The sequence below is a fragment of the Canis lupus genome, chromosome 14 (assembly GCF_011100685.1).
Source record: "Canis lupus familiaris isolate Mischka breed German Shepherd chromosome 14, alternate assembly UU_Cfam_GSD_1.0, whole genome shotgun sequence".
Lineage (NCBI taxonomy): Eukaryota > Metazoa > Chordata > Mammalia > Carnivora > Canidae > Canis > Canis lupus.
Genome location: NC_049235.1, coordinates 1,046,997 through 1,119,085, shown reverse-complemented (window position 1 = coordinate 1,119,085; position 72,089 = coordinate 1,046,997). Strand labels below are relative to the sequence as shown.

General features: G+C 39.4%; 3 protein-coding genes and 1 pseudogene across 3 annotated transcripts; 3 read left to right on the top strand and 1 right to left on the bottom strand.

The window, feature by feature from the left end:
- The first annotated feature begins 18,416 nt into the window (after positions 1-18,416).
- Positions 18,417-19,355, top strand: OR2L5C (olfactory receptor family 2 subfamily L member 5C). The gene has a single exon (NM_001389023.1). It carries the CDS (start codon positions 18,417-18,419, stop codon positions 19,353-19,355), a length of 939 nt encoding a protein of 312 aa, NP_001375952.1.
- Positions 19,356-21,040: 1,685 nt separating this feature from the next.
- On the top strand, positions 21,041-22,702 carry LOC100684658 (suppressor of cytokine signaling 6-like). The gene is given in 3 exon segments (XM_038557526.1): positions 21,041-21,815; positions 21,818-22,257; positions 22,259-22,702. Coding segments are annotated over 3 exon segments (1,392 nt in total). The 5' UTR covers positions 21,041-21,307.
- A 27,731-nt stretch (positions 22,703-50,433) lies between these two features.
- OR2L17 (olfactory receptor family 2 subfamily L member 17) lies at positions 50,434-51,369 on the top strand. The gene has a single exon (NM_001388534.1). It carries the CDS (start codon positions 50,434-50,436, stop codon positions 51,367-51,369), a length of 936 nt encoding a protein of 311 aa, NP_001375463.1.
- Positions 51,370-53,837: 2,468 nt separating this feature from the next.
- LOC100683954 lies at positions 53,838-54,273 on the bottom strand (annotated as a pseudogene).
- Positions 54,274-72,089: the final 17,816 nt, after the last annotated feature.

Sequence of the window (72,089 nt, the reverse complement as noted above, 5' to 3'; positions counted from 1 at the left end):
CTATGAACTTTCAGATCTCTTTATATTCTAAAAAAATAAAGTTCTTTTTAAAAATGAAAGTCCTGGAGGGTATTATGCTGAGTGAAATAAGTGAATCGGAGAAGGACAAACTTTATATGGTCTCATTCATTTGGGGAATATATAAAATAGTGAAAGGGAATAAAGGAGAAAGGAGAAAAAATGAGTGGCAAATATCAGAAAGGGAGACAGAATATGAAAGACTCCTAACTCTGGGAAACTAACTAAGAGTGGTGGAAGGGGAGGTGTGTGGGGGTTGGGGGAGACTAGGTGACGGGCACTGAGGGGGGCACTTGACTGGATGAGCACTGGGTGTTATTCTATATGTTGAAAAATTGAACACCAATAAAAATAAATGTATTAAAAAATAAAATAAAAATGAAGTCCATATTATTTGAACACTAAATATTATCATTAAAATTCCTAATTCACTAAAGTAGTGCAAACTATATACTCTTTGTCCCTATAGTAGAATATGTTGTAGAAGGACCTGAATGGATGTGAAATCTCATGTAGAATTCCAAAAAAAAGGATATTACAGATATTTATCCTTGTTTAGAACCCATAGACCCTCTTCTGTATCATCTGAATCTGACTCTATAAAAAATCATTTTACAATAATGTAAACTTTACATAAGTGCTGACTTATGTAAATTCCTCTGTCTGCCTGGGTGGCTCAGCGGTTGAGCCTCTGCTTTTGGCTCAGGGTGTGATCCCAGTCTGGGATCCAGTCCCACATTGGGCTCCAAGTGAGAAGCCTACTTTTCACTCTGACTATGTTTATGACTCTCTCTCTGTATTCCTTATGAATGAATAAATAAGATCTTTTTAAAAGATTCGTCTTTTTAAAAAAACATTTTGTTTACTTATTTATTCATGATAGCAAGGCAGAAACATAGGCGGAGGGACAAGCAGTCTCCCTGTGGGGATACTGATGTGTGACTCAATCCCAGTATCTCGGCATCACGACCAGAGCTGAAGGTAGACACTCAACCACTGAGCCACACAGATGCACCAAAATAATTCCTCTTAGGACAAGCACACTGATATATGATCATCCAATTTTTAGGAACTAAGATTCACTTTATGTAGCTAATGCAGTCAAAGTGGTCCTGAGAAAATTGGCCTGGTAATCTTGTTTATTGGTTTCCCAGGCTTCAGTTGAGTAAACAAAGTTACTGAGGAAAGATCCAGCATTTTGGACTATTACCAGGATCTTGAGAAAAGAGAAAGAAATTCAGATTTCTATAAACCTGGTACAGACTGTCTTGTGTTTTATAGGTTCTTAGAAGTCTAGTATGTGATTTCATAGAACTCTTCCAACAAATAAAATTAAAGACTCTCTTAGGTAAACCTGTATCATTTTGCACTTCTATTTTTTTAATAAATTAAATTTTTATTGGTGTTCAATTTACCAACATACAGAATAACACCCAGTGCTCAACCCGTCAAGTGCCCCCATCGGTGCCCGTCACCCATTCACCCCCACCCCCCACCCTCCTCCCCTTCCACCATCCCTAGTTCGTTTTCCAGAGTTAGAAGTCTTTATGTTCTGTCTCCCTTTCTGATATTTCCCACACATTTCTTCTCCCTTCCCTTATATTCCCTTTCACTATTATTTATATTCCCCAAATGAATGAGAACATACACTGTTTGTCCTTCTCCGATTGACTTCTTCACTCAGCATAATACCCTCCAGTTCCATCCACGTTGACGCAAATGGTGGGTATTTGTCGTTTCTAATGGCTGAGTAATATTCCATTGTATACATAAACCACATCTTCTTTATCCACTCATCTTTCGATGGACACCGAGGCTCCTTCCACAGTTTGGCTATTGTGGACATTCCTGCTAGAAACATCGGGGTGCAGGTGTCCCGGCGTTTCATTGCATCTGTATCTTTGGGATAAATCCCCAAGAGTACAATTGCTGGGTCATAGGGCAGATCTATTTTTAACTCTTTGAGGAACCTCCACACAGTTTTCCAGAGTGGCTGCACCATTTTACATTCCCACCAACAGTGCAAGAGGGTTCCCTTTTCTCCACATCCTCTCCATCATTTGTGGTTTCCTGCCTTGTTAATTTTCCCCATTCTCACTGGTGTAAGGTGGTATCTCATTGTGGTTTTGATTTGTGTTTCCCTGATGGCCATTGATGCAGAGCATTTTCTCATGTGCATTTTGGGCATGTCTAGGTCTTCCTCTGTGAGATTTCCGTTCATGTCTTTTGCCCATTTCATGATTGGATTGTTTGTTTCTTTGGTGTTGAGTTTAATAAGTTCTTTATAGATCTTGGAAACTAGCCCTTTATCTGATACGTCATTTGCAAATATCTTCTCCCATGCTGTAGGTTGTCTTTGAGTTTTGTTGACTGTTTCTTTTGCTGTGCAGAAGCTTCTTATCTTGATGAAGTCCCAATAGTTCATTTTTGCTTTTGTTTCTCTTGCCTTCATGGATGTATCTTGCAAGAAGTTGCTGTGGCCAAGTTCAAAAAGGGTGTTGCCTGTGTTCTCCTCTAGGATTTTGATGGCATCTTGTCTCACATTTAGATCTTTCATCCATTTTGAGTTTATCTTTGTGGATGGTGCAAGAGAGTGGTCTAGTTTCATTCTTCTGCATGTGGATGTCCAATTTTCCCAGCACCATTTATTGAAGAGACTGTCTTTCTTCCAATCGATAGTCTTTCCTCCTTTATCGAATATTAGTTGGCCATAAAGTTCAGGGTCCACTTCTGGGTTCTCTATTCTGTTCCATTGATCTATGTGTCTGTTTTTGTGCCAGTACCACACTGTCTTGATGACCACAGCTTTGTAGTACAACCTGAAATCTGGCATTGTGATGCCCCCAGTTATGGTTTTCTTTTTTAAATTCCCCTGGCTATTTGGGGTCTTTCTGATTCCACACAAATCTTAAAATAATTTGTTCTAACTCTCTGAAGAAAGTCCATGGTATTTTGATAGGGATTGCATTAAACGTGTAAATTGCCCTGGGTAACTGACATTTTCACAATATTAATAGTGCCAATCCATGAGCATGGACTATTTTTCCATCTCTTTGTGTCTTCCTCAATTTCTTTCAGAAGTGTTCTATAGTTTTTAGGGTATAGATCATTTACCTCTTTGGTTAGGTTTATACCTAGGTATCTTATCCTTTTGGGTGCAATTGTAAATGGGATTGACTCCTTAATTTCTCTTTCTTCAGTCTGATTGTTAGTGTATAGAAATGCCATTGATTTCTGGGCATTGATTTTGTATCCTGCCACACTACCAAATTGCTGTATGAGTTCTAGCAATCTTGGGGTCGAGGCTTTTGGGTTTTCTACGTAGAGTATCATGTCATCGGTGGAGACAGAGAGTTTGACTTCTTCTTTGCCAATTTGAATGCCTTTAATGTCTTTTGTTGTCTGATTGCTGAGGCTAGGACTTCCAGTACTATGCTGAATAGCAGTGGTGAGAGTGGACATCCCTGTCTTGTTCCTGATCTTAGGGGAAAGGCTCCCAATGCCTCCCCATTGAGAATGATATTTGCTGTGGGCTTTTCATAGATGGCTTTTAAGATGTCGAGGAAAGTTCCCTCTATCCCTACACTCTGAAGAGTTTTGATCAGGAATGGATGCTGTATTTTGTCAAATGCTTTCTCTGCATCTAATGAGAGGATCCTATGGTTCTTGCTTTTTCTCTTGCTGATATGATGAATCACATTGATTGTTTTACGGGCGTTGAACCAGCCTTGTGTCCCGGGGATAAATCCTACTTGGTCATGGTGAATAATTTTCTTAACGTATTGTTGGATCCTATTGGCTAGTATCTTGTTGAGAAATTTTGCATCCATGTTCATCAGGAATATTAGTCTATAATTCTCCTTTTTGGTGGGGTCTTTGTCTGGTTTTGGAATTAAGGTGATGCTGGCCTCATAGAATGAATTTGGAAATACTCCATCTCTTTGTATCTTTCCAAACAGCTTTAGTAGAATAGGTATGGTTTCTTCTTTAAACGTTTGATAGAATTCCCTAGGGAAGCCATCTGGCCCTGGACTCTTGTGTCTTGGGAGGTTTAATGACTGCTTCAATTTCCTTCCTGGTTATTGGCCTGTTCAGGTTTTCTATTTCTTCCTGTTCCAGGTTTGATAGTTTGTGGCTTTCCAGGAATGTGTCCATTTCTTCTAGATTGCCTAATTTATTGGCATATAGCTATTCATAATATGTTTTTAAAATCGTTTGTATTTCCTTGGTGTTGGTAGTGATCTCTCTTTTCTCAGTCATGATTTTATTAATTTGAGTCTTCTCTCTCTTCTTTTTAATAAGGTTGGCTAATGGTTTATCTATCTTATTAATTCTTTCAAAGAACCAACTCCTGGTTCTGTTTTCTGTTCCACAGTTCTTCTGGTCTTGATTTCGTTGAGTTCTGCTCGAATTTTAATTAACTCTCTTCTGCTGGGCGTAGGGTCCATCTACTATTTTTTCTCTAGCTCCTTTATGTGTAAGGTTAGCTTTTGTATTTGAGTACTTTCCAGTTTTTGAATGGATGCTTGTATTGCGATGTATTTCCCCTTAGGACTGCTATTGTTGCATCGCAAAGATTTTTAATGGTTGTATCTTCATTCTCATTAGTTTCCAATTAATTCTTCCTTAATTTCCTGGTTGACCCTTTCATCTTTTAGCAGGATTGTCCTTCACCTCGATGTGTTTGAGGTCCTTCCAAACTTCTTGTTGTGATTTAGTTCTAATTTCAAGGCATTATGGTCTGAGAATATGCAGGGGACAATCCCAATCTTTTGGTATCGGTTCAGACGCGATCTATTGTGGTCTATTATGGTCTATTCTGGAGAAAGTTCCTTGTGCACTTGAGAAGAATGTGTATTCAGTTGAGTTTGGATGTAAAGTTCTGTAGATATCTGTGAAATCCATCTGGTCCAGTGTATCATTTAAAGCTCTCATTTCTTTGGAGATGTTGTTTTTAGAAGATCAATCGAGTATAGAAAGAGCTACATTGAAGTCACCAAGTATAAGTGTATTATTATGTAAGTATTTATTCATTTTGGTTATTAATTGATTTAAATATTTGGGAGCTCCCAAATTTGGGCATATACATTGAGGATTGTTAAGTCCTCTTGTTGGATAGATCCTTTAAGTATGATAGTGTCCCTCTTCATCTCTCACTACAGTCTTCGGGGTAAATTTTAGTTTATCTGATATAAGGATGGCTACCCTTGCTTTCTTTTGAGGACCATTCGAATGGTAAATGGTTCTCCAACCTTTTATTTTCAGGCTGTAGGTGTCCTTCTGTCTAAAATGAGTCTCTTGTAGACAGCAAATAGATGGGTCCTGCTTTTTTATCCAGTCTGAAACCCTGCGCCTTTTGATGGGGTCATTAAGCCCGTTCACATTCAGAGTTACTATTGAGAGATATGAGTTTAGTGTCATCATGATATCTATTCAGTCCTTGTTTTTGTGGACTGTTCCACTGAACTTCTTCTTAAAGGGGAATTTTAAGAGTCCCCCTTAAAATTTCTTGCAGAGCTGGTTTGGAGGTCACATATTCTTTCAGTTCCTGCCTGTCTTGAAATCTCTTTATCTCTCCTTCCATTTTGAATGAGAGCCTTGCTGGATAAAGTATTCTTGGTTGCATGTTCTTCTCATTTAGGACCATGAGTATATCCTGCCAGCCCTTTCTGGCCTGCCAGGTCTCTGTGGAGAGGTCTGCTGTTACCCTAATACTCCTCCCCATAAAAGTCAGGGATTTCTTGTCTCTTGCTGCTTTAAGAATCCTCTCTTTATCTTTGGAATTTCCAAGCTTCACTATTAGATATCGAGGTGTTGAATGGTTTTTATTGATTTTAGGGGGGGGGGGATCTCTCTATTTCCTGGGTCTGAATGCCTTTTTCCCTTCACAGATTAGGAAAGTTTTCAGCTAGGATTTGTTCAAATACATATTCTGGCCCTCTGTCTCTTTCGGCGCCCTCGGGAACCCCAATTAAACGTAGGTTTTTGTTCCTCAGGCTGTCGATTATTTCCCTTAATCTAACCTCATGGTCTTTTAATTGTCTGTCTCTTTTTTCCTCAGTTTCCCTCTTTGCCATCAACTTGTCTTCTATGTCACTCACTCATTCTTCCACCTCGTTAACCCTTGTCGTTAGGACTTCTAGTTTGGATTGCATCTCATTCAATTGATTTTTAATTTCTGCCTGATTGGATCTAAATTCTGCAGTCATGAAGTCTCTTGAGTCCTTTATGCTTTTTTCTAGAGCCACCAGTAGCTGTATAATAGTGCTTCTGAGTTGGCTTTCTGACATTGAAGTGTAATCCAGATTTTGTAACTCTGTGGGAGAGAGGACTGTTTCTGATTCCGTCTTTTGAGGTGAGGTTTTCCTTCTAGTCATTTTGCTCAGTGCAGAATGGCCAAAAACAAGTTGTATTGGGAAAAGGAGAAATAGAGAGAGAAAGAAGGAAAGAAAAGAGAAAAAGAAAAAAGAAAAAGTAAGGAAAAAAGGAAAAAGAGAAGAAAAAGCGAAAGAAAAAGAAAGAAAGGGAAAAAAGGGTGGGGGAAGCAAACAGAAATCAAAAAGCAAAAAACAAAAACAAAAAGAAACAAACAAAAAAACCCATGGGGGAGTATCTTCTGATTCTGTATACTTTAAGACCCTTGATTTCCCCTGGAACTTGTCCGTCTAGGTGGTCTTCTGGGGGAGGGGCCTATTGTGCTGATTTTTCAGGTGTTAGCACTTGGGGGAGCTGCTCTGCCCCCTGCCTGGTGCAGGGCTCAGTGGGGGCTGTTTACTCCGTGAGGCCCCAGGAGGAACAACCACAGTGGTGGCTGCCAGCTCTGGAGCCCTGGAGTCAGCTCCCGCAGTAACTCCAGACCTCTCCGTCTGCAGGGCCTGGAGGCTCCAGGGCGGGGCCACTGATCTGCTCAGCTCGGGGCAGGAGCGTCCTTGCTGCACTGGGCCCTCCCGGCCTCTGCCTGTCCCAGGGGAGGCCGGATCCTGGGGTGTGTCCCGGCGCCCTGTGCTCCGGGGCCTGCGCTGTTGGATTCGCGCTCCCGCCCCCGCAGCCCCCTCCGCGGGGCCGCCCCCGAGCCCCCCCCAAGCTGCTCCCGCCCTGCAGCCCCCTCTACGGAGCCGCCCCCGAGCCCCCCGAGCTGCTCCCGCCCCGCTGCCCCCTCTGCGGAGCCGCCCTGGAGCCTCCCGGAGCTGCTCCCGCCCTGCAGCCCCATCCGCGGAGCCGCCCCCGAGCCCCCCGAGCTGCTCGCTCCCCGCAGCCCCCTCCGCGGAGCCGCCCCCGAGCCCTCCGAGCTCCTCCCGCCCCGCAGCCCCCTCCGCGGAGCCGCCCCCGAGCCTCCCCGAGCTGCTCCCGCCCCGCAGCCCCCTCCGCGGAGCCGCCCCCGAGCCCCCAGAGCTGCTCCGGGTCCCGCCGTGCGCGCTGCAGCCCTTAGGGAGCTCGGCGCACTCTCCCGGGGCGCAGGTGTCTGTTAGTGTCCCCGGGAGCCCGAGGGCATCCCCGCCCTCCTGGGTCCTGCTCCAACTCCCTGCGAGCCCCTTTCCGCCCGGGAAGGTCGGTGCAGCTCCTGCTCCTCCGGGACGGGGCTCTCCTGTCCTGGGGACACTCGCCCCGGCCTCAGCCCGGTTCCTCGCGGGGCCCCTCCTCCTTTGGATGCCTTTTGTGTCTTTATTTCTTTTTCCCCGTCTTCCTACCTTGATAGACGCGCGAACTCTTCTCACTGTAGCATTCCAGCTGGTCTCTCTTTAAATCTCAGGCGGAATTCATAGATTTTCAGGATGATTTGAAGGTTATCTAGGTAATTTGGTGGAGACAGGTAATTTTGGGACCCTACTCTTCAGCCATCTTGCCCCTCCTCCTCATTTTGCCCTTCTATAAGTTTGTGATCATTAATGATTCTTTGAGAACTTTTAATAAAAAAATGAAGATAATGGAGGCACCTGGATGGCTCAGTGGTTGAACGTCTGCCTTTGGTTCAGGTGATGATCCCATGTTTCTGGGATTGAGTCTGGGGCTCCCTGAGGGGAGCTTGTTTCTCCCTTTGCCTATGTCTCTGACTCTCTCTGTGTGTCTCTAATGGATCGGTAAATAAATAAAATCTTTTTAAAAAAGTGAAGATAATGTAGGGTATAAAAGTTTGTTCAACAGTAGAAAAGTCTTTATTATCTAGGTTCTAGAGTACATTTCCTGACTCTATCAATAAGTCACTGCATCAGCTTGAATGACTCACTACATAACTGTGATTTTGTTTCTTTATCTTTTTAATAACAGGAAATATATTTAAAAGTCATATGTCCTAGGATATCTGGGTAGCTCGGCGACTGAGCACTGCCTTTGGCTCAGAGCATGATCCCAGGGTCCTGGGATGGAGTCCCACATTGGGCTCCTGCAGGGAGTCTGCTTCTTCCTTTGTCTATGTCTCTGCCTCTCTCTCTCTCTCTGTGTCTTTCATGAATAAATAAATAAAATCTTAAAAATAAGAGGTATATGTCCTATAAATATATGAACAAAAAATAGACTTTTTTCAGTATTTAATTTTTAACTCTAAATATAAACATAGGAGAAAAGGTGTGCAAAAACGTTGATACATAGACTTCAAGAGATAGTAATATGTTTTTCACATTTTCAAAGATTTTATTTATGTATTTATGAGAGAGAGAGATAGTGAGCAAGAGAGAGGGAGAGAGAGAGAGCACAAGCAAGGGGAGATGGAGAAGCAGGCTCCCTACTGACCAGGGAGCCCAACATGGGGCCCAATTTTGGGACCCTAGGATCATGACCTGAGCCAAAGGCACATTGCCCAACTGACTGAGCCACCCAGGGGCCCCTATGTAGATCTTTTTGAATTTGGGCAGCATTCGGAAAGATTTACTCATTATGTAGAATATGGACATCTACAATATAAATTACACAGGAGATAATAAGGGTGTGTCTTTGCAAGCAAAATACCCTGGGTAAGGACATTTTGAGGGCAGCCCAGGTGGCTCAGAGGTTTAGTGCTGCCTTTAGCCCAGGATCTGATCCTGGAGACCTGGGATTGAGTCCCATGTCCGGCTCCCTGCAAAGAGCCTGCTTCTCCCTCTGCTTCTCTCTCTCCCTCTCTTTCTCTCTCTCTTGAATAAATAAATAAAATATTTTAAAAAAGATTAAAAAGGGACACTCTGCATTGGGAACAGAATGCTACTTGATTTTACTTAGAGATTTTGAGAGACTATTTTTATCAAGCAATGTGTGTGGTTGAAATAGGGTCAAGTGAAAATATAGCAAAGCCAGTGTATGTGAGAAAATAAAAGAATGTGTTTAGACTGTAAACTCCAAAATAATTTTATTTTTATTTTAAGGGATTTTTCACATATAATCTTTACCTTCTACCTCTTATATACAATTTCTATTTTAATAATATTATTTTATTATTTATTCTTCCTTTTTCAGTTTGTATGTGTGTATTCGTGGATAAAAATGGACCCATCCTCATTTCAGATGAATTATCTCAAAATATTTAATATTGCAAGGATAAGATGGAGATCCATTTAGAGATAGATGATAGATAGATAGATAGATGATAGATAGATATAGATAGATAGATAGATAGATAGATAGATAGATGTTAGAGAGATAAATGAGGGAATCCAGTCATCTGAGTATATATGTTTAAGTTAAATTAACTATGAATTCTTGAATCTCAATGTTATAACTGATAAAATATTGGTGTGATTTCCAGTTCAAAAGATAGAGGTCAGGATCAAATAAAATTTAATTATGGAACATATTCTGACACATATCAGTTATCAACTATTTTCATATCTTTTCTTTTCTCATGTGGAACATGAACAAGATTCTAGGCTTGTTTCTTCTGTTCACCATAAAAACTATTATCAGATGTTTTCTGCTATTTCTTTTCTCCTATATACTCTGTAATGTTCATGCCCAGATTGCAAAGTTTTTATTTTTATTTTTTTATATTTTATTTATTTACTCATGACAGAAGGGGGGGCAGAGACACAGAAAGAGGAAGAAGCCGGCCCCATGCCTGGAGCCCAATGTGGGACCGGATCCCGCGGTCTCCAGGATCACTCCCTCGGCTGAAGGTGGCGCTAAACCACTGGGCCACTGGGGCTGCCCAGATTGCAGTTTTTAGGGGAATTTTAAAAGTCAAAGAGGCTGAGTGAAGTAAGTCAGTCGGAGAAGGACAAACATTATATGTTCTTATTCATTTGGGGAATATAAAAAATAATAAAGGGAATAAAGGGGAAAGGAGAAAAAATGAGTGGGCAATATCAGAAAGGGAGACAGAACATGAACAGAGACTCCTAACTCTGGGAAACGAACTAGGGGTGGTGGAAGGGGAGGTGGGCGGGGGGTGGGGATGACTGGGTGATGGGCACTGAGGTGGGCACTTGACGCGATGAGCACTGGGTGTTATTCTATATGTTGGCAAATTGAACACCAATAAAAAATAAGTTTATAAAAAAAATCAAAGAGGTTGAGAGTAGACTTGAGACAGTTTTCAGGATGCCATGCCTGTATTTCTCATGTACCTTAGTGCTGACAGAAGTTGGCTTTGGATCCCAACACTGCCACTGAATCTGTTAAAAATTGAGTAAATGTGAAGGTAAAAAAAAAAAAAAATCAAAGAGATTGAGGGGCACTTCTGTGGCTCAGTTGGTTCAGCATCTGACTCTTGGTTTTGGCTCAGGTCATGATCTCAGTGTTCTGGGATCAAGCTCTGCCTCAGGCTCTGTGCTCAGCATAGAATATGCTTGCCCTTCTCCCCCACCCACACTCCCTTTCTCTCAAATAAATACATAAACTCTAAGAAACTCAAAGAGATTGAACATGTGTTGGAAGTAAGCTCAATATAGGTTATCTATTGTGTTTTTAATGGCTAAAATCAACATAAGGGAACAAAAATAAGTTACTTGGATTTATATTTACCTAAGACAAAAATGTCCTCTTTCCACCTTAAAATAGTCAAGGCTGATCTTCAGCAGTTGAAGCTACTTCCCTGTCAGATTCAGGGGTCCCTTAAATAGCATCCCATGACAGGATGTTCAACAGTGCAGCATGAGTAATAAAAAATACTAATGTGTCAGTCATAATATATAGAATAAATTATCAGGGCAGCCCCGGTGGCCCAGCGATTTAGCGCCATCTTCAGCAGGGGTGTGATCCTGGAGACCCGGGATCCAGTCCCACGTAGGGCTCCCTGCATGGAGCCTGCTTCTCCCTCTGCCTCTCTCCCTCTGCCTCTCTCTCTCTCTCTCTCTCTTTCATGAATAAATAAATAAAATATTTTAAAAAAGAATAAATTATCAGATATGATGTGCCATTTATTAGTTGTATTCTGTGCTGATTTGTTTCACCTTTAAAGGGGAATACTACCAACTACATCATAGAAACTTTATCATAGCCTTATCACAGAATTTGCTTTATCATAAAATACATGTGGTAAGAATGATCATAATTTTAGTGGTAATTTAAAATACTACATTTATACTTGTCAATAATTAATTACAAATATAAATAGTATGCCATGGAAATAGTCTAACATACAGTATCATATTGAATCCAAATGACATTTTTTGGGGAAAAAAATGTTACCCTCCACCTTTTTCTTTGCAATTTGCAGAGGCCACATAGAATTCAATGATGAACTGCAGTGCCTGCATTCAGGACCCTGTTGTAGGTTTCATACAATATTCTTGGAGTTCCAAATGAGGAAGAATTTTTCTGTTTAAATTATGTTTTTGCTTTTTTAAAATTATGTGTCATATCCAAGAAAGCAAGGTTAAATCCAATGTTGTGTGGTGCCTAGGTGGCTCAGCTGGTGAAGCACATGCCTATCTGCCTTTGACTCATGTCATGATCTCAGGGTCCTGGGATCTAGTAGGTACATCAGACACCCTATTCAGTGGTGAGCCTGCTTCTCTCTCTCTCTCTCTGTCAAATAAATGAATAAAACGTTTCAAAAATCCAATGTTGTAACAAGTTTCCCCTATGCTTTCTTCTAAAGTTTATAATTTCACCTCTCTATTTAGCTACTTGATCCATGCAAGTTAAGCTCTGTATATGTTGTAAAGTAGAGGTTTAATTTCATTATTTCTCATGTGGATATCCAGTTTTCCCTGCACAATGCTTGAAAAGACAACCCCATTGGAGTACCTGAGTGGATCAGTTGGTTAAATGTCCAATTCCTGATTCGGGCTCAGGTCATGATCTCAGTGTCATGAGATAGATTCCCACATTGGTATTCATGCACAGCAGGTTTGCTTGAGATTCTCTCTCTGCTTCTCCCCATGCTCTCTCTCTCAAAAATGAATAAATAAATCTTAAAAATATAAAGAAAAAGAAAACAACCATAAGAATGGTTTGGAAACTGTTGCCCAAAATCATTTGACCGCATATGGGAAATGTTTCTTCTATATATATTTTTTGTTGGTCTGTGTTTGTGCTTGTGTCAATACTATACTGTTTTATTATCATAGCTTTTTTAGTAAGTTTCTGATCAGGAAGAGTGAGCTCTCGAATTATTTCATAGGATTGTTTTGGTTCTCCAGGGTAACTTGAGATGATATATTTATTCTAGGATGTATTTTTCTATTTCTGCAAAAACCTCATAGGGATTATGATAGGCATTTTAGTGGATCTGTAGTCGGTTTATAGTAGCATTGACATCTTAACAATATTAAGCTGACCAATCCATGAACACAGAGTGTTTCTGTTTAATTGTGTCTTCCTCAATTTCTTTCCACAAAGTTTTGTGATTTTCAGTGTATAAGTTTCTCCCCCTTCTTAAGTTTTTTCTTACCTATTAATGTTTTTAATTACATTGAAAATGTACCTTTTTTCAAATAATTCTTATGCTTACACAACATGTATAGAAGTACAAATGATTTTGTATCCTGAGAATTTGCTAAATTTATTAGTTCTAACAAATGATTGTAGACACATTAGAGTTTTCTACATATAAGATAATGTTTTTGTGAACCAAAATAGTTTTACTTCTTTATATCCAATTTGGTTATTGTTTGTTGTTTGTTTCTACCTAATTCCAGTACAGTGTTAATCAGAAGATGTTTTGCTTAGTTTTTGATTTTAGAATAACACCCAGTGCTCATGCCATCAAGTGCTCCCCTCAGTGCCCATCACCCATTCACCCCCACCCCCACCCCCCGCCACCTCCCCTTCCACCACCCCTAGTTCGTTTCCCAGAGTTAGGAGACTCTCATGTTCTGTCTCCCTTTCTGATATTTCCCACTCATTTTTTCTCCTTTCCCCTTTATTCCCTTTCACTATTTCTTATATTCCCCAAAGGAATGAGAGCATATAATGTTTGTGCTTCTCTGATTGACTTATTTCACTCAGCATAATACCCTCCAGATCCATCCACATCGAAGCAAACGGTGGGTATTGGTCATTTCTAATAGCTGAGGAATATTCCATTGTATACATAAACCACATCTTCTTTATCCATTCATCTTTCGATGGACACCGAGGCTCCTTCCACAGTTAGGCTATTGTGGACATTGCTGCTATAAACATCAGGATGCAGGTGTCCCAGCATTTCATTGCATCTGCATCTTTGGGGTAAATCCCCAACTGTGCAATTGCTGGGTTGTAGGGCAGGTCTAATTTTAACTCTTTGAGGAAGCTCCACACAGTTTTCCAGAGTGGCTGCACCAGTTCACATTCCCACCAACAGTGTAAGAGGGTTCCCTTTTCTCCACATCCTCTCCAACATTTGTGGTTTCCTTTCTTATTAATTGTCCCCATTCTCACTGGTGTGAGGTGGTATCTCCTTGTGGTTTTGATTTGTATTTCACTGATGGCAAGTGATGCAGAGCATTTTCTCATGTGCATGTTGGCCATGTCTATGTCTTCCTCTGTGAGATTTCTGTTCATGTCTTTTGCCCATTTCATTATTGGATTGTTTCTTTGGTGTTGAGTTTAATAAGTTCTTTATAGATCTTGGAAACTAGCCCTTTATCTGATACATCATTTACATACTATCTCTTAATTCATCACTCCAGCCAGTGTGGAAGGAGAATTTCCCACTCTATATAATATTATCTCTAAATCATTTTCCCTCTTCCATCCCTTTAAAATAGTTACATCCCATTTTGTCTTTAAAATAGCAAGGTTGAGGGATCCCTTGGTGGCTCAGCAGTTTAGCACCTGCCTTCAGCCCAGGGCATGGTCCTGGAGTCCTGGGATCAAGTCCCATGTCAGGCTCCCTGCATGGAGCCTGCTTGTCTCTCTGCCTATGCCTCTGCCAATATCTCTCTCTCTCTGTCTCTCATGAATAAATAAATAAAATCATAAATAAATAAATAAATAAATAAATAAATAAATAAATAAATAAATAAAATAGCAAGGTTGAGAGCATTGCTCCATCTTGTAGTATTTATTGCTATGATACTACATAGATTGGGACCCGTGGGTGGCTCAGTGGTTGAGCAACTGCTTTTGGCTCAAGGCTTGATGCCTGTGTTTTGGGGTCGAGTCCCATGTCAGGCCCCCTGCAAAGAGCCTGCTTCTCCCTGTGCCTATGTCTCTGCCTCCCTCCCTGTTTCTCTCATGAATCGATAAATAAAAATCTTTAAAAAATAGATTTTTATAAAACTTGATGATATTTTAGTTACTATTTCTATATATAGGATGCTATCTCCCTGTTCTTTCTTCTCATCACTGTTACTATTATCTCTATCTAGATATTTTAGGACCATATGATTATAGGCAATATTCAGAACGTTTAGAAAATGTTTTCAAGAATACCTTTAGAATTGTTAAGAAAGTATCTTGCAATAAAATACTTGTCATTTATTTTTCTGTGTTCTGTGTATGGCATTTGAATATGGTTGATCATATATATGTTCTTTTGATAATATTAATTCCATTATTATTTTAATATATTTCTATGAATGGCAATAAGCATATTAATTCTTCAGCTATGCACACTTTACAAAATAATAATCTTTAATGTTGTAAAGATAAGTAATTTTACCTTTCTAGCTGTTTGATCAATGCAAGTTAAGTACTGTATATGTTGTAAAGTAGTGATTTAATTTCATTATCTGCATGTGGATATCCAGTTGCTGTTGTTTCCTTTCATCTCTGGTAGATTTGGTTCTTTAGGACATCTTTAAAACATTCATTTAATCCATGGTGCACCTGGGTGGCTCAGTCAGTTAAGCATTTGACTCTTGGTTGCAACCCAGGTGATGATCTTAGGGTCCTGAGATCTAGGTGCATGTTGAGTCCCACACAGTGTCCCCAGTCAGGAAGAAGTGTACTCCTTCTCTCTCATTACTCAACCTGTCCCTCATTCCTATGCAGCATCTCTCTAAAAATTAAGTAATATATATTAATAAAAAACTTTTCCTTAACCTTTTTATCATATACATAATAAATAAATAAATAATAATAATAAATATATAAATATATAAATGTATATATATATGGGTTTAGATAAACAGATTTGCCAAAGAATCTCTTTCTAGCTGAGATGTCCTTTTATTTATTTTTTAATAATAAATTTATTTTTTATTGGTGTTCAATTTGCCAACATACAGAATAACACCCAGTGCTCATCCCGTCAAGTCCTTTTATTTATTTAATGGTGTTGATAATGTAAATTAATAACATTTCATGTTTCTTTAAACATATGAGTCCTATTAAATATTTCTGCATTTTAATATAATATAATGAACTTTAGTTCATTTTGTATTCCTGTGTGAGTGTGACAATATGTCTTTCTGTGTGTGCATTTATGTATGAATAATCCTGTCTCATGTGGATAATTACTAAAAACTTGGCATCATTTGGATCTAGGAAATATTTAAGTCTGAAATACCTACTGTATAGAGCTCGTTCACTTATGATGTCAGTGGAGAATTCCTCCTCCGACCTCAATGAGAGTCTTGGATATTATTTCCTTTTATTTACACTTAAGTGACTTATTATTCCTTTATCTAAATTCATTTATTCGAAGAGTCATGAAAGGGATTCCTGGGTGGTTTTAGCACCTGCCTTCAGCCCAGGGCATGATCCTGGAGTCCCAGGATCGAGTCCCACATCAAGTTTCTGCATGGAGACTGATTCTCCCTCTGCCTGTGTCTCTGCCTCTCAATCTCTCTCTCTCTCTCTCTGTGTGTGTGTGTGTGTGTGTCTCATGAATAAATAAATAAAATCTTAAAAAACAAAGGGTCATGAAATATTTGATCTCTCACTATGCCCTTTGACACTTGTTCTATTTTGACTTATATATTTTATCACCATAATATTTGTTTATTAAGAGGGAGAAATAACAAATATATGTGATGAAATACATACACTGATATAGAATTCGAAAGTTTTAAGTATTTTTTTTACTCATATGTGGAATTTAACAAACAAAACGAATGATCATAAGGCCAAAAAAGAAACTGTGAGGTGTAAACCAAGAAACAGACTACTAACTATGGAGAACAAAGGGATGGCTACCAGAGGGGAGCTGAGTTGGGAGAATGGGTGAAATAGGTGATGAGGATAAAGGAGTACACCTGCTGTGATGAGCAACAGGTGTTGTATCACTATATTGTACACCTGAAACTAATATTACACCGTATGTTAGCTAACTGGAATTTAAATAAAAACTTTAAAAAAAGAAAAGAAAAAATGAGTAAGACAAAGTTCTATAGAGTACTGTATGTCATATAAATGTTAGAGAAGCAGAGAGACATAAAACATATGGTATTTGGAGGAACTCTGGCAGATTTGTGAAACGTACCAAGAGTGTGGTGTATAGATATTTAGTTGAAGGGTCTACTTGAACTGTATCACTTAGAAACTGGTGGAGGATGGCCAGCCCAGGTGACTCAGCGGTTTAGCGGTGCATTCAGCCCAGGGCGTGAACCTGGAGACCCAGGATCGAGTCCCACATCAGGCTCCCTGCATGGAGTCTGCTTCTCTCTCTGCCTCTCTCTCTCTCTGTCTCTCTGTCTTTCATGAATAAATAAATAAAAATATTTAAAAAAAGAAACTGGTTGAGGAGACAGAAGAGAATGACTTTGCATAAATAGTATGTGACAGTAAAGATTCAGTCAAGATTTAATTTTTTTTTAATTTATTTTTTATTGGTGTTCAATTTACTAACATACAGAATAACCTCCAGTGCCCATCACCCATTCACTCCCACCCCCCGCCCTCCTCCCCTTCTACCACCCCTAGTTCGTTTCCCAGAGTTAGCAGTCTTTACATTCTGTCTCCCTTTCTGAACAAATGATTCAGCAGTAATGTTACCTGACTGAAAGAATGTTTGATTTGATGCTACTGTGTAAAGAAAACTCTAGAAGGAAATATTGCTCCTCAACAGACACTGATAGGCTGCTCTGCTTTAGAAGTACATCTTAGACATCAAATAAAGCATTTATTCTTAAAATAACTAAATACTCTGTGTATTTACATTGCTTTTTCTATGCATATATTTTGAATGAACGTCTGATTTCAGCAATACTTGTGTTTGTGTATGGCAGCAAAACATATATATCCTAATTAATTATTAAAAAATATATATGGCATTTTGGGGCACCTGAGTGGCTCAGTGGCTGAACATGTGCCTTTGGCTTAGGTCATAATCCTGGGTTTCTAGGACTGATTCCCACATCAGGATCCCCACATGGAGTCCGCTGCTCCCATGCTTATGTCTACCTCTCTCTCTCTGTGTATCATGAATAAATATAAATATACACATATATAAAAATATATATGTGTATATATATATAAATGTATATATACGTGTATATATATGTACATATGTATATATATATAGATATAGTTTATATTTTGGTTTTCCATGTTTACACACACACACATGGCATTTTTAGTGACTTTAAAGATTTCCTGAAAAAGACATAGGCTAATAATACTTGCATCTGCAAATTTTATTTTTCACAGTAAATAACAGCTGTATTAGATGTTGAAATAAAAATTACTTTTTGTTTATATCTGAAATCGAGATGTCCAATTTCAACTGTTTCTACAGCAAACTAACAGGAAAAAGATCACCTAAAAACATGGATCTTTTTTAAGGCGAGCTATACATGAATTTCACATTGGCATTTTCTTCAGTTTTCACCTCAACTATCAGTACTTAATAGTTTTAAAAATCAAACATAATTTGCTAATAATGAACAACTGCACACTTCATACTATGACCATTTGATAACTGGTCACATGAAAATTTTAAACTCTAGGTAACTAAATAAGTTTGTTTCAGTTTTCCAAAGTAGAAAAGTTCAATTATGCACTTAACGGCTGTATGATTAAATGATACAGTAAGACCAAAGTGACTTATTTAAAATACTTTCTTTTTAATATTTGATTTACTTTTCTGTCTGCTTTCAGGAAAATTATATCAATGTCCCATGGAAAACTATACTCAAACATCAACTGATTTCACCCTACTGGGCTTGTTCCCACCAACAAGAATTGGCCTGTTCCTCTTTATTGTCATCGTTCTCGTTTTCCTAATGGCTCTGTTTGGCAACCTGTCCATGATTCTTCTTATCTTCAGAGACACACATCTCCACACACCCATGTATTTCTTACTCAGTCAGCTCTCTCTCATTGACCTAAGCTATATCTCCACGATTGTCCCCAAAATGACCTACAATTTTGTGTGTGGAAACAAGTCTATCTCCTTCATTGGGTGTGGAGTTCAGAGCTACTTTTTCTTGACTTTAGCAGGTGCAGAAGCTTTGCTCCTGATATCTATGGCCTATGATCGTTATGTGGCTATTTGCTTTCCTCTTCACTATCCCATTCGTATGAGCAAAAAAGTATGCATGCTGATGATAACAGGATCTTGGATAATGGGCTCAGTCAATGCTTGTGCCCACACTGTATACGCCTTCCATATACCTTACTGTCGATCCAGGAACATCAACCATTTCTTCTGTGATGTCCCAGCCATGTTGACTTTAGCCTGCATGGACACCTGGGTCTATGAGTACACAGTGTTTGTGAGCACCATCCTCTTCCTTGCATTTCCATTCATTGGCATTGTATGTTCCTATGGCCGGGTCCTCCTAGCTATCTGCCACATGCAGTCCACAGAAGGGAGGAAGAAGGCCTATTCCACCTGCAGCACCCACCTTACTGTAGTGACTTTATACTATGCACCTTTTGTTTACACATATTTATGCCCGAGATCCTTTCGATCTCCAACAGAGAACAAGGTCCTAGCTGTTTTCTACACTATCCTGACCCCAGTGCTCAACCCCATAATCTACTGCCTGAGAAACAAGGAGGTGATGGGAGCCCTGAGACGATTGATTCAGAGAATCTCCTTTGTTAAAATGTAGATAAAGCTTTTTACATATGTATGCAACATTGATTATAAGCCCATTCATTAGTGTACAGTAATTAAAATATTATTTTTAAGACTTTATTTATTTATTCATGAGAGACACAGAAAGAGAGAGGGACAGAGACACAGGCAGAGGGAGAAGCAGGCTTCATGCAGGGAGCCAGATGTGGAACTCTATCCTGGGTCCTCAGGATCACACCCTGGGCTGAAGGTCATGCTAAACTGCTGAGCCACCAGGGTTGCCCATAAAATATTATTTTATGCTTACAGTGCTAGGACTAAATTTAGAAGATAAGATTATAACTAATGTTGGACACAATTATTTTATATTACCTGCAAGATAATATATATTAATATATATTCTCACTCTGAAACTTACCTTTTCTTTCGTGTTACCCTTTCTCATGAATTTCCATTGCAATAATTGCTAACATGTTTTCAATGAAACTGAAAATGAAAATGGTTCTTTTTCATTTAAAAATAAAAATGTAAATTGTTAATTGATGTTCTTCAACATAAGAGTTCAGGTATTTTCAATTTATTTTCCAATACATTTAAATGGAAAAATATTTGTTCCTGAATTCTTAGATCTAATTGAAAGTCAGAAAACTTCTCATATCTTGTGACTAATCAGTTCTAGTTTCTTTTTTTTCAACTTGTGGCAACTTATCTTTAGAAAGATGTATCTGAGACTTAGAGATTCTAAAATCCTTATACCATTCTGAATAAAATATACTAAGTTTATGCTCCTCTTATGCGAGTGAATCCTAGAAAAGCGATTTCATATCATGTATTCTGAAAGATCAAGTATAAGGACTTGAATGTGTCAATAAATATCAAGAATTGTGAGGTCAATTATAAGCTGAGTGTATTGAAAGTTCAGTAGGGTTAGCAGTTTCAAGGAAATTCACCAATGGGAATGCTCTGACCATTTGCTCAATAGCCACTGCTATCCTTACACAAAATCATGTTCATCATGTGATATTTTATTTCCCACTCATTATGTTTCATAGTTTTCCTGAAACAGGTTAGTGGGAGGTCAACTTACATATACCAATTTTAGTCCTTGATAAATTATTTTTCAACACAGGAACTACTATCACATCTAATAAAAAACCCTCAGCTCAGGTGAACTTCCAACTCAAGTAGATTTTTATTACTTCTCATCACTGGTAACTGAAGAAATGATCTTTATTTTCCCTGATTTGGCAGAGAAGGTAGTGGTCATATCCCATGCTCTTTACAGGGTACAACACAGATGAAAATATGAGTTCTCATTTGCAAAAAAACCTTTTTCTTCAAAATTAATTTACTACATATGAAATGCAATGCAATACCCAGGGCAATTTACACGTTTAACGCAATCCCTATCAAAATACCATGGACTTGGACGCCCGCCTGCGCTGAGGGCCGAGTGGAGGGCGCGGGGCGGCCCGCTCGGCTCCTCTGCTCCCGCCTGGTGCTCAGGCCCAGCCGCTGCCGCCGCCGTGCACCCCTCCTGGAGGAGGAAGAGGAGGAGGAGGAGGAGGAGGAGGAGGAGGAGGAGGAAGGAGGCAGGAGGAGGAGTTGCGGGAGAGGAGGGGCGAGCGGGGCAGTCGCGCGGTGCTGGGCGAGGAAGCAGAGCAGGCCACGCCGGGCATCACACTTGGAGACTGTGTTTGGGGAGAGGTGGTTATCCCATTGTCCTTGGGGGCAGACTGTTTAATAGAGAAGAAAGAAAGAAGAAAAGACGGCATATCTCTGAAGGCCCGGGAGACAAACCGTTATCTGAGCATCAGTAAACCTGAAGACGTCACTATGCCATCCTGAAATTTTCCAACAGAGCATGGCTCCAAAGGGTCTATGAAGCTGGAAGAGTACCTAGACGCAGCATTGCAGCCCCTCCAGATGTGTGCGGAGAGTCTTCTGGAGAGAAGGTGATCCTCTTGCAGAAGGTAACTAGTCATAATGAAGAAAATCAGTCTTAAAACCTTCCGAAAATCTTTCAACTTGAATAAAAGTAAAGAAGAAACGGATTTCATGGTCGTACAGCAACCGTCGCTAGGCAGTGATTTTGGAAAAGATGATTCCTGGTTTGGTAACTGCTACGGGAAGGATAAGGCCAGCTGTGGTATCACTAATGAAGACGAGAAAGGTGGGAAGGGCAGATCGAAAAGCAAAAGCCTAATGGGTACGTTAAAACGACGGCTGTCTGCGAAACAGAGGCAGAAAGGCAAGGGCAGCACACGGTCCGGGAGCTCTGCCGACGAGGACACCTTCTCCTCCTCCTCGGCACCCCTGGTCTTCAAGGACGTGCGAGCGCAGAGGCGCATCAGGTCCACGTCGCTCCGCAGCCACCACTACAGTCCCTCGCCAGGGCCTCTGCGGCCCACAAACGCTGAGGACACGTGCATCAAAATGGAAGTGAGAGTCAAAGCCTTGGTTCACTCTTCCAGTCCGAGCCCAGCCCTGAATGGGGTCGGAAGGATTTTCACGACCTTCAGGCTGACAGCGTGTGCCAGGAACACAGCAACTCGCTGAAGAATTCGGAATCTCAGAATGGAGACTTGCATCTTCACCTGGACGAACATGTGCCTGTAGTTATCGGACTTATGGCCCAGGCCTACACTCAGTACACCGTGCCTTTAGATGAGGGGATGCACCCTTCGGAAGGACCGCGTACCTATAGTCTGGACGCTTCTTCTCCCACGGAAGTGTCTGCGGTCCCTCTGCAAGTGGGAGGCAGCTCCTTTGCCGAAGACGAGAATCAGGTAGAGCAGGACCTCGTGGTGGCCCCGGAGATCTTTGTGGATCAGGCGGTGAACGGCTTGATGATTGGCACCACAGGAGTCAAGTGGCAGAGCCCCAGAGCAAGTCATAACGACGCCCCCCCCCGCCCCGCACTCTCACCGTTGTGCGTTGGTCTCTCCAATGCAGACCAGTCAAATCCAAAGGAACTTCATTGGGCTCACCGGCACAGATGCCCACGTGGCTGAAAGTATGCCCTGTCATTTGAATTTTGACCCTAATTCTGCCCCTGGGGTCGCTAGAGTGTATGACTCCATGCAGAGCAGTGGTCCCATGGTCGTGACAAGCCTTACAGGGGAGCTGAAAAAACTCGCGAAACAAGGATGGTACTGGGGACCCATCAGACGCTGGGAGGCAGAAGGGAAACTAGCAAACGTGCCGCATGACTCTTTTCCTTTTCGGGATAGTTCTGACGTCCGTCACCTTTTAAGAGTGAGCTTTCGCTCCCATGGCAAAACACTTCACACGAGAATTGAACACTCAAATGGTAGGTTTAGATTTTATTAACAACCAGATGTGGAAAGGCGTACGTCTATAGTTGATCTTTTTTTTTAATAATAAATTTACTTTTTATTGGTGTTCAATTTGCCAACATACAGAATAACACCCAGTGCTCATCCCGTCAAGTGCCCCGCTCAGTGCCCGTCACCCATTTCACCCCCAGCCCCCGCCCTCCTTCCCTTCCACCACCATTTCCCAGAGTTAGTAGTTAGGAGTCTTTATGTTCCGTCTCCCTTTCTGATATTTCCTACCCGTTTCTTCTCCCTTCCTTTCTATTCCCTTTCAATATTATTTATATTTCCCAAATGAAAGAGAACATATGTTTGTCCCTCTCTGACTGACTTACTTCACTCAGCATAATAATTACATAATTATTACTTCTAATATATTCCCAATATGCTTTATTGCAATGACAACCTGTGTGCTTTAATTTGTGATAATTTAAAGACAAGGATTACTGTGAAGCTCTACAGCATATCCTCTACTGGCTCTCAAGCAAGATAGAGAATAATTTTGTGAATGACACAAGAATGAGCTTTAGTATGGAAGTCAGCCTGAGCCCCCATCATGAGTCACTGCTGTAGCCAGGCAGAGCTCCACCTCTCTTCTGGCAGTGGTCCCTTTCACCATTGTGGCTGCCTCGGCAGCTGTTCCTGTCTCACCGACACCTCTGGACCCAGTCCCAACAGAGCTACTCCCTTGGAGTCCGGTAACATCCTGAGCAAGATGTGTGTGTTCCTATGACAAGGCCAGGGTTACTGCTCTGTGTGCATGTTGCCTGAGCCCATAAATGTCAGCACTGTTGCTGGACCAAAATTACCTGCCAGTGCTGCCACCAAGAATAGTACCTCTGCTCACATGTATACTCAAAAAGAAAATGTTCAAAATTTTCAAGATGGCAAAAACAGGACATTGAAGCAATCAAAGAGACTTTGCAAGCACACAGTCCACACATGCATGAGGCCAGCCTTGAGAAGGGTAGAATGAGTGAGTAGGAGGGGATTCTTAGAATGCAAACCATGCAAACGTGGGAATATCTGCTGTTTTGTCAGTGGATATCATTGGAAATAGTCTAAGGGGATGTGGAATAGACAGGGATAACCATTACAGACTCTTCATCTATTTCAGGCAGTGAGTACTGGAGGAAATCTGAGGACTGGGTCATTTATTGGCCCTGATATACCATGGCATAAGGGGAAACACACCACATCTCTGGACTTAGTTTGCTGAACGGCAAGATGGAGCCATGGTACTTGATTGATCAATAAATGCAGTGATGAGGGCAGAGTAATGGTTGCACATTTCTTGGTTCATGGATGAGATACACATGTAATAAAAAAATAGATTAACATGTGAGGCACCTAGTCAGTTTAGCATCCAAATCTTGGTATCAGCTTAGGTGATTCCAAATTTGGAAACCTACAGAGCATACTAACTAATAAGAGACATTGCTGACATAATGTAAGCTACTGCTTCCCAAGATACCAGGAGAAGACTTCACATTTTAACTCTTGGAGAAGACCAATACAGATCCCTGCAATATCAGGTAGCTACAGTTTGGAGTTTTAAAAGTCAGAGGCATGTTAAAGGCATGGCTGGAATAGAGACCAAAGTTCTCTAGGACTGTTTGGCTGGCAAGCAGTCCGAAGAAAGCAAGCTTGAAAATGGCTTAGGACCCAGTAGGGGAGACTATTTTACCTGGGAGGGCTTCCCTGAAAGAAATAAACAGAGACTCTCTTCTCCTGGGACAGAGGAGTTGGCTGGCAACATTTCCTCTCTTGCCTCTAAACTAAACCAATTTCAATAAATAGCACAGCACTAACACTGGCTGTCTAACTTGTTTACATGAAGTCCGTGCTTACTGGTGATGTTTTTCTAAGGCAAGTGTGCTAAGAGCCACATCATGGTCCCCACTCCCAGAAGACCAGCACAAACCCCTGGATGCACCACATCTACTGACCTTAGAGTTCTGCAAAGTTTCCATTCTTGGTGGAAACAATATCAAGTCTCATCTAAAAAGCAGACCAGAGCAAACCTTGTTAAAAATTCCACACTCTGGACAAAGTCCAACCACTGCTCACTGATGGCAAGGAGAACTTCTGTAGGTGACTGACCTGAGGGATGGAACAGCTATAATGCAGCAGCAGACTGCAAACAGCACATATAAGGGATACATTCTGAAACATGAGGTACTGGATATTAATGACCTATTTCTCATAAATCCATTACTCTCAAGAGCAAGAAATATAACACATATTCCTAAACAGAAAAGAAAACAGACATCTTGTGTGCTCAGTTAGTTAAGCATCTGCCTACAGCTCAGGTCGTGATCTAAAGGTCCTGAGATAAAGCCCTGCGTTGGGCTTTCTTTTCAGACAGGAGCCTGATTCTCCCTCTCCCTCTACATGCTCCTCTTCCTGCTTGTGCATTCATTCCTTTTGTGTGAAATAAGTAAATAAAATATTAGAGGAAAAAAACCAACAACATAAATAGAGACTGAGACAAAATCCCAGCTATAGGAATTCATCCCAAAAGAAAGAACAAGAAAAAAAAAGAAAGAAAGAACAAGAAAAGCTCATGGCCAGGGATCTAAACAAAACTGATAGAAGTAATATGTCTGATCCAGACTTTAAAGCAATAATCCTAAGGATACCTCCATGGATTTGAGAAGATCATAGAACACATCATGGAGACCATTACCACAGAGAAAAAATCGATACAAAAAACCAATCATATTGATTTTTATCTCTGTGGTAATGGTCTCCATGATGTGTTCTCACAGAGGAAGACATAGACATGGCCAACAAGCACATGAGAAAATGTTCCATATCACTGTCCATCAGGGAAATACAAATCAAAACCACAATGAGATACCACCTCACACCAGTGAGAATGGGGAAAATTAGCAAGGCAGAAAACAACAAATGTTGGAGAGGATGTGGAGAAAAGGGAACCCTCTTACACTGTTGGTGGGAATGTGAACTGGTGCAGTAACTCTGGAAAACTGTGTGGAGCTTCCTCAAAGAGTTAAAAATAGACCTGCCCTAGACCCAGCAATTACACTGCTGGGGATTTACCCCAAAGACACAGATGCAGTGAAAAGCCGGGACACCTGCACCCCGATGTTTCTAGCAGCAATGTCGACAATAGCCAAACTGTGGAAGAAGCCTCGGTGTCCATCGAAAGATGATAAAGAAGATGTGGTCTATGTATACGATGGAATATTCCTCAGCCATTAGAAACGACAGATACCCACCATTTGCTTCGATGTGGATGGAACTGGGGGTATTTTTTAAGATTTTATTTATTTATTCATGAGAAACACAGGGAGAGAGAGAGAGAGAGAGAGAGGCAGAGACACAGGCAGAGGGAGACGCAGGCTCCATGCAGGGAGCCCGACATGGGACTTGATCCCGGGACTCCAGGATCATGCCCCGGACTGAAGGCAGGCACTAAACCCACTGAGCCACTCAGGAATCCCCCAGAACTGGAGGGTATTATGCTGAGGGAAATAAGTCAATCGGAGAAGGACAAACATTATATGGTCTCATTCATTTGGGGAATATAAAAAATAGTGAAAGGGAACAAAGGGGAAAGGAGAAAATGTGAGTGGGAAATAGGGAGATGGAACATGAGAGACTCCTAACTCTGGGAAATGAACAAGGGGTGGTGGAAAGGGAGGTGGGCAGGGGGTGGAGGTGACTGGGTGATGGGCACTGAAGGGGGCACTTGATGGGATGAGCACTGGGTGTTATGCTATATGTTGGCAAATTGAACTCCAATAAACATAAAATAAAATAAAACATCTGCAGGGGAATGAATCAGTTTGGAAGTAACACACAATTATATTATTATTATTTATCCTTCCTTCCCTGATTTGAAAAAAATAAAACTACAAGAAAATCAGAGGATAGTACAATAAACAAGCAAACAGAGAAAAAAATAGGAAAAAAAAAAACAATCATGCCAAAATGAAAAATGCAATAACTGAAATTTGAAACTCACTGGATGAAAGATCATAAGAATGGAATAAGCAGAGGAAGGAATAAATTCTTAACTTAGAAGAGAAGGCCAGTAAGGTTAGGAGCTGATCTTCCCCAGAAACTTGTCAAGTCAGAAAGCAGCAGCATGATATATCTGTTGTGCTAAATAGGAAGAATCAGGGACCCCTGTATGGCTCAGTGGTTTGGCACCTGCCTTTGGCCCAGGCCAGATCCTGGAGACCCAGGATTGAGTCCCATGTCAGGCTCCCAGCATGGAGCCTGCTTCTCCCTCTGCCTGTGTCTCTCCCTCTCTCTCTATGTCTATCAGGAATAAATAAATAAAATCTTTAAAAAATAAATAAATGGGAAGAATCAGAAGCAAATAATAGTTTATCTACCAAGGGTGTGATTCAGAATAGAAGAGATAAGAAGTTTCCCTGACAAACAGAAAATAAACAATCACATGACCAGTAAACTAGACTTGCAAGACATATTAAAGGGGTCTCTTTGAGGGGAACCTGGGTGTCTCAGTTGGCTAAGTATCTGAATTCAGTTTAGATCATGATTTTAAGCTCCTTGGATTGAGCCCTGTGTTGGGCTCTGAGCTTAATGGGGAGTCTGTTTCTCCTTCTGCCCCTTACCCTGCATGTTTTTTCTCTATTTCTCTCAAATAAATAAATAAATAAATAAATAAATAAATAAATAAATCTTTTTAAAAACTTAAAAATTAAAAATTAAAGGTTACTCTGAGTGGGGAAATAAAGAAAAATGTGGCAAAAAGTAGAAAGGAACAGAGAAGAATTTCAGAAGCAACAATAAAACGTGAAATATAATGTCACAAAATACATATCTGTCAATAATAACTTTGAATGTAAAAACAATAAATGTTCCTATCAAAAGACTTATGGATCTGGATTGGATTAAAGAAAGGAAAAAAAAATCCCCACAATGCTGCCTTCAAGAGATTCATTTAGTCTTAAAAATACTGCAGGGGATGGAGATATGTTTAACATGCAAAGATATATTTTTTTAAATCTATTTATTCATGAAAGACACAGGCAGAGAGAGAGGGAGAGAGAGGCAAAGACACAGGCAGAGGGAGAAGCAGGCTCCACGCAGGGAGCCCGACATGGGACTCAATCCCAGGTCCCCAGTATCAGGCCCTTGGCTGAAGGCAGCGCTAAACTGCTGAGCCACCTGGGCTGCCCCATGCAAAGGTATATTTTTAAAAAGCCTGTGTAGCAACACTTGAAAAAAATGAGATCTTAAACCAAAGAATGTAACAAGACATGAAGAAGAAAACTATACCAAAATAAAAAGACTGTCCAACAAGAAGATCCAATGATTGTCGTTATCTATTCCTCCAAGTTGGGAGCATTCAAGTATATAAAACAATTAGTAACAAATGTAAAGGAACTCATTGATGATAATACAATAATAGTAGGAGACCCTAACACCACCCTTACATCAATGGACAGATCACCTAAACAGAAAATCACTAAGGCAAGATTGGCTTAGAATGACACACTGGACCAGATGGACTTGATACTATATTTAGAACATTTCATCTTAAAGAAGAAGAATACACATACTCTTCCAGTGCATATGATACATTCTCCAAAATAGATCATATACTAGCTCCCAAATCAATCCTCAACAAATACAAAAAGATTGACATTATAACATCCATATATTCTGAGTATTATACTATGAACCTTGAAATAAACCAAAAGAAAATTAAAAAAAAAGAAATTCCACAAGAGTATGGAGGTTAAAGAATATCCTATTAAGAATGCATGATACAATCAGGCAATTACAGAAGAAATAAAAAATGCATGATAACAAATGAAATTGAAACCTCAGAAAAATCTTTAGGATGCAGCCAAAGCAGTAATAAGAGGGAAGCATATAGCAATACAGGGCTAACTCAAGAAGCAAGAGAAATATGACATACACAATTTAACCTTACACATAAAAGAGCTAGAAAACAAATAACCAAGGAAACATACCATAAATGGAAGGAACTAATAAACATTAGAACAGAAATAAATGATGTAGAAACAACAACAACGACGATGACAACAAAAACCAGCCAATGACACAGAAGGTGGTATTTTGAAAAAAAGGTAACAAATTGATAAATTACTACAAGACTTATAAAGAGAGAGAGAGACAGAGAGCAAGAGAGAGACAGGGAGCCCAAATAAATAACATCATGAATGAGAGAGAGGAAATAACGATCAACACCAACATGCACAAGCAATTGTAAGGAAAAATATGAAAAGTTATATGCCAACAAACTGTGCAATCTAGAAAAAAATTATAAATTCTCAAAAATGTATAAACTACCCAAACTGAAATAGTCAGAAATGGAAAACTTGAACAGATAGATAACCAGCAAGAATTGAATCAATAATAAAAAATCATCCAATGAAGAAAAGTCTAGGGCCACTTCACAGGGGAATTCTGCCAAACATTTAAAGATGAGTTAATAAGTATTCTTCTCAAACTGTTTCAAAAAATAGAAATGCAAGGAGACTTCCAAATTTATTCTATAAGGCCAGAATGACCCTGATATCAAAACCAGATAGGGTCCACTAAACAAGAGAAGAAGAAGCCAATATCCCTCATGAACATGGATGAAAAAATTCTCAAAAAATACTAGCAAATCAAATCCAACTCTATATTGAAGAATCATTCACTACCATCAAGCAGAGTAGTAATATTGATTCAATATTCACATACCAATCAATATGATGCCACGCACTTACAGAAGAAATGATAAGAAACTATCTTCTCAATAGATGCAAAAAAAGGTTTTAAAAAGTACACCATCCATTCATGATAAAAATATTCAACAAAGTAGGGATAAAGGGAGCATAATTCAAAATCAAAAAAGTGAAACATGGAAAATGTACAGTTAAAATTATCTTCAATGGTGAAAAACACACTTTCCCTCTATGGTCAGGAACAGGACACTGTTCCACCATTGTTATTTAACATGGTCCTGGAGGTCCTATCCTCAGCAGTAAGGCAACAGAAAGTAATACAAGGCATCCAACTGAGGAATGAAGAAGTCAAACGTTCACTATTTGAAGATAAAATGATTTCCTTTTTTTCTGATAGCATGATTTCTATACATATAATCCATAAAACACCAATAAATTGCTAGAACTGATAAACAAATTCAATAAAGTTGTAGGATACAAAGTGAAGGTACAGAAATCTTTTGCATTTCTCCTCACCAATAATGGAGCAGCAAAACAAGAAATCAAGGGATTGATCCCATTTACAATGCACCAAAAATGGTAAGATCCTTGGAGATAAACTTTATCAGCTCTAAAGACTATGAAACAATTATGAAAGATATTGATCACACAAAGAATTGGAGAAACATTCCATGCTCATGGAATGGAAAAATAAATATTGTGAAAATGTCTATATTACTCAAAGCAAACTACGCATTTAACGGAAAACAAATCAAAATGACAACAGATTTTTTTTTAAAGAGCTTGTACAAACAATCCTAAAATTGGTATGGAACCACAAAAGACATTGAATAGTTTGAGCAATCTTGAGAAAGACAAGAAAATCAGGAGAAATCTCATTTTCAGACTTTCAGTTATATTAAAAACTTGTAGCAATAAGGACAGTATGATATCATCACAGAAGCAGACACTTTGATCAATGCAACAGAATAAAGAAAAAAAAGGAATAGACCAATGCCTATATGCTCAAGTAATAAGTTATAAGACATTTGGAAACAAATTACAAGATGGCAAAAATATATTCCATATTCACCAGAAATCACCGTAAATGTAGGTGGATCAAATTTCCCAATTTTGCCCTACATTATCAGAATGAATTATCTACAAGATATTCAGCTTATATTTATAAAGTCTCAATAGCATGAAAATAAAATGATTTGCAAAAAGCCTGATAATCTATGCAAAGCATAACTCCCAAAATATGAAAATATGCTAATTAATATCAAAGTGGAATTTAAGTAAAAAATTATTCATAAGAGATAAAAACCATTATATAGTATCTACCTTTGAATTTAAACTAAGAGTATTTAACATTTCTAAGCATATATGCATCAAATATAAGATTACCAAATCATATAAAGCAAATATTGAAATAATGGTATGGAAAACTAATAGGAGACTATTCTACAGTAATAGTTGGAAACTTCAGTGTCCCTCTTTCATTGAAGAATTGAACAACCAGATAGAAGTTAATTTTTTTCTTTATAAATTTATTTTTTATTGGTGTTCAAATTGCCAACATACAGAATAACACCCAGTGCTCATCCCATCAAGTGCCCACCTCAGTGCCCATCACCCAGTCACCCCCACCCCCACCCCTCCGCCCACCTCCCCTTCCACCACCCCTAGTTCGTTTCCCAGAGTTAGGAGTCTTTCATGTTCTGTTTCCCTTTCTGATATTTCCCACTCATTTTTTCTCCTTTCCCCTTTATTCCCTTTCACTATCCTCTATATTCCCCAAATGAATGAGACCCGGTGGGTATTTGTCATTTCTAATGGCTGAGTAATATTCCATTGTATACATAAACCACATCTTCTTGATCCATTCATCTTTCAATGGACACCGAGGCTCCTTCCACAGTTTGGCTATTGTGGACATCGCTGCTATAAACATCGGGATGCAGGTGTCCTGGCGTTTCATTGCATCTGTATCCTTGGGGTAAATCCCCAGCAGTGCAATTCCTAGGTCTAGGGCAGGTCTATTTTTAACTCTTTGAGGAATATTCCATCAAAATCCTAGAGGAGAACACAGGCAACACCCTTTTTGAACTCGGCCACAGTAACTTCTTGCAAGATTCATCCACGAAGGTAAAGGAAACAAAAGCAAAAATGAACTATTGGGACTTCATCAAGATAAGAAGCTTTTGCACAGCAAAGGATACAGTCAACAAAACTCGAAGACAACCTACAGAATGGGAGAAGATATTTGCAAATGACGTATCAGATAAAGGGCTAGTTTCCAAGATCTATAAAGAAGTTATTAAACTCAACAGCAAAGAAACAATCCAATCATGAAATGGGCAAAAGACATGAACAGAAATCTCACAGAGGAAGACATAGACATGGCCAAGAAGCACATGAGGAAATGCTCCGCATCACTTGCCATCAGGGAAGTTAATTTTTTAACGTGCATTTAAAACATCATAAATGAATCAACTTTAACAGATATATATGCACAAAACACATTCCTAAACAACATCTGAATATGGAATTTTCTTAATTCATATGCATCAGTCTGCAGGACCGACCATGTTGAGCCATGGAATACGTTGAATTAAGGTTAAAATGTCAAAACATATAAAGTATCTTTTCTAATAAGGATGTAATGAGGCGGGCAGCCCCGGTGGTGCAGCGGTTTATCACAGGTGTGATCCTGGAGACTCGGGATCGAGTCCCACGTCACGCTTCCTGTATAGAGCCTGCTTCTCCCTCTGCCTGTGTCTCTGTCCCTCTCTCTGTCTCTATGAATAAATAAAATCTTTTTTTTAAATTTGTTTTTTTTTTTATTTATGATAGTCACACAGAGAGAGAGAGAGAGAGAGAGAGAGGCAGAGGGAGAAGCAGGCTCCATGCACCAGGAGCCTGACGTGGGATTCGATCCTGGGTGTCCAGGATCGCGCCCTGGGCCAAAGGCAGACGCTAAACTGCTGCGCCACCCAGGGATCCCTAAAATCTTTTTTAAAAAAGGATGTAATGAGGATTAGCAATGAGTAACAGAGATCAAAATAGAATCCATAATTATGTATATATTAAATAATACACAATTAAAAATAAGAGGTTTAAGAAATCACAATGCATATATTAAAAATATCTTCTGGCATATGAAAACAGAAACAAAGATACTGAAACTTACAAAGTTCAGATACAGCAGTACTAAGGAAGAAATCATGGCAATAAACATTTACATTTTAAAAAAATAAAGTTATGGGGCACCTGGGTGGCTCAGTGGTTGAGCATCTGCCTTTGGCTCAGGTTTTGATCCCAGGGTCCTGAGACCTAGTCCCACACTGGGCTTCCCACAGGGAGCCTACTTCTTCTGTGCCTATATCTCTGCCTCTGTCTCTGTGTCTCTCATGAATAAATAAATAAAATTGTTTAAAAAATTAAAAATTAAGAAAGATCTCAAATCAAAAACTAAGTATTATAACTTAATCACATTAAAGAAAGAATAAAAAGTTAAACTCAAAGTTCATGAAAAGGAAGAAATAATAAAAATTGGAAACCAGATAGCTTATAGCAGTGCAGAAAAACAGCAAAGTAAAACATGAATTACTGAAGTAGGGTTCTTTGAAAATTGACAAAACATTAGCTATATTAACCAGGGAATAAAAAGAAAGAAGGCTGAAAATATCAATGTCAGCAATGAGAGTGGGTACATTATTGTGAATTTTATATGCATAAACAATTATGAACGGAATATGAATAATCACACATTAGCAAGTTGGATATCCAAGGATAAATGGACAAATTCCTAGAAACAATCACAACACCAAGACTAAATCAGGAAGAAATAGAATGTTGAGTAGACCTGTAACTAGTAAGAAAAGTGAATAAATAATTAAATCCATTCCAATCCAATCCAATCCAATCCAGCTAAGAAAGTCCTTAGGCCAAGTAACTTCACTTAATTTCCCAAGTGCACAAAAAAATTATTTTCAAACTTGCAAAATCCAGAAGAGAAGAGCATACATACTAACTCATCCTAAGAGACCAAAATTACCCTGATACCAAAGCCAGAAGTGATATTTGTCTTGATAGCAGTTTTTATATAAAATTTTCATAAAATACTTACACTCAGAATTCATCAGTACATTACAAGTATTATACACTATAATCTATTTGGATTTAATCCTGGAATGCCAGGATGCTCAACATATAAAAATAAATACATGTAATGCACAACATAACATAATAATGGAAATTTCATGCATCAAAACAACTTTGAAAAAGAATAAGATGGGAAGACGTATAGTTTCTGCTTTGAAAATTAAATAAAAAGCAGCAGGGCAGCCCTGGTGGCTCAGTGGTTTAGTGCCACCCTCGGCCCAGGGCCTGATCCTGGAGACCCTGGATCGAGTCCCACATCTGGCTCCCTGCATGGAGCCTGCTTCTTTTTTTTCTTTTAATATTTTTTTTCAATTTTTATTTATTTATGATAGTCATAGAGAGAGAGAGAGAGGCAAAGACATAGGCCGAGGGAGAAGCACGCTCCATGCACCGGGAGCCCGACGTGGGATTCGATCCCGGATCTCCAGGATCGCGCCCTGGGCCAAAGGCAGGCGCCAAACCGCTGCGCCACTCAGGGATCCCATGGAGCCTGCTTCTCCCTCTGCCCATGTCTCTTCCTCTGTGTGTGTGTGTGTGTGTGTGTGTCTCTCATGAATAAATTTAAAAAAAAACTTAAAAAATAAATAAATAAAAAGCAGCAGTGATCAAAACAGAGAGGTAACCCAACAGCCAGGAGAAAGAATAGAACTGAAGGTATCACAGTTCCACATTTCAAGCTACTATGAAGCTAAATTAATAAAAACAATGATGCTGGTACAGAAACTGACACATAGACCAATAAACAAAATGGCTCAGAAATAAACCCATACTTACATGGTCAATTAATCTACGCAAAGTGGATAAGAATGTACAGAGGGAGAAAGGACAGTCTCTTCTGTGTACGGTGCTGAAAAAACTGGACAGTTTAATGCAAAAGAAGGGGAGGAGGGCGGGACGTGGGGGTGAATGGGTGACGGGCACTGAGGGGGGCACTTGATGGGATGAGCACTGGGTGTTATTCTGTATGTTGGCAAATTGAACATCAATAAAAAATCAATTTATTATTAAAAAAAGAATTAAACCGAACCATTTTCTTACATCATATAGAAATAGAAACTCAAAATGGGTTTAGTAAAAAATTTCTCAAAAGGGAAACTACTGCCTTGACATTGGCCATAGAAACATATTTCTAGAGATGACTTCTCTGGAAAGAGAAACAAAAGTCCACATTAAATTGTTGGGACTGGGATCCCTGGGTGGCGCAGCGGTTTGGCGCCTGCCTTTGGCCCAGGGCGCGATCCTGGAGACCCGGGATCGAATCCCACGTCGGGCTCCCGGTGCATGGAGCCTGCTTCTCTCTCTGCCTGTGTCTCTGCCCCTCTCTCTCTCTCTGTGACTATCATGAATAAATAAATAAAATCTTTAAAAAATAAAAAAATGAATAAATAAATAAATTGTTGGGACTAAAATAATTTTAATTATAATGCATGGTGAAAGAAATCATCAATAAAACAAAAGGGCAATCTTCTGAATGGGAGAAGATATTTGCATATGATATTTCCAATAAGAGGTTAATATCCAAAATACATACAAAATGTATACATGAGAGATATAATGTTTTAAAAATCTGAATAAAAATATGTGTTTACTCACTTTAACACAGCCATTAAAACACCTACACAAGTTATCAGAACTCATTTCTAAACTTTGGCCCAAGGCCATGCTCAGCAATAATGTAGGTGATTTGACCTATATTATTCACATCTCAGTGGACATTCCCAAGTGAGTACACATCAAAACACCAAGTGTTATCCTTAATCTCTAAAGACTTCCCAAAATCATGATTGCTGTTCACTCTTCATGGAGTTTTCTAAAACACCAAGGACAGGGATGATATATAGGTATAAACACTGGTTTCAAAAATATTCAAAAAGTCAATTCAAAAAAATAGCTTCATTCATTTGATGCCTGGAGGACCAATGTCATCTATCCAAACCAGTAAGTTTGTATATATGCAAGATAGTAAAATAAATGTCTTAACAGGATTTTATTCTTATTTATCATTTAAGATTGAGATACTTCTGCAAATGCTTAGTTAATTTATATTAGAAATAATGAAGACTATTTTAATAGTTTTTTATAAAAGAAAATTGATACATTCAAGCACCTAACTACGGAAATGCAAGGGAAATTTTATTTGACTATAGTTGATTTACAAGATATTATATATTTTTATTTTTTAAAATATTCGATGTTGACTGGGTGACAGGCACTGAGGTGGGCACTTGACGGGATGAGCACTGGGTGTTATTCTATATGTTGGCAAATTGAACACCAATAAAAAATAAAATTACAAAAAAAAATTACATAAAAAATATTCGATGTTTTTATATGAAAAATACAATTAAAACTAAAAGTAAATAGATTGCTTACATATTTGTGAATTTAAAGAGACATAAAACTCCCTTTAAACCTAAAACAAAGCATTATGCAATTCTTGAAAGAATTGGTATAATACCTTATAATCTATTGTGAAATGTTAGTAAATATGGTAGAATTGATATTACGTGAATGATTGATATTATCTATGAACACCTATGAACCTGTTTTCTGGATTTATTGTATATAAAAGTAAGGTCTACACTAAATGATACTGAGTTCATGAAAATATGGTTAAAAAATAAAAATAATAATAATAATAATTCCCTGTGATAAATTATACAGGATTTTAATGAATGCAAATGGTACTGAAAATGTGAGAATTTGTCTGCACCAAGGCATTTTTAGAAAAATAATTGATTATTAATTGATTGATATATTTGGCAGCTCCCACATTCGGGCATATATATTGATGATTGTTAAGTCCTCTTCTTGGATAGATCCTTTAAGTAGGATATAGTGTCCCTCTTCATCTCTCACTACAGCCTTCGGGATAAACTTTAAGTTTATCTGATATAAGGATGCCTAGCCCTGCTTTCTTTTGAGGACCATTTGAATGGTTCATGGTTCTCGAACCTTTTATTTTCAGACTATTGGTGCCCTTCTCTCTAAAATGAGTCTCTTGTAGACATCAAATAGATGGGTCTTGCTTTTTTTAATTTTTATAATAAATTTATTTTTTATTGGTGTTCAATTTACCAACAAACAGAATAACACCCAGTGCTCATCCCATCAAGTGCCCCACTAAGTGCCTGTCACCCATTAACCCCCAGTCGCTGCCCTCCTCCCCTTCCACTACCCCTAGTTCGTTTCCCAGAGTTGGGAGTCTTTAGTTCTGACTCCCTTCCTGATATTTCCCACAAATTTCCTCTCACTTCCCTTATATTCCTTTCACTATTATTTATATTCCCCAGATGAATGAGAACATACAATGTTTGTCCTTCGCCAATTGAATCACTTCACTCAGCACAATACCCTCCAGTTCCATCCACGTTGAAGCAAATGGTGGGTATTTGTCATTTCTAATGGCTGAGTAATATTCCATTGTATACATAAACCACATCTTCTTTATCCATTCACCTTAGAATGGACACTGAGGCTCCTTCCACAGTTTGGCTATTGTGGACATTGCTGCTATAAACATCGGGTGCAGGTGTCCCGGCGTTTCATTGCATCTGATCTTTGGGGTAAATCCCCAGCAGTGCAATTGCTGGCTCATAGGGCAGGTCTATTTTTAATTCTTTGAGGAACCTCCACACAGTTTTCCAGAGTGGCTGCACCAGTTCACATTCCCACCAACAGTGTAAGAGGGTTCCCTTTTCTCCGCATCCTCTCCAAAACTTGTGGTTTCCTGCCTTGTTAATTTTCCCCATTCTCACTGGTGTGAGGTGGTATCTCATCGTGGTTTTGATTTGTATTTCCCTGATGGCAAGTGATGCAGAGCATTTTCTCATGTGCATGTTGGCCATGTCTATGTCTTCCTCTGTGAGATTTCTGTTCATGTCTTTTGCCCATTTCATAATTGGATTGTTTGTTTCTTTGCTGTTGAGTTTAATAAGTTCTTGATAGATCTTGGAAACTAGCCCTTTATCTGATATGTCATTTGCAAATATCTTCTCCCATTCTGTAAGTTGTCTTTTAGTTTTGTTGACTGTATCCTTTGCTGTGCAAAAGCTTCTTATCTTGATGAAGTCCCAGTAGTTCATTTTTGCTTTGGTTTCTTTTGCCTTCGTGGATGTATCTTGCAAGAAGTTACTGTGGCCGAGTTCAAAAAGGGTGTTGCCTGTGTTCTCCTCTAGGATTTTGATGGAATCTTGTCTCACATTTAGATCTTTCATCCATTTTGAGTTTATCTTTGTGTATGGTGAAAGAGAGTGGTCTAGTTTCATTCTTCTGCATGTGATGTCCAATTTTCCCAGCACGATCTACTGAAGAGACTGTCTTTCTTCCAATGGATAGTCTTTACTCCTTTATTGAATATTAGTTGACCATAAAGTTCAGGGTCCACTTCTGGGTTCTCTATTCTGTTCCACTGATCTATGTGTCTGTTTTTGTGCCAGTACCACATTGTCTTGATGACCACAGCTTTGTAGTACAACCTGAAATATGGCATTGTGATGCCCCCAGATACAGTTTTCTTTTTTAAAATTCCCTTGGCTAATCGGGGTCTTTTGAGATTCCACACAAATCTTAAAATAATTTGTTCTAATTCTCTGAAGAAAGTCCATGTTATTTTGATAGGGATTGCATTAAACGTGTAAATTGCCCTCGGTAACATTGACATTTTCACAATATTAATTCTGCCAATCCATGAGCATGGAATATTTTTCCATCTCTTTGGGTCTTCCTCAATTTCTTTCAGAAGTGTTCTGTAGTTTTGAGGGTATAGATCCTTTACATCTTTGGTTAGGTTTATTCCTAGGTATCTTTTGCTTTTGGGTGAAATTGTAAATGGGATTGACTCCTTAATTTCTCTTTCTTCTGTCTGATTGTTAGTGTATAGAAATGCCATTGATTTCTGGGCATTGATTTTGTATCCTGCCACACTACCATATTGCTGTATGAGTTCTAGCAATCTTGGGGTGGAGACGTTTGGGTTTTCTATGTAGAGTATCATGTCATCGGCAAAGAGGGAGAGTTTGACTTCTTCTTTGCCAATTTGAATGCCTTTAATGTCTTTTTGTTGTCTGATTGCTGAGGCTAGGACTTCCAGTACTATGTTGAATAGCAGAGGTGACAGTGGACATCCCTGTCCTGTTCCTGATCTTAGGGGAAAGGCTCCCAGTGCTTCCCCATTGAGGATGATACTTGTTGTGGGCTTTTTGTAGATGGCTTTTAAGATGTTGAGGAATGTTCCCTCTATCCCTACACTCTGAAGAGTTTTGATCAGGAATGGATGCTGTATTTTGTCAAATGTTTCCTCTGCATCTAATGAGAGGATCATATGGTTCTTGGATTTTCTCTTGCTGAGATGATGAATCACACTGATTGTTTTACGAGTGTTAAACCGGCCTTGTGTCCCAGGGGTAAATCCTATTGCTCATGGTGTATAATTTTCTTAATGTATCGTTGGATCCAATTGGCTAGTATCTTGTTGAGAATTTTTGCATCCCTGTTTATCAGGGATATTGGTCTGTAATTCTCCTTTTTGGTGGTATCCTTGTCTGGTTTTGGAATTAAGATGATGCTGGCCTCATAGAATGAATTTGGAAGTACTCCATCTCTTTCTATCTTTCCAAAGAGCTTTAGTAGAATAGGTTTGGTTTCTTCTTTAAACGTTTGATAGAATTCCCCTGGGAAGCCATCTGGCCCTGGACTCTTGTGTCTTGGAAGGTTTTTGATGACTGCTTCAATTTCCTCCCTGGTAATCGGCCTGTTCAGGTTTTCTATTTCTTCCTGTTCCAGTTTTGGTAGTTTGTGGCTTTCCAGGAATGCGTCCATTTCTTCTAGATTGCCTAATTTATTTTCATATAGGTGTTGATAATATGTTTATAAAATCGTTTGTATTTCCTTGGTGTTGGTAGTGATCTCTCCTTTCTCATTCATGATTTTATTAATTTGAGTCTTCTCTCTCTTCTTTTTAATAAGGCTGGCTAATGGTTTATCTATCATATTAATTCTTTCAAAGAACCAACTCCTGGTTCTGTTGATCTGTTCCACAGTTCTTCTGGTCTCGATTTCGTTGAGTTCCTCTTGAATCTTTATTAACTCTCTTCTTCTCCTGGGCGTAGGATCTATTTGCTGTTTTTTCTCTAGCTCCTTTATGTGTAAGGTTAGCTTTTGTATTTGAGTTTCTTCCAGTTTTTGAATGTATGCTTGTATTGCAATGTATTCTCCCTTAGGACTACCTTTGCTGCATCCCAAAGATTTTGAACCGTTGTATCTTCATTCTCATTAGTTTCCATGAATCTTTTTAATTCTTCCTTAATTTCTTGGTTGACCCTTTCATCTTTTGGAAGGATGGTCCTTAACCTCCACGTGTTTGAGTCCTTCCAAACTTCTTGTTGTGATTTAGTTCTAATTTCAAGGCATTATGGTCTGAGAATATGCAGTGGACGATCCCAATCTTTTGGTATCGGTTCAGACCCGATTTATGACCCAGTATGTGGTCTATTTTGGAGAAAGTTCCCTGTGCACTTGAGAAGAATGTGTATTCAGTTGAGTTTGGATGTAAAGTTTTGTAGATATCTGTGAAATCCATCTGGCCCAGTGTATCATTTAAAACTCTCGTTTCTTTGGAGATGTGCTTAGAAGACTATCGAGTATAGAAAGAGTTAGATTGAAATCACCAAGTATAAGTGTATTATTATCTAAGTATTTCTTCACTTTGGTTATTAATTGATTTAAATATTTGGCAGCTCCCACATTCGGGGCATATATATTGAGGATTGTTAAGTCCTCTTGTTGGATAGATCCTTTAAGTATGAGATAGTGTCCCTCTTCATCTCTTACTATACAGTCTTTGGGGTAAATTTTAGTTTATCTGATATAAGGATGGCTACCCCTGCTTTCTTTTGAGGACCATTTGAATGGTACATGGTTCTCCAACGTTTTATTTTCAGGTTGTAGGTGTCCTTCTGTCTAAAATGAGTCTCTTAGACAGCAAATAGATGGGTCCTGCTCTTTTATCCAGTCTGAAACCCTGAGCCTTTTTTGGGGTCATTAAGCCCGTTCACGTTCAGAGTTACTATTGAGAGATAAGAGTTTAGTGTCATCATGATACCTATTCAGTCCCTGTTTTTGTGGATTATTCCATTGAACTTCTTCTTAAACGGGAATTTTAAGAGTCCCCCCTAAAATTTCTTGCAGAGCTGGTTTGGTGGTCACAGATTCTTTCAGTTTCTGCCTATCTTAGATGCTCTTTATCTCTCCTTCTATTCTGAATGAGAGCCTTTCTAGATAAAGTATTCTAGGCTGTAGGTTCTTCTCATTTAGGACCCTGAGTATATCCTGCCAGCCCTTTCTGGCCTGCCAGGTCTCTATGGAGAGGTCTTCTATTCACCTAGTGTTTCTCCCCATAAAAGTTAGAGATTTCTTGTCTCTTGCTGCTTTAAGGATATTCTCTTTATCTTTGGAATTTGCAAGCTTCACTACTAAATGTCGAGGTGTTGAACGGTTTTTATTGATTTTGGGGGGGGGGATATCTCTATTTCCTGGATCTGAATGCCTGTTTCCCTTCCCAGATTAGGTTTTAAACATACATAGTAGGGAATGACAAAGAACAGGTACATTGATTACAGAGTCTGTAATGGGCTCCCTGTGAATGGGGGAGAATGCAGCCTAATGAAGACTGCTTTAGTATGGTATATGCAACATATATTGTATTTCACAGAAGTAGAAATGTTTTCATGCATGTATAAGGTGTGATCACAGAGCTGTTGATACTATTGGGTTAATTCTTTTGGCATTGTAGATTATTGACTGGATTGAAATCATTCAGATTTAAAGGGGTCAGTTTAGGAAATGAATGATGTAATCTATATACGAGTTGGCCAAGTTGTAAAAAAGAAGATTTTAAGTGGAGTTTGAGTAAGAATAGCTTCACTGCTTACAATAAAAAATTGTTAGGAGCTAGTACATAAATATATTCTCTGGGTAGAAGGAAATGTGGATCTTTGTAAGAGACAGGATTGGATCATATTGGGATAGGCTCTAGATGGGCTCATGTGAAATTAAATGGACAAAGCTAGCACGTCAGAGTTCAAATCATCAATACTGATTATAGAGAATAAGCACTTCCTTTTATTTCTGGAATTGAGGGTGCTGTATTTTCCCAAGCAGTGCAATGTGGTTAAATGTTTCACAGAATAAACATATTATTGTTTATGCAGGGCTTTTCCTTGCATGCATCTGTCATTTCTAATTAAATAGTTTCTTTCCCAGTTTTTTTAAAAAGTATAAGATGGAATTTATAATAATAGTCAAATAGTAATGACTAAACTTATCTATCTATGGAGGCAATATTTTCTTTTTTTATTTTTATTTTTATTTTATGATAGTCACAGAGAGAGAGAGAGAGAGGCAGAGACACAGGCAGAGGGAGAAGCAGGCTCCATGCACCGGGAGCCCGATGTGGGATTCCATCCCGGGTCTCCAGGATCGCGCCCTGTGCCAAGGGCAGGCTCCAAACCGCTGTGCCACCCAGGGATCCCATGGAGGCAATATTTTCTAACTGTAAATAGCACCTGGAGATAATTCAGGCATTCATAAGAATAGTGGATATGTTATGATAATTTTTTAACAAAAATATGTCGAATTGTATTGCTTTCTGTGTTTACTGCATTTAAAAAAATAATTCTGTGCCTGTCACACACTTTCCAGTAAAATAATAATTACATTTGTGTTAGCAACTTAGGATGCTTTGAGAATATCAATCAGTTGTTTGAAACTTATGGAGAATAATGTCCCTGAGAAATCCAAGGAGGATGACAGGAAGTGTGAATAAAAATATGATGGTAACTATGTTGATTTTAGTGGAAGTAGTGAAGGTGGTAAAAAATGTCACAGCTATGGTTGACTAGTCACACATGCACCTCACATTTGACATATCCAGTAAATTATCCCATTCAATCTTGTAATTACTCTTGGTTCTTTTTTATGTTTTATTTGGTATAATTGACAAAAATTATATATATATATATATAATTTTTGTCAAATATATATATATATATATATATATGGTGCACAATTTGTTTAAGGTACTTACACTTTAAAATAATCACTGCAATCAAACTAATTAGCACATTCACCAACAGACTTAGGATTTTTTTTCATTTTCTTTTTTTCTTTTCTTTCTTTTTCCCTTTTTTTTTTAATTTATTTTTTATTGGTGTTCAATTTACTAACATACAGAATAACCCCCAGTGCCCGTCACCCATTCACTCCCACCCCCCGCCCTCCTCCCCTTCTACCACCCCTAGTTCGTTTCCCAGAGTTAGGAGTCTTTACGTTCTGTCTCCCTTTCTGATATTTCCCACACATTTCTTCTCCCTTCCCTTATATTCCCTTTCACTATTATTTATATTCCCCAAATGAATGAGAACATATAATGTTTGTCCTTCTCCGACTGGCTTACTTCACTCAGCATAATACCCTCCAGTTCCATCCACGTTGAAGCAAATGGTGGGTATTTGTCATTTCTAATAGCTGAGTAATATTCCATTGTATATATAAACCACATCTTCTTTATCCATTCATCTTTCGTTGGACACCGAGGCTCCTTCCACAGTTTGGCTATCGTGGCCATTGCTGCTATAAACATCGGGGTGCAGGTGTCCCGGCGTTTCATTGCATTTGTATCTTTGGGGTAAATCCCCAACAGTGCAATTGCTGGGTCGTAGGGCAGGTCTATTTTTAACTGTTTGAGGAACCTCCACACAGTTTTCCAGAGTGGCTGCACCCCGAATAGCCAGGGGAATTTTAAAAAAGAAAACCATATCTGGGGGCATCACAATGCCAGATTTCAGGTTGTACTACAAAGCTGTGGTCATCAAGACAGTGTGGTACTGGCACAAAAACAGACTCTTTTTCCCTTGTGAAAATACACCAACTGGTGAGATATACCCTAAGAGAAAATGCTTTTAAATTGCTGTACAATAGATAATATTCAACAGGTATACTATAAACTGTAGCATTTGACCTACATCTTCTCATTTATCCCTCCATTTAGTCATTGATGACTGCCATTCTGCTCTGTACTTCTAAAGGTTGACTCTTAGATTTACATACAATTGTAATTATAAAGCATTTGACTCTCTGTGTGTAGCTTATTTAACTTAGCTTAATAACCTCTGGGTTGATCCCCTTTGCTGTTGTTATGTAACTTATATACCCATTTCATTTATCCATTTATTTGTCAATGGACATATAAGATTAATTTCTATATTTTACCTATTATGAATAACACTGCCATAATGATAATAGGAGAACAAGTATATCCTTAAACCTGATTTCATTTTATTTGGATATATGTCAACAAATGTTGGAGATGTGGGGAAAGGGGAACCCTCTTTTTTATATAAATTTATTTTTTATTGGTGTTCAGTTTGCCAACATATAGAATAACACCCAGTGCTCATCCCGTCAAGTGCCCACCTCAGTGCCCATCACCCAGTCACCCCCACCCCCTGCCAACCTCCCGTTCCACCACCCCTAGTTCATTTCCCAGAGTTAGGAGTCTTTCATGTTCTGTCTCCCTTTCTGATATTTCCCATTTTTTCTCCTTAAAGGGGAAACCTCTTGCACTGTTGGTGGGAATGGGAACTGGTACAGCCACTCTGGAAAACTGTGTGGAAGTTCCTCAAAGGGTTAAAAATAGACCTGCCCTACGACCCAGCAATTGCACTGATGGGGATTTACCCCAAAGATACTGATGCAGTGAAACGCCGGGACACCTGCACCCCGATGTTTCTAGCAGCAATGTCCACAATAGCCAAACTGTGGAAGGAGCCTCGGTGTCCATCGAAAGATGAATGGATAAAGAAGATGTGGTCTATGTATACAATGGAATTATCACTCAGCCATTAGAGACGACAAATACCCACCATTTTCTTCGACATTGATGGAATTGGAGGGTATTATGCTGAGTGAAATAACTCAATCAGAGAAGGACAAACATTATATGGTCTCATTCATTTGGGGAATATAAAAATAGTGAAAGTGAATAAAGAGGAAAGGAGAGAAATGAGTGAAAATATCAGTGAGGGTGACTAAACATGAAAGACATCTAACTCTGGGAAATGAACAAGGGGTAGTGGAAGGGGAGGTGGGTGAGGGGGTTGGGATGACTGGGTAATGGGCACTGAGTGGGGCACTTGGCAGGATGAGCACTGGGTGTTATTCTATATGTTGGCAAATTGAATTCCAATAAAAAATTTTTAAAAAAAGAAGTGGGATTGTTGGATCATATGCTATTTTTAACTTTTTGAAGAATTTCTATTGTATTCCATAATGTATCTACTAACCTATATTCCCTCAATAGGGCACAAGTGTTTCGCTTTCTCCAGGCTCTCTCCGACATTTGTTATTTTTAAAAAAATTTGTTTATACCCATCCTAAAAGGTGTGAGATCATACCTTATTGTGATTTTGGTGAGCTCTACTTTTACAGGTTCATAGAGTTGAATTCACTAATCCAAGTTTACTTTCCTAGTAGTGACTCAACTAGAATTAGATCTAATATTGGCTCCAAACAATCTGCAATGTGATTTTTACAATCAAGCAAGATAAACATATCTTTAATCTGACACCAAACTCAAACTATGCACTGATAAATGAGATCTCTCTCAAAATATCTGTCTACTTACTCTTCTATTTATCTATCAATGCTGATTCGCCATTACAATATTTCATGAAAGGCATATTTAGAAACACACAGATATATATGCACATGCAGATACTGTGCCTTTTAGATCTCTTATACAATAAAATCATTATAGATCACAATTTCTATAATGACCTCAACAAAAATATACATTGCTTAAATATTTAATAAGAGTATTAATTCCAAAGTCACTAAAGCATTATTAACTATATACTGTTTGTCATTCTTAATAGAATTTGTTGTGAAAACATTAGATTGCAGGAAAAATTCATGTATGACTCATTGAAGACATACTATAGAGAACTGTGTTTGGCTAAACTCTAGAGGATTCTCTTCTCAGTAATCTGATTCATTCTGTGAAAGCCATTTCACAATGCTGTAAAATCTAGATAACTGATATCAACGCAAAGTAATTGTTATCTATGAACATGCAGATATAATTATGACCCAAGTGGAGCACCTGGCTGGCTCAGTGATTGAATACCTATCTGCCTTTGGCTCAGGGCATGATCCCTGGGTCCTGGGATTGAGTCCTTCATGGGGCTTCCCAAAAGGAGCCTGTTTCTCTCTCTGCCTGCATCTCTGCCTCTCTCCAGTTCAAGGTATTTCAATAGATTCAAGGCAATCCAGGAGTATGTGGGGGTGGGGGATTTACACTTTTCTTCCCCTACAAGTGATAAAGTAAGTTCATTTTGGTGAAGTTCAGCACTCAAAATTATGACAGGGTCTTTGAAGAGAGAAAACAACAAACATTCACATGAAAATTGGTGGTGATTGTGTGTGTGTGTGTGTGTGTGTGTGTGTGTGTGTTTGTGTCCATTCAAACGCTTTTAAAAGTTTAGTCTGAGATTCCTTACAGTATTTTTGGCAAAACAATGAAAAGCTTCTTTGATAAATGCAGTCTTGCTGAAACTATGCAAATAATCAGACCACATCTAATGTGACCAGACCAGACTTATTTAGTGATCTGAAATATCTTTCTTTGAGATCAGTTGATTTCAGAAGGAAATTATACATTACCTGCTATCTGGAGGACACATTTCCAGATTTGCCACTGGATAACTATTTTTAAATGATTTATTTCTCATCATTTGGAATCCACTTATAATATTATAATAATGACCCTATATTTTAAAAATCTGTTTATTCTAAAAATATGTCAACCAATAAAATGGGACATTTTTCAAGTTTATATGCAATTTAAAAGGAACATGGAAACACAGGAAAAAGGAATGCCTGGCAGTTAAACAATGCTTATTGAATGTTATTAAGCTAAATTTTAAAAAGTAATATGCAATTTATTTACAAACTGGATGTGGTTTAGAGAATCTTCCTCATTAAAATGTAGGAATGAATTGAATGTATACAGTTACAACCTAATTTATAGAGGAGATGATACAGAAGAGGCTATTTCTTTGTAACCAAAATCACCTAGGGAATCTTCGGTATCTGGGCAATCTGAGGTGGATTAGATTTCATTTAGACAATGTGTGAGTGATGGATGCATTCTCTACATCATTGATTAGAGTATTTTTGGAGGGAACAAGTGAAAATATAATTGACTCCAAACCAAAGGAAAAAGAAATATCTTGAACAAAATATAAGCACTAAACCAATTAATTTTTTTATTTTTTTAAACCAATTTATTTAGACATAAAACCTTATATACATTTTTGATCCTCTTTCATCTATAGTAATTTTTAAATTAATAGCTTATAGTTTTCTTTTTCATTTATATTTATTTTTTAAGATTTTTTAAAGATTTATTTATTTATTTTATGATAGAACATAGAGAGAGAGAGAAAGAGAGAGGCAGAGACACAGGCAGAGGGAGAAGCAGGCTCCATGCCAGGAGCTTGACGCGGGTCTCTATCCTGGGACTCCAAGATCACGCCCTGGGCCAAAGGCAGGCACCAAACCACTGAGCCCCCCAGGGATCCCTCATTTCTATTTATTTTTGAGCAGTTCAAAATAGCCATTTTTATTTCATAATTGTTGCCTAAAAATGTTTAATGGTAAGGTAGGAATAATTTTAAGTAAAAAATAATATATAAACATCTGCATCCATTTATCTAGCATCTACATTAAGAGAGGAAAACCCAAGAATTTCCTTAAATCTCTGAAATATGATTCATCATCTACACACATCTGTAGCCATATGGATGGTTGCATCAAATGTAAGAGCCACTGGTCAGGATTAAAGGAAATTTGTTCCTGGCACAAATCTTGACATATGTTGGATTCCACCCAGTGGAAGTGTATAGTTCTATCTTCTCTGCCATGAATGGATCTTGTTCAGGTTCAAAGCTTAGTTCTCCAGCTCACTAAGAAACCAACTCTTTGACTTTTTCTCCACTGTATATTGTAGTAATGTTGATGCCAAAACCAAAAGTTCTAGTGAAGTATAAAAGATTGAGGCAGGTGCAAATATTTTGTATATAGTGTGTAACTAGATTAGTTTTCATTATGTCACTAGGTAAAATGAAAATAAAATGGAATTAATCTAGCTATTTTACATAAAAAATACTTCTTTACATTAGACCTTGAAATGTATACAATATCTATAGTGGCTTCAATGTCAGATGCAATACTTCTTTTACCTATAAACAAAATGAGCTCTCCCAGTTATTCCTCTGCAATTTGGAATAATTTAAAATCAACTGCTGCAGATAGATCCAGAACCCTGCTATGGGAATATCACAGTAGATTTGTAGATTCACATCTGCAATAATATCAGTACCTGTAAATTTCTAACTGCAATAACTTTTATATCACTCTAACATTTTATTCAAAGGACGCATGGACAGGATATCAACAGTCCACATGAAGGCAAATACTTCTATTTATTTTACAATTTGTCTTCCAAAACTACCTCAGTATTTTAAGCAATATATTCATCTTCTAGTGCTTGGTTCCTAAATCACAAATACCAGACCATAATTTGTAACTCATCCCACTGTGGATGAAGTGTCACCCACTCCCTACAGTATCAACCTTATCCCCTACCCTCCCCATTCTGTCAACATAGTTACATCCCACGTTAATTCTGAGGGCATGCATTGATAGCATTCTTCCATCTCCTAGAATTTATTGTTTCCATATAAAATATACAAGTGTATTGTGAAACATGAGGTCATTTTGCATAAATTACTTCATTTAAATTACTGCATATATTTCTTCTCAGGTTACCATGATTTGTCTCAAGTAGAATTTAGTGTATATATCTTGTTGATATTGAGAATTATCAAATCGTTTTGAAGACAATATTTAGTATTTTCAGGAAAACACCATTTAATGGGTTATTTCTCATTTATTTTTCTGTATTCTTTGTATCCTGTTTGAACATTGCAGCTCATAAATAATGGTTCCCCAAAAAAAGGCTCATACAATAATATTGACTTAAAAATAAATGTTTTGTCGTGAAGCCTGGGTGGCTCAGTGGTTGAGCATCTGCCTTCAGCTCAGGGTGTGATCCTGGAATTCCAGGATCCTGTCCCACATTGGACTCCCTGCATGGAGCCTGCTTCTCCCTCTGCCTATGTCTCTGCCTCACTCGTTTTCTGTCTTTCATGAATAAATAAATAAATCTTAAAAAAATAAAAAAATGTTTTTTCAAAAATATCAATGCCACATTCACTTACAGGAATGCCCCTAAGTATATACTGGGTTATTTGTATTATTCCTATCATTTTCTTATCTGTTTTAAATGTCCAATTTTGCTTTGTAATTGCTTTCTGGTAAATTCTCATCATCTTATGTTTAAAGACATTCATTACATTTATATTATTATCTTTTACATGTCCTGGTATTTTACCTATAATACCAGTATTATTTTACACTTCATTTTATGTACTGCATGATATTTTTACTTTGGAATTAACAATTTCTCATATTTCTCTGAAGATAGATTATTGTAAAGGCTGCATGGAATTATCCCAGTCATTATCCCAAGGCTACATGGAATTATCCCAAAAATGTGTGTGTGTGTGTGTGTGTGTGTGTGTGTGTACATCTCTCTTGAATATAAAGACTTCCTCAGCAGCCTGATGGCTTTGATCCAAAAAGGTATGAGATATTGAGGCACTACAATCCTTTTTAGGCATAACATGCTGGACTTTACTCACTGATGATATTCCTTCTGGAGAAGATTCCCTCCACTCATTCCCACTTAGACATTCTCAAAATGCCAGTTCTCTTTCTCCTTTTAAGTATCTGTTTCTTAAAATTTCTTCTCCCAGAATGTTCTTAACGTTTTCATCTCTGACACCCCTCTGTTGTCATTCCTACTTTTTAAATTAATGCAGATCTACTTATTATTATTATATTAGTTGAGTTTTATGGTGGGTAGTGAGAAGTATAGGGGCTAAATTCTCACAGTTATGTACACATGAAAAGAGTTTTAAATACACAAAAGCAAGAGGTAAAACAGAACAACAAAAGCTGCCATAAAGGAATGCATAATATTATATAATTATTGAGAAGCATATGAACACAGTACAGATCTTTTCAGAGAGCTTGAACAGAGTCATGGAGCTGCAATAAGACTTTAGAAAAAGTTATCATGAAAAGAGGGTCCTTAAACTACAGAATTTGAATATTGAGTGAGGAGGGAGAAGATATCTGCTTTATATAAATTATACTTGGCAATAGCTATTCATTGAACATTTTGGGGGGGGAGGAAGCAGGTAATAATGGTTGGGACCTAAGAAGGTTGATTAGGCTAGATTTTTAATGGAATCAAACAAATGAACAAAGAGGGTATGTATCTACCACTTGATCTTATAGACTACTGTAGTCTCAGAAATATTAGGGCTTAATTATAAAAGAAAAAAATCATTGCATAGGGGTCATAAAATATATTGAAATATGGGAATGTAATTTATGCATGTATATTAACTTTCAATGCAATCTCAAAAAGTATAGATTCTGACGTTGACAATAATTAAATTTACAATGAGAAATTAAAAAATATCTTAATAAAGTCACAGAAATATATCTTTCTTACAAATTTAAGGATTTCTATGAAATGTTTTGGAGACAAATGTATGGATCAAGATTTTATATATGAGGCAAAAATCAACTGTTTTTTCAAATTATGTGCTAAAATTTTTTAGAGCTGGAATGTTTTCTGAATAGATCACAATGGAACTAAAATAACAAATTATTAAGAGATTATTTTTCTCTAGTAACATGTGTCTCTCTTTAGGGAAATCTAACTTAATGTCCCATGGAAAATTTTAACCAGACATCTGGTTTCTTCTTATTGGGGCTGTTTCCACCATCAAGAATTGGCCTGTGCTTTTTCATTCTCATTGTTCTTATTTTCCTAATGGCTGTGTTTGGCAACCTGTCCATGATCATCCTCATCTTTGTGGACACTCATCTCCACACACCCATGTATTTTCTACTTAGTCAGCTCTCCCTCATGGACCTGAGCTACATCTCCAATATTGTCCCCAAGATGGCTTCTAATTATCTCTCTGGAAACAAGTCTATTTCTTTCATTAAGTGTGGAGTTCAGAGCTTCTTCTTCATTGCTTTAGCTGGTGCAGAAGGACTAATATTGGCCTCGATGGCTTATGATCGTTATGTGGCTATTTGCTTTCCTCTTCACTATCCCATTCGTATAAGCAAAAAAGTGTGCGTGCTGATGATAACGGGATCTTGGATAGTGGGCTCAGTCAACTCCTGTGCCCACACTGTATATGCCTTCAATATACCTTACTGTCAATCCAGGACTATCAATCACTTCTTCTGTGAAGTCCCAGCCATGTTGACGCTGGCCTGCATGGATACCTGGGTCTATGAGTACACGGTGTTTGTGAGCACCACACTCTTGATTGTAATTCCTTTCATTGGCATTGCATGTTCCTATGGACGTGTTCTCCTTGCCATCTTCCACATGCAGTCCACAGAAGGGAAGAAGAAGGCCTATTCCACCTGCAGCACCCACCTCACTGTGGTGACTTTCTACTATGCACCCTTTGCTTACACTTATTTACGCCCAAGATCCCTCCGAACTCCAACAGAGGACAAGGCCTTGGCTGTATTCTACACCATCTTGACCCCAATGCTTAACCCAATTGTTTACAGCCTGAGAAATAAGGAAGTGATGGGTGCTCTGAGAAGAGTGATTCTGAAGTTCTGCTCTATAGAAATGTAGCAAAGTTCTCACTAGTTCTGATGCTTAGAAGTATATTAATTTCATTTTGCAGACTCCTTAAGAACAATATCATAGCACGATTAAAGATAGGAATTACATTAATCTAGAAAATAAAAATAATAAAGATTTGAAAAAGCAATTATATATTCCCAGTCACTCATTTTGTGGCATTTTTTCTTTTAATTTCTTCATTTTTTACAAATTGTTATTTCTTTTTTGTTACAAATTATTAACCATAACCTGAAGTGTAAAGGCCACAGATATTCTCAATAATGCAAGTACTTAAGCAATAAAGTAAATAACAAACAATAGCCAAAATATGGAAAGAGCCCAGATGTTCATCAACGATAAAGAAGTGATATATATATATATATATATTCCATTGTATATATATATATAATATATATAAAATACATATTAATATATATATTAATATTGGCCTCAATGGTCTATGGTCGTTATGTGGCTATTTGACTTCCTCTTCACTATCCCATTCATATAGGCAAAAACGTGTTCATGCTGATGATAACAGGATCTTGGGTAATGGGCTTAGTCAACTCCAATATATATATATATATATATACTTAACCATCAAAAAGAATGAAATTTTGTCATTTGTAATGAGATGGAGGGAGCTAGAGGGTATTATGCTAAGTAAAATAAATTAGGGAAATACAAATACCATATGATTTAGCTCATATGTGGCATTTAAGAAACAAAACAAATGCATTCACCTTTTGATGTACACTGAGGCCTCTTCCACAGTTTGGCTATAGTGGACATTGCTGCTATAAATGGATAAAGAAGATGTGGTATATGTATTCAATGGAATATTACTCAGCCATTAGAAACAACAAATACCCACCATTTGCTTCAACGTGGATGGAACTGGGGGGTATTATGCTGAGTGAAATAAGTCAATCAGAGAAGGACAAACATTATATGGTCTCATTCATTTAGGGAATATAAAAAAAATAGTGAAAGGGAATAAAGGAGAAAGGAGAAAAAATGAGTGGGAAATATCAGAGAGGGAGACAGAACATGAGAGACTCCTAACTCTAGGAAATGAACAGGGATGGTGGAAAGGGAGATTGATGGGGTGTGGGGGTGACTGGGTGATGGGCACTGAGGGGGGCATTTAATGGGATGAGCACTAGGTGTTATTCTATATGTTGGCAAATTGAACTTCAATAAAAAATAAAAATAAAAATAAAGAAACAAAAGAAATGAACAAAGAGGAAGGGAAGGAAAAGTTAAATAAGATGAAAATTGAGAGGGGAGCAAACCATAAGAGACATCGAACTCTAGGAAAAACTTGAGGGTAGCTGGAGCTGAAAGGGATGGCAAGATGGGATAATTAGAATGGGCATTAGGGAGGGCATGTGAAATAATGAACACTGAGTACCATAAGCAACCAATGAATCACTAAATTCTACCTGTGAATCTAATAAATATAATAATAATAATATAAAAATAATAATATAAAAATATAATATAAAAATACACTAAGACACCTTGGAAAAATAAATCCAATGGACCATGAGATAATTCAAAAAATGTGATCAGTTTATTTTTATATGTTTTTTAAGATTTTATTAATTTATCCATGACAGACACAGAGACAGAGGAGAGACATAGAGGGAGAAGAAGTTCCCTCACAGGAAGCCCAATACAGGACTTGATCCCTGGACCCAAGGTCAGGGCCTGAGTCAAAGGCAGATGCTCAACCACTGAGGTACCCAGCTGTCCATGTAATCAGTATATAGAATGGTTTGATCTTTATATATCCAAATTGAAAATATTTATTCACATTTTCAATCTTCAAATCATCCTAGTGAAATCTTCCTTTCTTGATCTTATAACAATATCTTACCTTGGTTTCATCACTTGTCCAATAACTCTAAGTATTCAAAGAGCAACCAAGCTTTTTCTGTCTTATATTAAGTTTATCTCTTCTTTTCCTTCTTTTTTTCCCATTTTTCTTAATCTTAATTTTAGTTAGCATACGATGTAATATTGGATTCTGTAGTTGAATTCAGTGATTCATCATTTGACACAACATTCAGTTCTCAATTTCTTTTTCATCGGCTGCTTTATTTAAGGGCTGGTGATTGACAGCTAAATGGGAAAGGGGCTGTTCTGCTAGGGCCCAAGGGGACTGTGGGACTGTGGCTCTGAATCTCAGGCCACAGGCCTTGGAAGGCAGGGGAAGACGGAGGGAAGTCCAGTTCAAATGGGCAAGGTGCTGGTGAGGTGGGTGAGGAGGCTGGAGAGTCCCGAGGCAGCCTCTGCTGGCCTTGGCCTTGTCCAGAATGTCAGGACACAGGCTCCGAGGAGGAGCAAGCAAGTTAAAGGCTTTCAGAGCCAAGTGAAGCACTTCAGGCCCCCGGGGGGCCCACCTCACCTCCAGTCGGTGCCCACAAGCATGCTGCCATGGCCACACTCGCAGCCGTACACACTCACACCCACACCCACACCATCCACACGGAGGGCCGTGAAGGCCCTAGACCCACACCCTGGACCCTGGAATGTCTCTGTACTGGTAGCCAGCCGGGCAGGTCCACTGCAGGCGGCACCACCAAGGGAGTGGGTCCTCTGCGCTGCTACTGATTGGCTGCCTCGCAGGCATCTATCCAATCGCTGTACACGTCCACTGGTTCTGACAGATATGTGATGGGCGTCTGGAATTCCTCTAGGCACACGGTACAAGAGATGACTCCGGTGTTGCGGGCACGATCCATCTTTACATCACAAGACTTCTCGTGGTTGCAGAAGGGGCAGGTGAACTGGGTCTCTAAGGTGCCAGTCATCTTATTTTTGGGGGGTGGCTTCCGTTTGGACTTTCTGCACCCCATGTCTGTAGGAGGACAAACACTCCTCTCCCCTCGTTGCGATGGCCTCTTCACCCGGGAGACAGCCTTCAGTTCTCATCATACAAGTACCTATGGGACCCAGGAAATTTAACAAAAATCCCCTGCCTCTGGACAAGCAGAGCAGGACTAACTCCATTTTGTGCTGCACCCTCCACCTCCTGTATGACCCCCACAGGACCTGATTATTGCTTAAGGTGCTGCCCCACCCTAGTCAAGCCGCTAGGCACACCCTTATCGGAAATCGGGTCATAACAATGTAACCCCGCCTTGTGCCCGCCAGAACTGCGCGTGGATTCTGACCAAAATAATAAGCCAGCTCAAATGGATACTGTAGAGTAAAATGTAATTCAATTGGCCACCTGCGTGTGGACCGGCATAACTGTGCAACTTTCTGCATATGTTACAATCCCATTGGCCACTGGCCCATATAAAGCTGCTACACCTCTTAGTCTCGGGGTCCAAGTCCCTGCTCCGCTGTGTCGGGTACACTTGGACCCAAGCTGGAGCTTGTAAATAAACCCTCGTGTGTTTGCATTGGTGTCGGCTCCTTGGTGGTTTCTCAGATTCACAATCTTGGGCACAACAGTACCCACCTTAATACCCATCACTCATCTAGCCTGTCCCTCATACACCTCCCTCCATCAATCCTCAGGTTGTTCTTTAATTTTATTTTTTAAAAGATTTTATTTATTCATGAGAGACACACACACACACAGAGGCAGAGATAAGGCAGAGGGAGAAGCAGGCTCCATGCAGGAAGGCCAATGTGAGACTCGATCCTGAGAGTCTAGGATCATAGGATCATGCCCTGAGCCAAAGGCAGTGGCTCAACAGCTGAGCCACCCAGGCATGCCTGTTCTTTAACTTTAAGAGTCTGTAATGGAGGGGCATCTGGGTGGCTCATTCAATCAAACACCTTAATCTTGATTTCAACTCTGGTCATGATCTCAGGGTTGTGAGATTGAGCCTTGCATTGGGCACTTGTGCTAAGCAATGACCTGCTTAAGATTCTCTCTCACCTTCTCCTCTGCCCCTTCCCACTGCTTATGCTATGTTCTTAAAAAAAATTGGGGGGCTGGACAAGATGGCGGAGAGTAGGATCCCAAAATCACCTGTCCCCACCAACTTACCTAGAAAACTTTCAAATCATCCTGAAAACCTACAATACAGCCTGAGATTTAAAGAGAGAACAGCTAGTATGCTACAGTGAGAAGAGTTCTCACTTCTATCAAGGTAGGAAGACAGAAAAATAAATAAATAAATAAATAAATAAATAAATAAATAAATAAATAAATAAGCATCGAGTGGGGGAGGGGACCTCTAGGAGCCAGGCAAAGGCCAGACAGCGAGTGCCCCCAGGAGAGAAAAGCCAAGTCCCAGAGAAGCAAAAAATTTACCAATCTTCCCTGATGGAAAGATGCTTGCAGGGAACTTGGGCAGGATCCCAGGAGGGGCAGAGGAACCCCCAGGTTCCTAGGGTCACTAACAGAGGAAGTGCACCCTGGGGAAGAGCGTGCCACATACCGAGGGCCGAGCTCCCTAAAGGGCTGGAGCTCGTGCCTGGTGGGGCGTAGGGAGCAGCCCAGGTGGGGGATCCACGCAGAGGGGGCTCCACAGCCCCAGAAGCATGATTCCAGCGGTGCAGGCCCTGGAACCCACGGTGCCAGGGAACACGGTTCAGAATCCAGTGCTCCCACTGGGACAGGTGGAGGCCAGGAGGACACAGGACAGCGAGGACACTGCTTCCCGGGGCACCCCCGAACTCTGTAGATCAGTGCTCCCCGCTCCCAGAACATTGAGGCCCCTGCAGACTCAGAGCTGTGGTAGTTATTACTGAAGCTGACTCCAGGACTGCAGAGCTGCCCACCTCCACTGTTGTTCCTCCTTTTGTGTCACCTTGTGCCTGGGACAGACCAGGGCCGCCAGGGAGCAGGGGCCTCACAGGATAAACAGCTCCCACTGAACTGTGGACCAGGCAGGGGGCAGGGCAGCTCCCATGGAGGCACACACCTAAAAATCAGCACAGCAGGCCCCTCCGCCAGAACACCAGCTGGAAGCACAGGGGAAAGCAAGTTATTGACCAAGCAGCACTGCAAAGTTCCAGGGGAAGTCAAGGGATTTACAGTATATAGAATCAGAGGATATCCCTCCCTGTTGTTTGTTTTCTATTTTTTCTTTGTTTGTTTCCCCCCATTTTATGTTTTCCCCTTCTTCCTTCCTTTTTTCCAATACAATTTGTTTTTAGCCACTCTGCACTGAGCAAAATGACTAGAAAAAGAAGCCACCACAAAAGAAAGAATCAGAAACAGTCCTTTCTCCCACAGAGATACAGAATTTGGATTACAGAAAGCCAATTCAGAAGCACAATTATAAAGCTACTGGTGGCTTTGGAAAAAGCATAAAGGAATCAAGAGACTTCATGATGGCAGAATTTAGATGTAATCAGGTCAAAAATAAAAATCAATTAAATGAGATGGCATCCAAACTGGAGGTCCTAAAGAGGAGGGTTAATGAGGTAGAGGGACAAGTGAGTGACATAGAAGACAAGTTGATGCCAAGGAAGGAAATGAGTAAAAAAGAGAAAAACAATTAAAGGATAATGAGGAAAGGTTAAGGAAAATAAATGACAGCCTCAGAAGGAAAAATCTATGTTGAATTGGGGTTCCAGAGGGCACCGAGAGGGACAGAGAACCAAAAAGTGTATTTGAGCAAATCATAGCTGAGAACTTCCCTAATTTGGGGAAGGAAACAGGCACTCAGATCCAGAAGATAGAGAGATCCACCCCCCTAAAATCAATAAAAACTGTTCAACACCCCGACATTTAATAGTGAAATTTGCAAATTCCAAAAATAAAGAGAAGATCCTTAAAGCAGCAAGAGACAAGAAATCCCTAAACTTTATTGGGAGAAGTATTAGGCTAACATCAGAACTCTCCACAGAGACCTGGCAGGCCAGAAAGGGCTGGCAGGATATATTCAGGGTCCTAAATGAGAAGAACATCCAGCCAAGGATACTCTATCCAGCAAGGCTCTCATATAGAATAGAATGAGAGATAAAGAGCTTCCAAGATAGGCGGAAACTGAAAGAATATGAGACCACCCAACCATCTCTGCAAGAAATATTAAGGGGGATTCCAAAAAGAAAGAGGAAGTCTAAAGAAACAATCCACAAAAACAGGGACTGAATAGGTATTATAATGACACTAAATTCATATCTTTCAATAGTAACTCTAAACGTGAACAGGTTTAAAGACCCCATCAAAAGACGCAGGTTTTCAGAGTGGATAAAAAAGCAAGACCCATCTATTTGCTATCTACAAGAGGCCCACTTGAGACCTAACAAAGCCTTCAGCCTGAAAATAAAAGGATGGAAAACCATTTACCATTTGAATTGTCCTCAGAAGAAAGCATCGGTAGCTATCCTCATGTAGAAAAATTAAATTTTATCCCAAACACTTTAGTAAGAGAGGAAGAGGGACACTATATCATACTTAAAGGATCTATCCAACAAGAGGACCTAACAATCATGAATATTTATGTCCCTAATATGGGAGCTGCCAAGTATATCAATTAATTAATAACCAAAGTTAACACATACTTAGATAATAGTACACTTATAGTGGGAGACTGGAACACGGCACTTTCTATAATTGACAGATTTTCTAAGCACAACATCTCCAAAAAAACAAAAGCTTTAAATGATACACTGGACCAGATGGGTTTCACAGATATTTACAGAACTTTCCACCCAAATGTAACTGAATACACATTCTGCCCAAGTGCACATGGAACTTTCTCCAGAATAGACCACATACTGGGTCACAAATCAGGTCTTAAACGATACCAAAAGTATGGGATTGTCCCCTTCATATTTCCAGACCATAATACTTTGAAATTAGACCTCAATCACAAGAAGAAATTTGGAAAAAGTTCATACACGTGGAGGTCAAATAGCATCCTGCTAAAACATGAAAGGGTCAACCAGGAAATTAGAGAAGATGTAAAAAGATTAATGAAAACTAATGAGAATGAAGATACAGCCATTCAAAATCGTTGGGATACAGCAAAAGCAGTTGGGAGGGGGAAATACATCACAATAAAGCATCCATCCAAAAAATGGAAAGAACTCAAATATAAAACCTAACCTTGCACTTAAAGGATCTGGAGATAAAACAGCAAAATATATCCTACACCCAGCAGAAGAAGAAAGTTAATAAATATTCGAGCAGAACTCAATGAAATAGAGACCAGAAGAACTGTGGAACGATCAACAAAACCAGGAGTTGGTTCTTTGAAAGAATTAATATGATAGATAAACCATTAGCCAGCCTTCTAAAAAGAAGAGAGAAAAGACTCAAATTAATAAAATCATGAATGAGAAAGGAGAGATCACCACCAATACCAAGGAAATACAAACTATCTTAAAAACTTATTATGAGCAGCTATATGCCAATAAATTAGACAATATACAAGAAATGGACGCATTTCTGGAAAGCCACAAATTACCAAAACTGGAACAGGAAGAAATAGAAAACCTGAACAGGCTGATAACCAGGGAGGAAAATGAAGCAGTCATAAAAAACCACCCAAGATACAAAAGTCCAGGGCCACATGGCTTCCCAGAGGAATCCTATCAAACGTTTAAAGAAGAAACCATACCTATTCTACTAAAGCTGTTCAGAAAGAAAGATGGAATACTTCCAAAATCATTTTATGCAGCCAGCATCACCTTAATTCCAAAAACGAAGACTTCACCAAAAAGGAAAATTATACTGGGATGCAAGGCTGGTTCAACACTTGTAAAGCAATCAATGTGATAGATCATATCAACAAAAGAAGAAACAAGAATCATATAATTCTCTGAAAAGATGCAGACAAAGCCTTTGACAAAATACAACTTCCATTCCTGATCAAAACTCTTCAGAGTGTAGGGATAAAGGGAACATTCCTCATCATCTTAAAACTAATCTACAAAATGCCCACTGCTAATATCATTCTCAATGGGAAAACACTGGGAGCCTTTCCCCAAGATCAGTAACATGAAGGGGATGTCCACTCGCACCACTGCTATTCAACAGAGTGCTAGAAGTCCTAGCCTCAGCAATCAGGCAACAAAAATATATAAAGGCATTCAACTTGGCAAAGAAGAAGTTAAACTCTCCCTCTTTGCAGATGACATGATATTGTGCATAGAAAACCCAAAAGACCACCCCAAGATTGCAAGAATTCATTCAGAAATTCAGCAGTGTGGCAGGATATAAAATCTATGCCCTGAAATCAGTGGCATTTCTATACACAAACAATGAGACTAAAGAAAGAGAAATTAAAAAGTCAATCCCATTTACAACTGCACCAAAAAGCATGATACCTAAGAATAAACCTAACCAAAGAGGTAAAGGATCTATACCCTAAAAACTATAGAACAGCGCTGAAAGACATTGAAGAAACTCAAAGAGATGGAAAAATATTCTGTGCTCATGGATTGGAAAAATTAAAATTGTGAAAATATCTATGCTACCCAGTACAATGTACTCACTTAATGCAATCCCTACCAAAATACCATGGACTTTCTTCAGAGAGTTGGAACAAAATCAGCTTAAGATTTGTGTGGAATCAGAAAAGACCCTGAATAGCCAGGGGAATATCAAAAAAGAAACACAGAGCTGAGAGCATCACAATTCCAGATTTCATGTTGTGTAACAAAGCTGTGGTCATCAAGACAGTGTAGTACTGACACAAAAACAGACACATAGGTCAATGGAACAGAATAGAGAATCCTGAAGTGGACCCTCAACTTTATGGCCAACTAATATTCAACAAAGGAGGAAAGACTATCCACTGGAAAAAAGACAGTGTCTTCAATAAATGGTGCTGTGACAGTTGGACAGCTTAATGCAGAAGAATGAAACTAGACAATTCTTTCACACCATACACAAAATAAATACAAATTGGATGAAAGATCTAAATGTGAGACAAGAATCCATCAAAATCCTAGAGGAAAACACAGGCAACACCCTTTTTAAACGTGGCCACAGCAACTTCTTATAAGGAAAATCCATGAAGGCAAGGGAAATGAAAGCAAAAATGAATTATTGAGACTTAATCAAGATAAAAGGCTTCTGCCCTGCAAAAGAAGTAGTCAAAGAAACTAAAAGACAACCTACAGAATGGGAGAAGATATTTAAATGACCTATCAGATAAAGGACTAGTATCCAAGATCTAAAAAGAACTTATTAAACTCAACAGCAAGGACACAAACAATACAATCTTGAAATGGGCAAGAGACATGAACATAATCTCAGAGAGGAAGACATAGACATGGCCAACAAGCACATGAGAAAATGCTCTGCATCACCGGCCATCAGGGAAATACACATCTAAACCACAATGAGATACCACCTCACACCAGTGAGAATGGGGAAAATTAACAAGGCAGGAAACAACAAATGTTGGAGAGGATGCGGAGAAAGGGGAACTCTCTTGCACTGTTGGTGGGAATGTGAACTGGGGCAGCCACTCTGGAAAACTGTCTGGTGGTTCCTCAAAGAGTTAAAAGTCGATCTTTCCTATGACCAGCAATTGCACTGCCGGGGATTACTCCAAAGATACAGATGCAATGAAACGCCGGGACACCTGCACCCCGATGTTTCTAGCAGCAATGTCCACAGTAGCCAAACTGTGGAAGGAGCCTCGGTGTCCATGGAAAGATGAATGGATAAAGAAGATGTGCTTTATGCATACAATGGAATATTACTCAGCCATTAGAAATAACAAATACCCACCATTTGGTTCGATGTGGATGGAACTGAGTGAAATGAGTCAATCGGAGGACAAACATTATATGGTCTCATTCATTTGGGGAATATAAAAATAGTGAAAGGGAATAAAGGGGAAAGGAGTGAAAATATCAGTGAGGTTGACAAATCATGAGACACCTAACTGGGAAATGAACAAGAGGTAGTGGAAAGGGAGGTAGGTGGGGGATTCGGGTGACTGGGTGATGGGCACTGAGGGGGACACTTGGTGGGATAAGGAACAGGTGTTAAGCTATATGTTGGCAAATTGAACTCCTATAATAAAATTTTTTTTAATTTATTTTTTATTGGTGTTCAATTTACTAACATACAGAATAACCCCAAGTGCCTGTTACCCATTCACTCCCCCCCCCCGCCCTCCTCCCCTTCTACCACCCCTAGTTCGTTTCCCAGAGTTAGCAGTCTTTACGTTCTGTCTCCCTTTCTGATATTTCCCACACATTTCTTCTCCCTTCCCTTATATTCCCTTTCACTATTATTTATATTCCCCAAATGAATGGGAACATATAATGTTTGTCCTTCTCCGACTGACTTACTTCCCTCAGCATAATACCCTGCAGTTCCATCCACGTTGAAGCAAATGGTGGGTATTTGTCATTTCTAATAGCTGAGTAATATGCCATTGTATACATAAACCACATCTTCTTTATCCATTCATCTTTCGTTGGACACCGAGACTCCTTCCACAGTTTGGCAATCGTGGCCATTGCTGCTATAAACATCGGGGTGCAGGTGTCCCGGCGTTTCATTGCATTTGTATCTTTGGGGTAAATCCCCAACAGTGCAATTGCTGGGTCGTAGGGCAGGTATATTTTTAACTCTTTGAGGAACCTTCACACAGTTTTCCAGAGTGGCTGCACCAGTTCACATTCCCACCAAAAGTGTAAGAGGGTTCCCTTTTCTCCGCATCCTCTCCAACATTTGTTGTTTCCTGCCTTGTTAATTTTCCCCATTCTCACTGGTGTGAGGTGGTATCTCATTGTGGTTTTGATTTGTATTTCCCTGATGGCAAGTGATGCAGAGCATTTTCTCATGTGCATGTTGGCCATGTCTATGTCTTCCTCTGTGAGATTTCTGTTCATGTCTTTTGCCCATTTTATGATTGGATTGTTTGTTTTTTTGGTGTTGAGTTTAATAAGGTCGTTATAGATCTTGGAAACTAGCCCTTTATCTGATACGTCATTTGCAAATATCTTCTCCCATTCTGTAGGTTGTCTTTGAGTTTTGTTGACTGTATCCTTTGCTGTGCAAAAGCTTCTTATCTTGATGAAGTCCCAATAGTTCATTTTTGCTTTTGTTTCTTTTGCCTTCGTGGATGTATCTTGCAAGAAGTTACTGTGGCCGAGTTCAAAAAGGGTGTTGCCTGTGTTCTTCTCTAGGATTCTGATGGAATCTTGTCTCACATTTAGATCTTTCATCCATTTTGAGTTTATCTTTGTGTATGGTGCAAGAGAGTGGTCTAGTTTCATTCTTCTGCATGTGCCTGTCCAATTTTCCCAGCACCATTTATTGAAGAGACTGTCTTTCTTCCAATGGATAGTCTTTCCTCCTTTATCGAATATTAGTTGCCCATAAAGTTCAGGGTCCACTTCTGGGTTCTCTATTCTGTTCCACTGATCTATGTGTCTGTTTTTGTGCCAGTACCACACTGTCTTGATGACCACAGCTTTGTAGTACAACCTGAAATCTGGCATTGTGATGCCCCCAGATATGGTTTTCTTTTTTAAAATTCCCCTGGCTATTCGGGGTCTTTTCTGATTCCACACAAATCTTAAAATAATTTGTTCTAACTCTCTGAAGAAAGTCCATGGTATTTTGATAGGGATTGCATTAAACGTGTATATTGCCCTGGGTAACATTGACATTTTCACAATATTAATTCTGCCAATCCATGAGCATGGAATATTTTTCCATCTCTTTGTGTCTTCCTCAATTTCTTTCAGAAGTGTTCTATAGTTTTGAGGGTATAGATCCTTTACATCTTTGGTGAGGTTTATTCCTAGGTATCTTATGCTTTTGGGTGCAATTGTAAATGGGATTGACTCCTCAATTTCTTTTTCTTCAGTCTCATTGTTAGTGTATAGAAATGCCACTGACTTCTGGGCATTGATTTTGTATCCTGCCACGCTACCAAATTGCTGTATGAGTTCTAGCAATCTTGGGGTGGAGACTTTTGGGTTTTCTATGTAGAGTATCATGTCATTGGCGAAGAGGGAGAGTTTGACTTCTTCTTTGCCAATTTCAATGCCTTAATGTCTTTTTGTTGTCTGATTGCTGAGGCTAGGACTTCCAGTACTATGTTGAACAGCAGTGGTGAGAGTGGACATCCCTGTCTTGTTCCTGATCTTAGGGGAAAGGCTCGCAGTGCTTCCCCATTGAGAATGATATTTGCTGTGGGCTTTTCATAGATGGCTTTTAAGATGTTGAGGAATGTTCCCTCTATCCCTACACTCTGAAGAGTTTTGATCAGGAATGGATGCTGTATTTTGTCAAATGCTTTCTCTGCATCCAATGAGAGGATCATATGGTTCTTGGTTTTTCTTTTGCTGATATGATGAATCACATTGATTGTTTTACGGGTGTTGAACCAGCCTTGTGTCCCAGGGATAAATCCTACTTGGTCATGGTGAATAATTTTTTTAATGTACTGTTGGATCCTATTGGCCAGTATCTTGTTGAGAATTTTTGCATGCATGTTCATCAGGGATATTGGTCTGTAATTCTCCTTTTTCGTGGGGTCTTTGTCTGGTTTTGGAATTAAGGTGATGCTGGCCTCATAGAACAAATTTGGAAGTACTCCATTTCTTTCTACCTTTACAAACAGCTTTAGTAGAATAGGTATGGTTTCTTCTTTAAACGTTTGATAAAATTCCCCTTTGAAGCCATCTGGCCCTGGACTCTTGTGTCTTGGGAGGTTTTTGATGACTGCTTCCATTTCCTCCCTGGTTATTGGCCTGTTCAGGTTTTCTATTTCTTCCTGTTCCAGTTTTGGTAGTTTGTGGCTTTCCAGGAATGCGTCCATTTCTTTTAGATTGCCTAATTTATTGGCGTATAGCGGTTCATAATATGTTTTTAAAATCGTTTGTATTTCCTTGGTGTTGGTAGTGATCTCTCCTTTCTCATTCATGATTTTATTAATTTGAGTCTTCTCTCTCTTCTTTTTAATAAGGCTGGCTAATGGTTTATCTATCTTATTAATTCTTTCAAAGAACCAACTCCTGGTTCTGTTGATCTGTTCCACAGTTCTTCTGGTCTCGATTTCGTTGAGTTCTGCTCGAATCTTTATTAACTCCCTTCTTCTCTTGGGTGTAGGATCTATTTGCTGTTTTTTCTCTAGCTCCTTTATGTGTAAGGTTAGCTTTTGTATTTGAGTTCTTTCCAGTTTTTGAATGGATGCTTGTATTGCGATGTATTTCCCCCTTAGGACTGCTTTTGCTGCATCCCAAAGATTTTGAACCATTGTATCTTCATTCTCATTAGTTTCCATGAATCTTTTTAATTCTTCCTTAATTTCCTGGTTGACCCTTTTATCTTTTAGCAGGATGGTCCTTCACCTCCACGTGTTTGAGGTCCTTCCAAACTTCTTGTTGTGATTTAGTTCTAATTTCAAGGCATTATGGTCTGAGAATATGCAGGGGACAATCCCAATCTTTTGGTATCGGTTCAGACCCGATTTGTGACCCAATATGTGGTCTATTCTGGAGAAAGTTCCATGTGCGCTTGAGAAGAATGTGTATTCAGTTGAGTTTGGATGTAAAGTTCTGTATATATCTGTGAAATCCATCTGGTCCAGTGTATCATTTAAAGCTCTCGTTTCTTTGGAGATGTTGTGCTTAGAAGACCTATCGAGTATAGAAAGAGCTAGATTGAAGTCACCAAGTATAAGTGTATTATTATCTAAGTATTTCTTCACTTTGGTTAATAATTGATTGATATAATTGGCAGCTCCCACATTCGGGGCATATATATTGAGGATTGTTAAGTCCTCTTGTTGAATAGATCCTTTAAGTATGAGATTGTCCCTCTTCATCTCTCACTACAGTCTTTGGGGTAAATTTTAGTTTATCTGATATAAGGATGGCTACCCCTGTTTCTTTTGAGGACCATTCGAATGGTAAATGGTTCTCCAACCTTTTATTTTCAGGCTGTAGGTGTCCTTCTGTCTAAAATGAGTCTCTTGTAGACAGCAAATAGATGGGTCCTGCTTTTTTATCCAGTCTGAAACCCTGCGCCTTTTGATGGGGTCATTAAGCCCGTTCACATTCAGAGTTACTATTGAGAGATATGAGTTTAGTGTCGTCATGATATCTATTCAGTCCTTGTTTTTGTGGATTGTTCCACTGAACTTCTTCTTAAAGGGGAATTTTAAGAGTCCCCCTTAAAATTTCTTGCAGAGCTGGTTTGGAGGTCACATATTCTTTTAGTTGCTGCCTGTCTTGGAAGCTCTTTATCTCTCCTTCCATTTTGAATGAGAGCCTTGCTGGATAAAGTATTCTTGGTTGCATGTTCTTCTCATTTAGGACCCTGAATATATCCTGCCAGCCCTTTCTGGCCTGCCAGGTCTCTGTGGAGAGGTCTGCTATTACCCTAATACTCCTCCCCATAAAAGTCAGGGATTTCTTGTCTCTTGCTGCTTTAAGGATCTTCTCTTCATCTTTGGAATTTGCAAGCTTCACTATTAAATGTCGAGGTGTTGAACGGTTTTTATTGATTTTAGGGGGGGATCTCTCTATTTCCTGGAGCTGAATGCCTGTTTCCCTTGCCAGATTAGGAAAGTTTTCAGCTAGAATTTGTTCAAATACATATTCTGGCCCTCTGTCCCTTTCGGCGCCCTCGGGAACCCCAATTAAACGTAGGTTTTTCTTTCTCAGGCTGTCGTTTATTTCCCTTAATCTATCCTCATGGTCTTTTAATTGTTTGTCTCTTTTTTCCTCAGTTTCCCTCTTTGCTATCAACTTGTCTTCTATGTCACTCACTCGTTCTTCCACCTCGTTAACCCTCGTCGTTAGGACTTCTAGTTTGGATTGCATCTCATTCAATTGATTTTTAATTTCTACCTGATTAGCTCTAAATTCTGCAGTCATGAAGTCTCTTGAGTCCTTTATACTTTTTTCTAGAGCCACCAGTAGCTGTATAATAGTGCTTCTGAATTGGCTGACATTGAATTGTAATCCAGATTTTGTAACTCTGTGGGAGAGAGGACTGTTTCTGATTCTTTCTTTTGAGGTGAGGTTTTCCTTCTAGTCATTTTGCTCAGTGCAGAGTGGCCAAAAGCAAGTTGTATTGGGAAAAAGAGAAAAAGAGAGGAGAGAAAGAAGGAAAGAAAAGAGAAAGAGAAAAAAAAGGGAAGAAAAAAACGGAAAAAAAAAAGAAGAAAAAGAGAAAGAAAAAGAAAGGAGAAAAAAAGGGGGGTGGCGAAGGAAACAAATAAAAAAGCAAAACAAAACAAAAAAACAAAACAAAAAACAAAAAACAAAAAACAAAAAAAAGGAACCACCAGGGAGTATCTTCTGATTCTGTGTACTTTAAGTCCCTTGGCTTCCCCTGTAAGTTGTCAGTCTAGCTGGTGTTCTGGGGGAGGGGCCTGTTGTGCTGATTTTCAGGTGTTAGCAGTTGGGGGAGCTGCTGTGCCCCTGCCTGGTGCAGGGCTCAGTGGGGGTTGTTTACCCCGTGAGGCCACATGAGGATCAGCCCCAGTGGCGGGGCCAGCTCTGGAGCCCTGGAGTCAGCTCCGGCAGGAACGCCGTCTGCAGGGCCTGGAGGCTCTGGGGCGGGGCCGCTGATCTGCTCAGCTGGGGCAGGAGCGTCCTCGCTGTCCTGGGCCCTCCCGGCCTCTGCCTGTCCCGGGGGAGGCGGGATCCTGGGCTGTGTCCCGGCGCCCTGTGCTCCGGAGCCTGCGCTGGTGGATTCGCGCTCCCGGGCCGCGCAGCCCCCTCCGCGGAGCCGCCCCCGAGCCCCTCCGAGCTGCTCCGGGTCCGCCGGGTCCCGCCGTGCGCGCTGCAGCCCTTAGGGAGCTCGGCGCACTCTCCTGGGCGCGCAGTTGCTCTGTTACTGTCTCAGGGAACCCGAGGGCATCCCCGCCCTCCTGGGTCCTGCTCCAACTCCCTGCGAGCCCCTTTCCCCCGGGAAGGTCGGTGCAGCTCCTGCTCCTCCGGGACGGGGCTCTCCTGTCCTGGGGACACTCGCCCCGGCCTCAGCCCGGCTCCTCGCGGGCCCCTCCCCCTTGGAGGCCTTTTGTTTCTTTACTTCTTTTTCCCCCGTCTTCCTACCTTGATAGAAGCGTGAACTCTTCTCACTGTAGCATTCCAGGTGTTCTCTCTTTAATTCTCAGGCCGAATTCATAGATTTTCAGGATGATTGGAAGGTTTTCTAGGTAATTTGGTGGAGACAGGTGATTTGGAGACCCTACTCTTCCGCCATCTTGCTCCTCCCCCCCTATAATAAAAATTTTAAAAAAAGAATTCCCCTGAGAAGCCATTTGGCCCTGGATTTTTGTGTCTTGGGAGATTTTTGGTGACTGCTTCAATTTTCCTCCCCTGTTATTGGCCTGTTCAGAATGTCAGTTTCTTCCTATTCCATTTGTCTTAATTTGTGCATTTCCAGAAATGCATCCATTTTTTCTAGATTGCCTAATTTGTTGGCATATAGTTGCTCAAAATACATTTTAAAATTCTTTTATTTCCATGGTATTGGTTGTGATCTTTCCTCTTTCATTCATGATTTTATTAATTTGAATCATTTCTCTTTTGTTTTTAATAAGACTGGCTAATGGTTTGTCTATCTTACTAATTCTTTCAAAGAAACAACTCCTAGTTTTGTTGATCTCTTCTACAGTTCTTCTGGTCTCTATTTCTTTGAGTTCTGCACGAATCTTTATTAACTCTCTTCTGCTTGGTGTAGGTTTTATTTCCTTTTCTTTCTCCAGGTCCTTTAGGTGCAAGGTAAACGTGTGTATTTGAATTTTTTCCAACTTTTTGAGGGATGCTTGTATTGTGATGCATTTCCCTCTTAGAACTGCTTTTGATTTATCACAAAGATTCTGAACGGTTGTATCTTATTTTCATTGGTTTCTACAAAACTTTTTATTCTTTTCTAATTTCCTGGCTATCCCATTCATATTTTAGCAGGATGCCTTTTTACCTCCAAGTGTTTGAGTTTCTTCCAAATTACCTTTTGTGATTGTGTTCTAGTTTCAAAGCATTATGGTCTGAAAATATGCATGGGGACAATCCCAATATTTTGGTATTAGTTAAGACCTAATTTGTGACCCAGTATGTGATCTATCCTGAAGAAAGTTCCATGTGCACTTGAGAAAAATGTGTATTCAGTTGCGTTTGGTCATAAAATTCTGTAAATATCTGTGAAATCCATCTGGTCCAGTGTGTCATTTATAGCTCTTGTTTCTTTTTTTTTTTATAGCTCTTGTTTCTTTGGAGATGTTTTGCTTAGAATATCTGTCATTTGCAGAAAGCACTGTGTTGAAGTCTCCCAGTATTAGTCTATTATTATCTAAATATGTCTTAACTTTCATTATTAATTGATTGATATACTGGCAGCTCCCACATTCGGGGCAGAAATATTCATGATTTTTAGTTCTTCTTGTTGGGTAGATCCTTTAAGTATGATACAGTGTCCTTCATCTCTTATTACAGTTTTTGGGATATACTTTAATTATCTGATATGAGGATTGGTCCCCCTGCTTTCTTTTGAGGACCATTTGAATGGTAAATGGTTCTCCAACCTTTCGTTTTCAGGCTGTAGGTGTCCTCACGTCTCAAGTGAGTCTCTTGTAGAGAGCAAATAGATGGGTCTAGCTTTTTTATCCACTCTGAAAACCTGCGTCTTTTGATCGGTTCATTAAGCCCATTCACGTTCAGAGTTACTATTGAAAGATATGAATTTAGTGTCATAAATATACCTATTCAGTCCCTGTTTTTATCAGATTGTTTCTTTGGGCATCCTCTTCCTTTTACAGAGTCCCCCTTAATGTTTCTTGCAGATCTTATTTGGTGGCCACATATTCTTTCAGTTTCTGCCTATCTTGGAAGCTCTTTATCTCTCCTTCTATTCTGAATGAGAGCCTTGCTGGATAAAGTATTCTTGGCTGCATGCTCTTCTCACTTAGGACCCTGAATATATACTGCCAGCCCTTTCTGGCCTGCCAGGTCTCTGTGGAGAGGTCTGCTGTAAATCTAGTATTTCTCCCCATAAATGTTAGTGATCTTGTCTCTTGCTGCTTTAAGTATTTTCTCTTTATCTTTGGAATTTGCAAGTTTCACTATTAAATGTTGAGGTGCTGAATGGTTTTTATTGATTTTAGTGGGGGATCTCTCTATCTCCTGGATCTGAATGCCTAATTCTCTTCCCAAATTAGGGAAGTTCTCAGCTATGATTTGTTCAAATATGCTTTCTGGTCCTCTGTCCCTTTCGGCGTTCTCTTGAACCCCAATTAAACATAGATTTTTTTTCCTTCTGAGGCTATCATTTATTTCCTTTCACTTTTCCTCATGATCTTTTAATTGTTTTTCTCTTTTTTCTTAAGCTTCCTTCATTGTCATCAACTTGTCTTACATGTACTCACTCCTTCTTATACCTCATTAACCCTCATAATTATGACCTCCAGTTTGGATGGCATCTCATTTAATTGATTTTTAATTTCAGCCTGATTATATCAATTTTGTACTCATGAAGTCTCTTGAATCCTTTATCCTTTTTCAAGAACCACCAGTAGCTTTATAACTATGCTTCTGTAGTGATATTCTGACACTGAATTGTAAACCAAATTCTGTAACTGTGGCAGAGAGTACTGTTTCTGATTATTTCTTTTGTGGTGAGTTCTTCTTTCTAGTCACTTTGCTCAGTGCAGAGTGGCTGTATGAGCGGGCTGCATCAGGAATATTGACCATGACCTGAGTAAATTTCACCCTAGATGATTCTGTCTAGATCAGAGCCAAGATATTGAAAACAAAGATCAGAATGAAATAAAACAAAAGGACCAGTAAAGTGAAAAAAGAAATTTTAAAACAAAGTAGTAAGAAATAAAATGCCAAGAATCCTAAATAAGAAGAGAAAAAAATGAAAAAGAAAAAAGATTTAAAAATGAGAAGAAAAAAAAAGGGGGGGTACTAGGAGATGGTGGTGGTGAAGAAGTTATAGTGGAGGGAGAATGTAGTCTACCTGAGGGGTTCTAGAGGGTGATCCTCTTCTTTCTGAATATATTAAGTTCTATATGTTAAAAGATGCTTAGTCCCAAATTTATATAAATCAGAAAAACTTATAGAAGGCCCAACATTGACCACCAAAACGTAAATGAGATAAAAGGTGGAGGGGCAGAATGGGAATGAGGAAACTCACAGAATGAACCAGCATGGTATACCACTTGGTTCTGGGTGCATACTGGTCATGTTTTAGAAGGCATTTAACTTCCTCTTTTGTGGAACATAATGAGGCAAAGAAAACAAAAAACAAAACAAAACAAAAAACATATCCTGTATATCTCCCAAAATTAAGTTGAGTATATTGAAGGGAATCTAGAAGTGGAAAATATATCTAGGACCTGAAATTGTAGAAATATGGAAGCCAAAAAGGAAGAATCTTAAAAATGAAGATGTGATAATATATTGTAGTAAAGGTGGGAAAAGAAAGAAAATTGGAAATTTACAGTCTTGTATAAAAACGGGTTGTAATGGAGAAAGGACAAAAAAAAAGAGGGGTATCCTCTGGTTCTATATACTATAAATCCCTCGACTTCACCTGGAGCTTTCCAGCACTGCTTGGTCAAGAACTTGCTCTTTCCCTGTTCTTCCAGCTGGTCTTCTGGGGGAGGAGCCTTCTTTTTTTTTTTAATTTATTTATTTATGATAGTAACAGAGGGAGAGAGAGAGGCAGAGACACAGGCAGAGAGAAGCAGGCCCCATGCACCGAGAGCCCGACGTGGGATTCGATCCCGGGTCTCCAGGATCGCGCCCTGGGCCAAAGGCAGGCGCCAAACCGCTGCGCCACCCAGGGATCCCGGGGAGGAGCCTTCTGTGCTGATTCTCAGGTGTGTGCACCTGAGAGAGCTGCCCCACCCCCTACCAGGTGTAGGGCTCAGTGGGAGCTGTTTATCCCATGAGGCCCCTGTTCCCTGGCAGCCCTGCTCTGTCCCAGGGCACAGGGTGACACTAAAGGAACAACAACACTGGCAGCGGACAGGTCTCCAGCTCTGGAGTCACCTCCCCACAGTAACTACCACAGTTTCCCAGGCCATACTGGCCTAGATTCTCCAGGGGCTGTACGGGGGTGCTGACCTGCACAGCTTGGGTAGCCCAGTGGCAAGAGAGTCCTCGCTGTCCTATGCCCTCCCTGCCACCACCTTTCCTGGGGGGAGCGCAGGCTCCTGGGCTCTGTCTGCTCAGAGCCCTGGGATCTAGGGCCTGTGCTGCTGGAATTGCACTCCTGGGACCGCGGCTCCCGAAGGCAGCAGGGAGCAGACCCCTCTGTCCAGAGTCGCCGCCTAAGGTTCTCCCAAGGCCACGCTGGGTGCACTCCAGCCAGTTACCAAGCTTGGCCCATAGTCCGTTGTGCAATCTCCCCTGGGGCGCACTTCCTCTGTTAGTGACTCCAGGAAACTGGAGGCTCTACTGCCCCTCTTGTGATTCTGCTCAAGTTCCCTGCTGAGTGCCTTTCCTTCTAGAAAGTAACTGGTGCAGATTTTTAAAGTTCCTGATTCTCCAGGACTGGGCTTTCCTGTCCCAGGAGGTTTTCGCCACCTGACCTTAGCCTGGCTCCTCTCAGGGGCCCCTCGCCCACTTGATTCTTTTTAATTTTTCAGCCTTTCTACCTTGTTAGAAGTGAAAAACCTCTCTGTAGTGTTCCAGCTGTTCTCTCTTTAAATCTCCAGTTGAATTCATAAGTTTTCAGGATTATTTGAAAGTTATCTAGGTAAGTTGGTGGGGACAGGTGACTTGCGGACCCTACTCCTCCTCCATTTTGCCCCACCCCCAACTAACTGGAATTTAAATGAAAACTTAAAAAAATAGAGTGTTCTACA

Bases quoted from the DNA above. Each gene is read 5' to 3' on its own strand.
- OR2L5C (NM_001389023.1), top strand. From the start codon at position 18,417: ATGGAAAACTATACTCAAACATCAACTGATTTCACCCTACTGGGCTTG.
- OR2L17 (NM_001388534.1), top strand. From the start codon at position 50,434: ATGGAAAATTTTAACCAGACATCTGGTTTCTTCTTATTGGGGCTGTTT.